The sequence below is a fragment of the Bactrocera neohumeralis genome, chromosome 2 (assembly GCF_024586455.1).
Source record: "Bactrocera neohumeralis isolate Rockhampton chromosome 2, APGP_CSIRO_Bneo_wtdbg2-racon-allhic-juicebox.fasta_v2, whole genome shotgun sequence".
Taxonomy (NCBI): domain Eukaryota; kingdom Metazoa; phylum Arthropoda; class Insecta; order Diptera; family Tephritidae; genus Bactrocera; species Bactrocera neohumeralis.
The window spans coordinates 39008852-39080940 of NC_065919.1; the positions used below are offsets into that span (position 1 = coordinate 39008852).

At 39.5% G+C, this 72089-nt stretch overlaps 1 protein-coding gene and 1 long non-coding RNA gene across 3 annotated transcripts; both read right to left on the reverse strand.

The window, feature by feature from the left end:
* Positions 1 to 23458: 23458 nt before the first annotated feature.
* On the reverse strand, positions 23459 to 24348 carry LOC126756571 (uncharacterized). Of its 2 annotated transcripts, XR_007666602.1 has the most exons (4): positions 24273 to 24348; positions 24058 to 24223; positions 23897 to 23989; positions 23459 to 23818 (listed from the first exon to the last, which is right to left on the reverse strand). It is a non-coding gene; the product is annotated as an uncharacterized LOC126756571 (long non-coding RNA). The 2 variants fall into 2 exon arrangements; XR_007666601.1 differs by lacking the exon at positions 24273 to 24348 and having other exon boundaries at positions 24058 to 24265.
* Positions 24349 to 49075: 24727 nt separating this feature from the next.
* Positions 49076 to 51041, reverse strand: LOC126756565 (uncharacterized). The gene is made up of 2 exons (XM_050469741.1): positions 50895 to 51041; positions 49076 to 49983 (listed from the first exon to the last, which is right to left on the reverse strand). Exons 1-2 carry the CDS (start codon positions 51039 to 51041, stop codon positions 49273 to 49275), a joined length of 858 nt encoding a protein of 285 aa, XP_050325698.1. The 3' UTR covers positions 49076 to 49272.
* Between the last annotated feature and the right edge of the window lie 21048 nt (positions 51042 to 72089).

Genomic DNA, 72089 nt, shown 5'->3' on the forward strand with positions numbered 1-72089 from the left:
TACTTGGGATCTCTTATATCGAATTCGACTCGATAACTTTGCTTAACATGTGAAGTTTTTCATAGAAGAACAGCGCTCAAAAGCAACAAGAATATAAATAGAAAATTACAGACAGTTATTTGGGTTCGCTGGTTTTATTGTGGCTCTATTGTGCTACAGAGGAAACTAACTTTTCGTAATAGAGAGAGTTAAGAACGGGCTAACGATGACTTCAAAAATTCAACAACTTTAGACCTTCGGACACAGTTAACAGCAATAAGATTTTCGTAACATATGTACATATGTATGTACATATATAACTTTGAAAACTATAAAATTTCTACTCTTTGACTCGAACTCCAATTACAAAAAACTGGTATTCCGGTTTTAAAGGTATATCAGCGAATGTATTCACTGTTCCGCAAATATGTAATTATTTGCATAGATACACCAACAAGCAATTCGAAAAATGCAAAAGGTATTTGTCCACACCCTTGCCAAAATGCCTTACTTAATGTCCAATGACTAATTGTTCGTCAACACACATAATAACCCGACGCCAACCGCTGCCATCAGCGATTGTTGACAAATATTTACTGTAAGCAACCGGGTGGACGCCCAGCAGTCAACATATTGTTTATGTATATATATGACTTGGTTCCTGCATTTAAATACATATATATGTCGGTAACCGAAAACAAGCATACAGCTCATCTAAATGCCCATGACGAGTGTTTTCATACATATTTGTGTGTAAATGCTGCAGCAAAAGTATTGAATGCTTGTGAAATTTTTGACGAGAGATCTCTGCCAGACAACGTGAGTTATTTACGCACATACTTGTACATACATACATACATGTACAAGCATGCTGCATGACAATTACTTATGTATATATGTTAGTATGTTCGTATATCCATTGATAAATATTTGTAAGTGAGCAAATCGACATGTGTTAACCCCGATTTGAAGCTTTCAATGAAAGTGACTGCTGGCTTTTCAATAAATGCAAATGTTCGTGCAAATTTGCATTATCACATATGACATAAATACATACGGTTGCATACATGTGCAATTTTTACATTAATAAAAAACAATAGCGCTGTGTTTCTCCAACATTGACCTTTACATGTCCGCTTTCCTAGTACTCACGCATCCACTGAATAAACTTGTGTGTAAATACATATTTACCCACAAATATCGGTATCATATGCTAATGCAAGGGCGTACTTACATATACAATAATGGCCAAAACTTAAGCACCTTTCGAAATTTTTATTAAAATAAATCGGAAATAAGAACTTTTGCATAGGTTAATAGCTGATATATTCAGTTCTAATAAAATTATATGGTTGTCGTCATTTTCTTTTGTTTTGCAAAGGTTCATTCTTAGTAGACAAAAATTCAGTATATTTTAGTAAAGAGAGTAAAAGCAATTCTGCCTTGAATGAATATGAATTAAATATTTGCAAACATATTAGAGCAGATAATGGGGTCTCCGCCAAATGTATTTTGATGAAAGTTCGTAAAATTGTGGATAGTTCAAGTCTCCTATTATAAGTAGTAATTGTTTATTATTAAAATTGACTGCCTAGAGTTTAAAGACTCAATAATAATTGTTTGTCATCAAAACTCAAGTTGATTGAATATTGCAAAATTATTTAATTCTAGGTTGACAATACAACAGTTTTCTTTCATGTGATAACAATGTAAATTTGATGACAACTATTATAGCAACTATGAAATACGTTGTTAGCAAGATGCTGGTCTCGATTTTTTTTCCATTAATGGATCGCTACAGGCATTTGATAGAATGAAATGCTGATATGTTCTATTAAATAGAAAACGGCATTTAGATTGTAGTATCATTGGGTAAATGATCACTGTTACATCACGAATCATTGTAAAACCGACTTCCAAAGTAAGGACTTGGTGTTGGAAAGTGTCTACCCCAATCATCTGATATCAATCGACATTTTTTAAGATGTATGAAAATTTTAATAAATACTGTAAAGCTAGAACAAAGGTGTCAAACAAGCTTTATCGCCAAATAGTAAAATATTATTAATAACTTAGCAAATTTAATACCATAAATATGTTAATAAAGACAAGTAAGTATCCAAACTAACGGATTTTGTACCAAAGATTAGCACAGAATTGCTTTTGTTGACAGAAATCCAGGAGAGTTTTCTAGTTTTGTCCATTGAATCATGATTCATTTTAAGTGAAACCTCTAAAATCAAAAGGAAATAATAATAGTTATGTTGTTTTACCATCAGTGAATATATAACAAAAACACATATGCAATAGCTTTCATGTGAGATTACCACGTCTTAAGAAAACAGCAAAATCAGAAAAAGTATGAGGGGCGGCTTTAATTTTTCCCAATACTGTATATTGCTAGACACTAACACACGTATCGTTACTGTTTGTGCTGCCTATTTGTATGACTGGTCATTGAACGTCTCTGTACACCACTCTTTTACCGCAATCACGGGTCGTTTTGTTCATTGTATCAATTAAGTGCAACACACACAGGTAAGTTCATATGTACATGCGTACTAATCGTAAACCAAAGATAACAGTCAACCTTTTAGTGACTGCGTAAATTAACAGAAGCATATGATAATTTCAACTTCATTATTCATTATTCTGATCAGTATGAAGGGAATAAAGTAATGTGACAGTATTTAAACTAGTCTCATTGAGAGTATTAAATCTTTGTCGAAACCAACCAAATCAAATAACTTCTTCTTCTTAATTGGCGTAGACACCGCTTACGCGATTATAGCCGAGTTAACAACAGCGCACCAGTCGCATATCCAATTAATTCTTGAGTATAAAGATACTGCTATAAAAGCCGATCCTAGTTAACAGCAGCGCGCCAGTCGCTTCTTCTTTTCGCAATTTTGCGCCAATTCGAGATACCAAGTGCAGACAGGTCCTTCCCCATTTAATCTCTCGAACAGAGTGGAGGTCGCAAGTGCGACGACTGTTTGTTTGATGACAGCATATATTTCGTCTTGCCCTTGTTCACTACCAAACCCATTTGCTTCGCTTCCTTATCCGGTCTGAAGAAAGCAGAAGTCACTACGCGGATGTTGAGGCCAATGATATTAATATATGTATATAATATTAATCGGCGTACGCCAGTAGCTGTACACTCTTATAAAAGACTGTGATTTCTCGATTCAGCTATGCAGCTCAAATTTCTTTCTCCAACAGTAGATTGAAGAAATCACACGATAAGGAGTCGCCTTATCTAAAACCTAGTTTGGTATCGGATGGCTCGCAGAAGTCCTTCCCGATCCTGACGGAGCTTTTGGTATTGCTCAACGCCAGTTTACATACCCGCTTTAAAAAAAACTTGGTGGTAAGCTCAAAACGCTTCGTCGGTCTATGAGGGTCTGATAATTCTCTTTTAGGGGCAACACAATGGACAAATATTTGTCCAAGTATAAATATATAATATATAGTATATAAATGTCCAAGAGATATATCGATTTTAGGTCAACCATGAAACCTAACTTAACCTACATTGACCTCTGAAATATGCTTGTTTGTAATAGTCGCCAGCAGTTCGAAAAACCCAGCCTTTGTTTCTATATTCCAAATGTGGAGAAAAATGTATGTGAAAAGAAAAATAACAGTCCTGATGAGCAAATAAAAAAATATTGTATTCCTTCCAAAGCTGTTTGCAGTTAAATCATTTCAACTTTGATGTTCATGTAACGAGTAAAGTTATGAGCAGAAATTTACAAATATGGACCTAAGCAAAAGCCACAACCAAAATAAAAAAGAATCAAAATTAAGCTGGAGAAGAAAGTGATTCTTGCTGAATGCAACCGAGTGTGGCAATAACGGCACCCAGCCGGTCAGCAAACCAGTCAACCACGCGTGTAAACAACGACTAAAGCCCCAAAGCCAGTTATAGACACTATGACCATTTCTTAAACCCGTTGCGCTGTTTTGTTGTTAAAATATGGAGGCGCAGTAAAACTCATAAATAACTGAAAGACTAGCGAAACTAGTGCAACTACAACGACAAATATAACAAAATAATCTTAAGCGTACAGTAAAAACTACAACAAATAAAGACCAACAATGGCTCGTGCAGTCAGCATCAAGGTAGTGAAATGAAAATCTGAGAATTGTTGTTGTTGATGTTCAAATATTTATGTTTGTATTGGCAGCAAAGCCAAGTGCAAAGGCGTATGCCGCAAACGCCACCAACTGTGTAAGTGTATGTGTGCGTTTTTGTGCTTTTTGTTGAGGACATCCGACATACACATTATTTTGATCGTCGCGATTCAATTTAGTTTTCGTGCACCGAGCGCCGGCGTGCTTCTCTGGCTTGGTAAATAATGGAAATTTCACTTTCTCGCCGGTTTACAGTTACTCATAAACTTGTTCGCACTGCGTTTCACCTCGCAACATCCATATTGGCCGGTGGTGGCCATTTTTCCAACGTGCTACAGTTCACTTGCTCAGCTGCTGCTGTTGGTTGTCTCAGCATCCAAGAGTTCGGCAATGTTTTTTGGACAACCACCGTTTTCAGTTATTTACAACTTTTGAAATGCTTCATATATGTATATATAGCTGTATATAGTACCATTTGTGGCATAGCAAAAAGGTTCAATGACTGCCCCAACTCAATACTCTTAATGGTATCTGTAGCTGCAGCTACGGCTGCTCGTCGCCAATGTTGCAAGGTATAGAGTATCGAATTAAGTGATGCAAATTTCTCAATGCCTTTGGTTTTTTGAACCTTTGACGGAAGCGTAGTGAAAACAAAAGGGGAATAAGAAAAACATTAACTTTGGCTGCACCTAAGCTCGAATACCCTTAACAGGTGCATATTTTGTATCGCAAAAATTGTCGGCTAACGCTTTGCATCCAACAGAAAACGTCATTCTTGGTTTTCTCGAATTAAGGTTTCTTATAAGGAAGTAATATCTTTCAATGAGATCTTTGTCATGCCTGTGATCGGTCAGTTTGAAGCAAAGTTATATGCTATTGTAGATACCAGATGGAGTTCACTTGCTAAGTCCAAGAGGAGTAGTCATGGTTTAGGATGTGCGGTTGACGTGAGTTTTAACAGACTCTGCGGCCTCATAATCGATACCGCCTTTAGTGTACCACTCCATTTGCTTACAGCGTAGTCTTGATGATGCGGGACAAGTGCACAAAAGATGCTCCATTTTTTCCCTATTGCCCTGCTCTAAACATTCCCTGCAGACTTCGCGATCTGTCCACATTCTGCGGGCGTGTATCGCCACCTGAGAGTGACTTGTTAGTATTCCGATTACGTTCCTACAGTAACTTCTATCGAGTACCAATAGCAATTTTGTGTATTTCCGATCTATCGTTTTGCATATGACTTTAGCAGTTTTGCACCCAGGAAGCTCGTTCTATTTGGTTTCTTTTTTCTTTACCATGCTTCTGTCAAGAGCGTCGTATAGACGTAGCATGGAGTTGCCCAATTTTGATCACGTTTTCGGATGTTAGCAGAACACAATTCTTGGCAATTTCGTCCACTATTTCATTGTCCTCGATGTCTTTGTAGCTTGGCACCCAGTAGGAGTGAAGTTGCTTACTTCTGGCAACACTCTTCTGATTTAGATGCAATAAGCCAAAACTATGGAAAATACATAATAAAGAGCATTTAATAGAAAGTAAATAGAACAAGTAAGGAGGGGATAAGTTCGGGTGCAACCGAACATTTTATACTCTTGCAACTTGTAAGAATCAAAGCCAGGGAAATTCTTTAAGGTATAAAACCAGTCATATAGAGTAAAGTCAGCGTGTTCGAAAATCCCGATATTAGTTATATAGGGGCTAGGACAAGTTTTCGCTAAAATTTATCTATTTTAGGCACAAAGATACACTGTTATGAGTAACACACGCTTTCTTATTTTCATTGGGATAACTCACATATTAGCCAATATATGCGGTACAAAGTCACCCCGAAGTTCGAAAGTCTTTATATTAAGTATATGGGTGCTAAGAGAAGCATTGGTCCGATTCAACCCATTTTTGACATACAGACATATCATTAAAAGAGAAGGATTATCCTTTAATTTCAGTTATATACATCACACATTGACCGAGATTTTCGATCAAAAGTCAACTATAGGTACCGGAGTCCAAATATTCAGTACCTAGGGTCTTGAACAGGTTTTATTGGATTTAAGCAATTTTGGTCTTAATTTGGCACACTAAAGACATGCTTTTTGCAAAGTTTTATCCCGTTATATTAATTGTTTCTTGATTTATGAACTAGAAACTGAAGGAATCAAGTGGAATTTAAAATTGTGCTATATGGGAAGTAGGCGTCGTTGTTGTTCTTTGTTTGATTGTTGTTCTTTTCGCTACGTGGCGCCAATTTGATATTCCAAGCGAAGCCAGGTCCTTCTCCACCTGGTCCTTCCAACGAAGTGGAGGTCTTCCTCTTCCTCTGCTTCCCCCGGCGGGTAATGCGTCGAATACTTTCAGAGCTGGAGTGTTTCCGTCCATTCGGACGGCATTACCTAGCCGGCGTAGCCGCTGTCTTTTAATTCGCTGAACTATGTCAATGTTGTCATATGTATATCTCATACAGCTCATCGTTCCATCAAATGCGATATTCGCCGTGGCCAACGCGCAAAGGACCATACATCTTTTGCAGAACTTGTTTGATGACAGGAGATATTTCGTCTTGCCCTCGTTCACTGCAAGATCCATTTGCTTTGCTTCCTTGCCCAGTCTGGAGAAAGAAGAACTAACGGTACGGGTGTTGAGGCCGATGATATCAATATCATCGGCATACGCCAACAGCTGTACACTCTTATAAAAGATTGTACTTGGTCGATTAAGTTCTGCAGCTTTTGGTGTTGCTCAACGTCTGTTTACACATGCGGGGATACCAAATTCAGACATCGTGGCACAAAGGCAGCTCATTTTGGTGCTGTCGAAAGCAGCTTTGAAATGGACGAAGAGGTGGTGTGTGTCGATTCCCCCTTTTCCGGGTCTTTTCCAAAATTTGACGCATGGTGAATATCTGGTCGGTTATTGATTTGCCAGGTCTAAAGCCACACTGACAAGGTTCGATCAGTTTGTTGACGGTGGGCTTTAATCTTTCACACAATAAGCTCGATAGAACCTTATACCCGATGTTGAGGAGGCTTATCCCAAGGTAGTTGGCGCAGACTCTGGGATCTCCCTTTTTGTGGATTGGGCATATCACACTTAAATTCAAATCGTTGGGCATGCTTTCGCCCGACCATATTTTATAAAGAAGATTATGCATGCTTCTTTTCGGTTCTTCGCCGCCGTGTTTGAATAGCTTGCTGTTCGAACTTCTTCATGGTCGGGCAATGGAACGTCTGCTCCATCGTCATCGATTGGGGAATCAGGTTCGCCTTCTCCTGGCGTTGTATTTTCACTGCTATTCAGCAAGCTGGAGAAGTGTTCCCTCCATAATTTTAGTATGCTCTGGGCATCGGTCACTAGATCACTTTTGGGGGTTCTACAAGGGTGTGCTTGGTCTTGAAACCTTCTGTTAGCCGCCGCATCTTTTCGTAGAATTTTCGAGCACTACCACTATCGGCCAGCTTATCAAGCTCTTCGTACTCACGCATTTCGGCCTCCTTCTTTTTCTGTCCGCAAATGCGTCTCGCTTCCCTCTTCAACTCTCGGTAGCTATCTAATCCCGTACGTGTTGTGGTCGATCGTAACGTTGCGAGATAGGCAGTCCGTTTTCTCTCCGCTGCGGCTCGGCACTCCTCGTCGTACCTGCTGTTGTTTTGCACTTTCCGAAAACCAATGGTTTCGGTTGCAGCTGTACGTAAGGAGTTTGAAATGCCGTCCCACAGTTCCCTTATACCGAGTTGTTGACGTGTGCTCTCATAGAGCAGTGGTGCAAGTCGAGCAGAAAATCGTTCTGCTATCTGTTGTGATTGCAGCTTCTCGACGTCGAACCTTTCCTGTGTTTGTTGACGTGCGTTCCTTGCTGCAGAGACGCGGGTGCGAATCTAGGCTGCAACAAGACAGTGGTCCGAGTCGATGTCAGGACCTCGGAGCGTACGCACGTCTAGAACACTGGAGACGTGTCTTCCAGTCTATCACAACATTATCGTTCTGGTTGGTGGTTTTTCGATCCGGAGACATCCCATTTGGGGATGTTTCCTCGTGGAGGCTGAATTTATCGACCGTAGTGCCAAAGATACCTTCTTTGCCCACCCTGGCGTTAAAGTCGCCAAGCACGATTTTGACATCGTGGCGGTGGCAGCTCTCATAAGTGCGCTCCAAGCACTCATAAAAAGCATCTTTGGTCACATCGTCCTTCTCTTCCGTCGGGGCGTGGGCGCAAATCAGCGATATGTTGAAGAACCTCGCTTTGATGCAGATTGTGGCTAGACGTTCTTTCACCGGAGTGAATGATAGTACTCGGCGACTGAGTCTCTCTCCCACCACGAATCCCACACCAAACTTGCGCTCCTTTATATGGCCACTGTAGTAAATGCCACAAGGACCCACTCGTCTCTGTCTTTGTCCCTTCCGTCGCAATTTTTGGACAGCGGTGATGTCAGCCTTTATTTTCACGAGGACATCAACCAGCTGGGCAGCGGCGCCTTTCTAATTAAGGGACCGGACATTCCAGGTGCATGCCCCAATATCGTAGTCCTTATTTCGTTTGCCATGGTCGTCATCAAAAGGGGGGTTTCTCATCCGAGGCTGTTGGTAGTTTTTCATTGGTATAGTTTTTTACGTGGCTGGTCCCAAACCCAGCGCACAACCCTATGTAGGCGATGTTTCGCCTTCTCACTTTAGCTCGCCTTCGAACGGATGTTCTTAGGCTATCCAGAGGATACTTAGTCAAAGACCGGAAGTTGTGAGCTGCTTGAGTCATATGTAAACGAATCGTTTCTGGCCACTCCCAAGTGAATGGCGATCAGAGAACTTTCCTCACTTGCGTGGAGTTCTACAAATTACTCCACCCTCCATTTGTATATATATTTATATATATATAACCCTATATCTGTCTCGATTGGTTTTAGGTGATACGTACAACCGTTAGGCGAAGAGAACTGGAATACTCCGTAGCAACAGGTTGTAAGAGTATATAAACGTTAGTTCACTCAACTCATCACATGATAGGTGGAAGAAAATTTTGGTGCCAAAAGGTTAGGGTGCATTGCCACCAATGTTGAAAAATAATACCCAAAATTTTGAAATTTAATTTTCGTTTAAAACGATATGAACTTTTCAGCCAATCTGCTATATTCCTACCTATATTCTGGCAGATATTTATAAAACATGGCAGCTCTTATGCAATAATATTTCTAAATTCGGCTAGATCTTAGATAGAATATGTGTGCATGGATAAACATATGAAAAACTAAAAAAGTCAATATAAGGTAAATATTATTCTCAGAAATAAAATGTGGCCATAAGCACAGCTTTTGGATATAACTGAACTCTAGCGCCAAATTTGAGTGTTTGATTGGGCTTCACACCCCAAACACAAAATTTTATTGGAACGGAAGTGTATTTTACACATATTTAGAGTAAGAAATTTAATTATTTTGGAATTAAATGCCTTTGATTTGTGGTGACACACCTCCTTTGTAGTCCTTTTATATTGAACAAGTTGATGCATATGTGGTCTGAAAAGAATCAATTATAATTAAATACAGGCATTATTCTTTCCAAAACGATTTAAAGACCTGATGATTGTAAAAAAGACATAAAGCCATGTGATGAGAGAATCGATAATTTAACCATCGACTGGCAGTATACAAACGCAGAAAAAATTATGTACTTAATGAAATCGGAAATTTCGACGCAGAAAGTGAAAAAGTGAGAGTTTTCACTTCACTTTTAAAATCAAGCGGCAGCAGCAATCTCGCCGGGTGGTGGAATAACAAGCCACGCCACAATATAGGCAGCAAAAGCGACGCAGACAATTCCATACATAAGTATATACATGTATGTATGTATGTGTAGCCGTTGAGCATCTGCTGGAGGCACTTCGAAGCGCTACAACAGATTCACTTTCAAAATTGAAATCGAAACCGGTGCGCATGCCTAATGAGGGCAACCGTAAAACAGCGGCTGAAATACACATACATTCGAATATTTAGTACCGCCCTCGGATATATAGCATTCACATAGGCAGGTGCGTAACGGTAAGTTCGGCGTAGCGCTGGTGAAACGTGCATTTCGAGTTATATTTCATCGCAAGCGGATGTTGGTTGGCGATTGCATCTTTCGGTTTTCTTTCTTTGCCACATCAGACACTATTTTCGGACCTCACACTAAAATAACTGTAGTTAAACAATCAAAAGAGACTCGATCTTAATGATGCTGTAGTAATGTTTACTGCGAACTAAAATTAGGGTTAAACAAAAAATTAATTAATTTGATGGCGAATCTCGAAAGGTAGTAGGAAAACACACGAACGCGTAAAAATTTATGAATGAATATATAGAAATTGCTTTTCAATTGCGATTCGTTTGTACACGTATTTCTTGTCAAAATGGACGGGTTGGTATTGAAGATGGGCGTAATCTTAATACTTTGAAAGAGCTCCATCTCGCTAAACTCGAAATTGAAATACAAAACTATGACTTGATACAAGGGATTTCAGTAGTGAGAAAAGTATAAAAATGATCGTGATTCCCTGTAATAGGTTAAAGTACATATTCCAACCTCTAAAGCTGTATTCTCCAAACTTGCTGAGGACGAACTCTTTCGGTACCCCTTATAACGGCTAGGTTGAAAACTTCATGCTAAATGACCTATAACTAATTAAATAAATACATCAAAAGCAACAAATTTTACAATCAAGATGGTAGAGAGGGGCTCATAGGAGCCGTGGTACCTTCCACCTTTAGCTAAAATCCCATTTCTGAGGAACTATTTGGTCGTTGTGAACAAAATTTACTTCAAGACATTAATCTGATATTCCTATATTACGCGGCGAAATATGGTGATATCAGACTACAACCACGCCTACTTCATATATATTAAAATTTATAATTCCAGTTGATTCGACCTTCTAAAAGTATTTACTAATTTTATGATAGAAGAGTTATTAGAGTTAATAGCTATATGTAGAGAAATAGTACACTTACAAAATTTTTTCCAAAACCATATTTTTTGACCATTTTCATGTCAAAATGTTATACATTTATTTTTATAAACTTGTTTTATATGTAATACTGGATGAGAAGGAAGAAATACTAAATTGAATCATCTTTTTTCGTTCGAATTTTTTTTTGTTGAACGTTCACCGATTTCGGCTGCACACAGACATAGCACACTTCCGGAATTCTGCAAAAACCAAACTTTTTTATGAAATAATGCAAAAATGTACATTATTACTCATTACCATGATAATATGTAGTTGTATGGCAAAGATTTATCAACCTTGTACTTGCTCACAAATGTTCGATCAATTTTGCAAGTGGTTTTACGCGGAGGAGCCATGCGCATTACATTTTTATCTCTGGATCAAAATTGACCATTGCGTCTGGAGAATATTGTATATCTCTACCCATTTTTTCATTATTTATAGTATGCAAATTGAAATTCCATACTGAAATCAATACCTTAAAATATCAATATAAGCCAAATGTGCTATTTATCTGAACAGCTACAAAATGCAGAAAAAACAAATCGCCAACCAGCTCGATCATGTTTTTGTCACATTTTTGACAAAGGTAAATGTTTTATTTATGGCCAGAGTGTTGTGTTATAATGGTAAGTACAATGTTCGAAAGAGAAAATATCAATAGGATACAATTACATATTGCTTGTAAGTTTTAATTATACCCTAACCAGTGTATATTAAGTTTGCCACACATCCAGAAGGAAGCGTCAAGTACTCTAGAGACTATATATATATTGTATATATCTTCTTCTTTCTTCTTAATTGGTGTAGACACCGCTTACGCGATTATAGCCGAGTTAACAACAGCGCGCCAGTCGTTTCTTCTTTTCGCTACGTGGCGCCTATGTCCTTCTCCACTTGGTCCTTCCAACGGAGTGGGGGTCTTCCTCTTCCTCTGCTTCCCCAGCGGGTACTGCGTCGAATACTTTCAGAGCTGGAGTGTTTTCATCCATCCGGACAACATGAACTAGCCAGCGTAGCCGCTGTCTTTTAATTCGCTGAACTATGTCAATGTCGTCGTATGTCTCATACAGCTCATCGTTCCATCGAATGCGATATTCGCCGTGGCCAATGCGCAAAGGACCATAAATCTTTCGCAGAATTTTTCTCTCGAAAATTCGTAACGTCGACTCATCGGTTGTTGTCATCGCCCAAGCCTCTGCACCATATAGCAGGACGGGAATTATGAGCGACTTATAGAGTTTAGCTTTTGTTCGTCGAGAGAGGACTTTTTACTCAACGTCAGTTTACACAGCCGTATTAGTTTTGCGGGGATACCAAATTCAGACATCGCGGCATAAGCTCCTTTTCGTGCTGTCGAAAGCAGCTTTGAAATCGACGAAGAGGTGGTGTGTTTCGATTCTTTTACGGGTCTTTTCCAAGATTTGGCGCATGGTGAACATCTGGTCGGTTGTTGATTTGCCAGGTCTAAAGCCACACTGATAAGGTTCGATCAGTTTGTTGACGGTGGGCTTTAATCTTGCACACAATAAGCTCGATAGAACCTTATACGCGATGTTGAGGAGGCTAATCCCACGGTAGTTGGCGCAGATTATGGGGTCTCCTTTTTTATGGATCCGTTCCCGTTCCCGATCCGTCCGACCATATTTTACAAAGAAGCTGATGCATGCTCCTTATCAGTTCTTCGCCGCCGTGTTTGAATAGCTCGGCCGGCAATCCGTCGGCCCCTGCCGCTTTGTTGCTCTTCAGGCGGGCAATTGCTATTCGAACTTCTTCATGGTCGGGCAATGGAACGTCTGCTCCATCGTCATCGATTGGGGAATCGGGTTCGGCTTCTCCTGGCCTTGTGCGTTCACTGCCATTCAGCAGGCTGGAGAAGTGTTCCCTCCATAATTTAAGAATGCTCTGGGCATCGGTGACTTGGTCACCTTGGGGTGTTCTACAGAAGTATGCTCCGGTCTTGAATTTTCGAGCATTACCCCTGTCGGCCAGCCTATCAAGGTTTTTGTTACTCACGCATTTCAGCCTCTTTCTGTTTCTGTCTGCAAATACGTCTCGCTTCCCTTTTCAACTCTCGGTATCTATCCCATCCCGCACGTGTTGTGGTTGATCGTAATGTTGCGAGGTAGGCAGTCTGTTTCTCTCCGCTGCAACACGGCACTCCTCGTCGTACCAGCTGTTCTTTTGCACTTTCCGAAAACCAATGGTTTCGGTTATAGCTGTACGAGTGCTCTCAGAGAGCAGGAGTGCAAGCCGAGTAGAAAATCGTTCTGCTCTCTGTTGTGAGAGACACTGGAGACGTGTCTTCCGTCTACCACAACATAATCGATCTGGTTGGTAGTTTTTCGATCCGGAGACAGCCAGGTAGCTTGATGAATCTTTTTATGCTGGAATCTAGTACAACAGATAACCATATTTCGGGACCCGGCGTAGTCAATCAGCCTCAACCCATTTGGGGAAGTTTCGTCGTGGAGGTTGAATTTACCGACCGTAGTGCCATGGATACCTTCATTGCCCACCCTGGCGTTAAAGTCGCCAAGCACGATTTTGACATCGCGCTCATAGAAGGCATCTTTGGTCACCTCGTCCTTCTCTTCCGTCGGGGCGTGGGCTCAAATCAGCGATATGTTGAAGAACCTCGCTTTGATGCGGATTGTTCATTCACCGGAGTGAATGATACTCGGCGACGGAGTCTCTCGGAGTCATCAAAAGGGGGGTCTATCATCCGAGGCTGTTGTTTAGTTTTCGTTAGTATTGTTTTTTGCGTGGCGGGTCCCAAACCCAGCGCACAACCCTGTGTAGGGGATGTTTCGCCTTCTCACATTAGCTCGCCTTCGAACGGATGCTCTAAGGCTACCCAGACGATACTTGGTCAAAGACCGGAAGTAGTGAGCTGCTTGAGTCATGTGTAAAAGAATCGTTTCTGGCCACTCCCAAGTGAATGGCGATCAGAGAACTTTCCTCACTTGCGAGAACTTCTACACATGACTCCATCCTCCATGTTGCATATATATGCACATGTATATGATCAGCTTAACAAGCTGAGTCGATTTAGCCATATCCGTATGTCTGTCCGTCTATATATCTATCGTCCCGTAGTGAACTAGTTTTTCGGATTACTATAGCATATAGCTGCTACACAAATCGAACGATCGGAATCAAGGGCTTGTTTGGAAAACTTTCGCATTTGACGTGGTACGAGTTTCTTCACGAAATTTGGCATGGATTACTGTTTAAGGTAACAATATAATCTCAAAAAAAAATGTTCAGAACGAATTACTATAGCATATAGCTTCCGTACAAACAGAACACATAGTTGCTAAAAGAAATACACCTGTGAAGGGTATTTAGCAAATGGGCTCGCCAGTTTAGAGACCTAAGAAAATTAAGGGAGTGCATAATCGAGAAATGGGAACAATTGACACCACGTATATTCATTCAATGATAAACTCTATGCTACGATCTCTGGAAGAAGTTACAATTATTAATAACGGCGCACATAGTTCGTACATTTTTTTGAAACAACAGAAAATGATTTAGGGGAAAACTGCCTAATGCCTTTAATGCATCTGATAAAACATGTTTATTTTAGTTTCACAAGAAATTATTTATATTAATTTTAGATATTATTTATCATGTTTATGCAAATTAAGATATTTGAAAACAAGACAACAAACACGGAAGAAATAAGTTCGAGTGTAACCGAACATTTTATACTCTTGCAACTTGCAGGAATCAAAGCCAGGGAAATACCCTAAGGTGCAAAACGTTAACCAATATGTTGTTGTTGTTTTAACGGTTTCTTAATCCCCGTTAGGATGGTAAAGGTTATCTGAGTTATCTTCGACGTCATCTAACGGGAGGCCCAGGAAACGTCCTGTTTCGGCGGAGTCGGACCAAAGGGAAAAGGGTGTTAGATGAGTAGGGTGGTCAGCCAGGTGGTCAGTGTCATGCAGGACATACATTGGGTATGTCGGGGTCTATTCTGGAAAAGTAGGAGTTTAACCTGCTACAATATCCAGAACGAAGTTGCGCTAAGGTCACTCGCGTTTCTCGCAGCAACTCGAGCTCTTCGTCTGCGATGGGTGGTGGTTTGACTCCAAGAACGCCATTCACGGGAAGGGAGTCGGTGACACATGCCATCGATTCCATTGCCCGACGTCAATATCGTGCAATCATCTGCTTATGAGGTTAATGACACCCCCTCTGGTGGCTGTGGGAGTTTCGAGCTGTAGAAGTTAAACAGTAACGGGGAGAGGACACCACCCTGCGGAACCCCCTGTTTAATTATTCTCAGTTTAGATGTTTCACTTCGAAATAGTACGGATGATCGACGACCGCTAAGGTAGTTCATGGTCCACCTCTTCAGTCCTGGAGAAAGCGTAGTTTTCTCAATGTACTGCAGTAGCGTTGTGTGGTTGACTGTGTCAAAAACTTTTGACAGGTCCAACGCTACGAGGATCGTTCTCTCACAGGGTGGTTTCTGGTTGAGGCCACGGACTACCTGAGCGTGGCTAGACTCAGGTGGTGAATGAAGGTCGGGAGTAGCAAGGCCTCAAGTGTGTTCACTACTGGGGAGAGGAGAGTGAGCGGACGGTAGGACTCCCCTTTGTTGGCGGGTTTCCCAGGTTCTAGTAGTGGGACCACTCTTCCGACTTTCCACACATCGGGTATTTGAAGAGTGGTCAGCGACAGGTTGAGGAGCTTACTGTCAAGGCTTTGCCACCGGTGGAAAGGTTGCAGGATTTCAGGTGCTCTATCCGTTTCGTCCGCTTATGATTTACGATTCGCCGAATCTCCAAATTGAGATCCTTATTAGGAGATTCCCGGGATTGGCTTGGCGTAAGGTGTCGCGCTCGTTAGCTAAAACGGCTGGGAAATTGGGGCGGATTTCCGCTATTCTTCCAGTCAGGATGATCCGAGCGGCAGCTGCTGCGATCACCTTGCGGAATCGACGTTCGCCAACGCATACGTCCGTAGGAATGGGTAGAGCGTTGAAGGTGCTCTCAGTAAATTCTGTGAAGCCGACCCAGTTAGCTTTGTTAAATTTATCGAAGGTACGGTTGTCCACAGAAACAAAATCAGGAGGTTTCTTGATCGAGATAATTATGGGCAGATGGTCCGATGCGAGAGTTAGCATAGGTCGCCAGGTTATGCTATTTGTCAGACCACCACTAGCAATGGTAATATGGGGCGAGCTATTACAGGTGCCCATAACTCTGGTGGAGGCTTCGTCATTCATTGTGCAGAATGTCGAATCGCCAATCTGTTACGCCCACTCAATCCCCCTACGATCGTTTGACAGGCAGGAATGCCAAAGATCGTGGTGCGCGTTAAAGTCGCCTAGTACCAGACGTTTTTCACCACGAAGTAGCGCGCCTGGGGGGATGTATATATTAAATATTTCGAGTTCGACATAGCCTGACCGGATAGCTATACCCTGACATTCTAGGGTAGTATCCCTGCGGTCGATGTCTTCATCGATTAGACGATACTGCACGGTGTTGTGCAATATGAAGGCTAGGCAACCACCATTATTTCGCTCGCGATCTTTACGTATTACGTTGAAACCGGCACAACTCAGAGATCTGAGCGGCTGTTTAGCTTGGTTTCTTGGACCGCAGCTACCGATACGCGATCCCTATTCATAAGTGCAACTATCTCCTCGATCTTACTCTGGAATCCGTTGCAGACTCCTGCAGCATGGGCCAACGTACGACTTGATTGATTGATTGATTGAAGATGAGGAATGCACCGCGCCCTTTGGTCTATTGTGCCCTCTCCTAACTCACATAGACTCACCTAGCCCCAGCGCATTGATGAAGTTCAATACATTTCCGGGCGGTAATAAGGCTACGCGGCTTTTCCCTGCACTCCTGCACTAATAGCGATTTGAATTCGTAAGAGCGCCGCTTGACTATCGCTGAGAATGGCTATTCGCTCAGTGCGATAGTTGCGATGGAGGTTTATTTCTATACACCGACTTATGGCAAAAACTTCTGCCTGAAAAATGCTTTAGAACTCTCCCATGGGTATGGAGAGATTAGTGCGTGAGCCCGCGATCCCTGCACCGATTCTCTTCTTTGCTGCCGAGGGTGACATTAAAATTTTTCTTGAAGTTAACTGTCTTAGTAGTGCTGTCCCTCGGGAGGAGGGCTGATTTTATATCGCCACTTATCTTTTCCATCCTCTGGGACGAGATTACCCTGCCTTTGCCCCACCCCTCTGCCGTTATTTGCAGAATTGTGTGCTTGGCTACCTGACCAATAACCAGATAAAGCGGAGTAATTTCCAGCAGAACCTCCAGTGCTGCCGTTGGACAAGTGCGCATTGCGCATGTCATGCAGACACAGGCTGCCGCTGCAGCTTCGATAGTTTGGTCTTTACCGAAGTCTGCGACGCTATTGAGGCCCAGGCCACTGCCCCGTATGTGATTATTGGTCGCACTATCATGGTGTACACACACCTAACGATCCTTGGCTCACAGCCCCAGGACTTTCCCGGCAGCCGATTGCACACCATTAAAGCTTTTGTTGCTTTGACCAAGGTCAGGTTTACATGGTGCTTCCACCGCAGAGTAGAATCTAGCATCAAACCGAGGTATTTGACACTGCTGGTCATCCCTATCTCTCTGCTTCCAAGTGTGAGATTCCTGAGACCCGGTAGGGACCTCCGTCTCGTAAACGGGACTACGGTCGTCTTGGAGGGATTGATATTCAATTCAACCTCCCTACACCACCTCTTCGGCAGGTTTAGACCTCTTTGTATTAGGTCACAGAGAGTGTCTTCGTATCTACCTTTTGCTATAATTACAATGTCGTCCGCATACCCTTGGCAGCGGATCCCATTGTTCGTTAGCGGTACTAACAGGTCGTCTACGACCAGACTCCATAGCAGGGGTGATAACACACCTCCCTGTGGGCAGCCTCTTGTTGTGCCAAGACGAATCCTCTTATCACCTACTGTGGTCTCAGCAACTCTGGTGCACAGTACGGATTCAACCCACCTACGCACCGGTGCTGCCACATTCCTTTTCTCCAGTGCCTTGGCTACTCTCTTATGAGACGTGTTATCAAAGGCACCTTCGATGTCCAAGAAAGCGCAAAGTATCACCTTTCCATGCTCCAGTGAACTCTCTATCTCAGAGGTTAGCTGGTACAGAGCCCGCTCTGTAGGCATCCTGAGCCGCATGCAGGGTGCTCTCTTTAGCGCTATCGTCTTTATTTCATGGTCCACGATCTTCTTCATGATTTTTAGTAGGAAAGACGTTAGACTGATTGGCCTGAAGGATTTCGCCAATGAGTAGTCTTTCCTACCTACCTTGGGTATGAAGATCACCTTCGATGTCCTCCAAACTTCGGGGATGTATGCCATTGCGAAACTTTCCCTCAGCAGCCGAACCAGGTGAGGCAGTAAATAGTGCTTCCCCTGTTGTAACAGCGCTGGAAAGATGCCATCCGCTCCTGGAGACTTTAGTCTCTCAAACGAGGTCATTGCCCACCGGATCGCGTCCGCCGTAAATAGCTGTGTGGCGATGCTCCAATCCTCACGGGTAGACATTGGTCTTCCCGAACCGTCTCCGGGAAGTGCGCCCGCAGAAGCTCCGTCGCTCTGTCTTCTGCGCTGGTCGCAAATGTCCCATTTCCTCTTTTGATTGCTACTACTGCGTCATTTGTGTCTCTGGCCAGAGCTTTGTGCAGCCGGACCGGCTCTGGTGTTGAGGTGACATTCCTTAACCACCATGGACAGTTTCGTCTGTCTGTGGTTCCTTGTAGGGGGTAACTGCCATGATAAGCGTTAATAACAGACTCGTTCAGCTCAGATAGCCTAATCTCCAAACCTGGGCCTGAAACGCTTTTATCAGTCTGCCACCCTCAGCTCAATTCCTCACTTAGTATACCCCTGAAGGCATCCCGGTTCGCCTTCCGAGGGTTGCGTCTGGGGGGGGGGGGAGTTTCCTGACCTCTACCTTAAGCGTGAACCTTAAAATCTGTTGGTCTCTCCTTGTCAGACTCCGTCGAGACTCTCCATTGCGAGACCAATCCGTTTGCAGGCTCATTGCTGAAAGTGATATCCAGCACCTCCCTCCTGTTTATGGTTATGAATGTGGGTTCACACCCTACATTCTCTATCACTAAGTTACTTCTATTCTCTCTCTAAAAGAGACTCACCTCTTAAGTTGCAGTTGGTACTGCCCTATTCCAAATGGTGGGCGAAGCCTATGCCTTCTGCAATGCTCCACCAGCCTTTCCACCACCTTGGGGGTGCCGTGGATACCTCCCCTGGGAAGTAGGCTGAAGCCAGGACGAAGTCCTTGCCTTCGAAGTCCCTGGCTTGCACCGCCACCAGATCCTGCGGCAGGAACTCTGAAATGCAGAAGAATTCAATGTTATACCTGACAACTATGCAAGTTCTAGGTCTCTCGCTAGAGAGATCCCAGATTACCTTATTTGACTCCGTTTTGAGGCCATAAACCTCTCCTCCCAAGGCTCTTGGATCAGCAGTATGCCCAGTTTCTCCGCTGTGAACCTGTTCGCTATGACAGCCGAAGCTGCTGCCGCGTGATGCTGGTTCACCTGGGCAATTTCCGTATTGACGGCCATTATAATAATGGTTCGAGGAAGGATAGATCCTCTTAGTCCCTGCGTGGAGGGTAGCTCTGCTCCCTGACCGCAGGAACTAACATCAGGGACGTCGATGGTCGCCGCTGGCATTGCCTGTCCAGTCCTGCTTTCGCTGGGCTTATTCGCCACCTCGTCCACCTGCATTGCTACTGCCTCCGGGGCTGCCACAGTCTCTGCCTGTTTTTCGACATCCCCGCTTTATTCAGTCGCAGCCTTCCCTGCTCCTTTGCTTCCAGTGGCTGCAGGCTTGTAGGGCCGCATGACCACCGAGCTGAACCTGTAGAACAGTCGGAAGCTCGCTGCCCGGACGTACTTGTACGATTCGTCGTCAATGTACAAGTACAATCTCCAACCTATCATGTCGCCTATTTTCTCCGCCTTGCTGCTGACGATGGGCCAGGACGAGATGCTGAGGCCCAGGTTCTGATTTTTCACCAGACCTAAGGCAAACTCGTAGGGTTTGTCCCCGCATTGAGGGAGGAACATTGTCATGCCATGCATGATTGGCAAAGCTTCCGCTCTCCTCACGCAGAGGACAGGACCCTTCCAGTCCCCCAGCTTTGGGGCGAACTCCCGCAGCCAGTTGGCGGACCTCTCGTCCTTGCACTTCACTTGTATCATACCTCCTTGAAAGTCCACTCCCAGGAAGGATGCCGTGTATTCAGTTCCTCTGAACACATCTTCAATAAGGAGGTCCTGGAGCACCGTAAGCTCATCCGATGTTAGCAACTCCGCCGGGTAGTTTTGAGGCCTTTGAAAGCTTCCGCATATTTGCGCCGCCCCTCCTCCACCCGCTGGGGTGTCGGTTCGGATGGTTGGCCTCCGGCTGCTCTTGTGTTGCTGCCGCTCAACCTTTTGGAGCTGGGGGACTCCTGCGGCGTGATTTGGCCGCTCTTCCGCTTCGCTGCTTGAGTATACGTGTCCGAGGGCGCTGCCCTTCCATCGCCATGCCTTGCGGACAATGTAGCACTGACCGGGCCACGGTTACTGGCATACTCCTCAAACAGCTCCTTGACCTCCCTTGCTCGCTGCTGCACCGATTTCCTTTCCGTTGTCCGAGTCCGTTTTCCGTAGTTATTGCCTTGTTTCTGGGTTGTTTTGTTTTGGATTTTGTGTGCTCATCATTTCCTTACGACCCTTGGCTCAACAATGTGAGCTGTCGGGTTTATTATTTTAATGGGGAACTAGAGGGTCCTCTACGCCAGAGCCCCTTGACGCGGTAAGGTCACAGTTACTCCCCAATTTGGCCCGGTGTTGGGGAGGCTCCGTTATAATACAGCCGAATTCACCTCCTGGCTGCAAATATTCCAATGGGCACGGAGTCGCATAACACCCTGGATTAGGAGGTGGTAGCTCTTGGTTGGCGCACTCATGCGGCACCCGACATCCTGCCTGGGCAGTGCCTGCGGGCACCACCCACACCGGTTGGGGGATGCCGAATATGCCTTGCGCCTAAGCCCCTGCACCGCGGCAAGGTGCCTACCATTCGCAGAGGCAACTTACTCCACTCACGCGTGGTGCGCACGCCGGAACACGCCGGGAAATGACACCAGAGAGTGCAGGATTTGCACTTGACTGACGTGACGTTCCGACGTATGACGGTCTGACACACGGAACAGGAACAAGAGTTGCTGATTGGTTCTCGCACGAGGATTGGAGCGGGATGAAGGTTGGGGGAGGACAAGTCAGAGTGAGAGCTATGTTACCTGTGCAGATTGCACAGCCGTAGAGGCTTGTATCGCAGTATTGCGTAGACAATATGGGGCCACATAACTCGTGGTCCACTCCCTGTGAATCTCAAATTCCTCCGGGCCCGGAGTCAATGCCAGCACGAGCCAAGAGGATACGGAGCAACCCTGCTGCAAGGCATTGCTCCAATGACGACAAACACATATTAACACTTACCGATCCAAATGGGGTTAGCTCGCCGAAAAAACAGCCCTTCGTCGGATGAAACCCGAGTCAATTCCGGTACGTAGAACCGGCTGTCGTGGGAATCACCAATATAGTTGTGTTAGGTACTTATATGCAAGCGAAAGGAAGTATTGACACTATTCAACCATTTATCGACATACAGACAAGTAAAATATTAACTCTGAAATTCAAATATGTATATAGTATATCACACATTGAACGATATTTCTTCTAAGAAGGCAACTACAGGTACTAAGGTCCAAATGTTCGGTACTTTGGGGATGAACAGTTTTTTTTGGATTTCGACAATTTATGGTCAAAAGATGGCATACGCTAAAGGCATTATTCCTGCAACGTTGTGTCCCGTTATATTAATTGCTTCTTGATTTGTACACTGGAAAGGAAAGAGTGGGATGGAACTTTTTAGCACTGTGATATAAAAATGTTTGAAGAATGTTACGTACCGAATTTGGTTGAAATCTGTCGAGCAGGTCCTGAGATATGTGATTTTAGCTAATAGTGGGCGGCGCCACGCCCGTCGTTGAATTTTTATACTGGCTCATATAAAGCCTTCGGCGTAAAATTTAATGTCCTCTTATTTACCGCAGGAAATTTTCTTGACCATTTCTTAAGCGTTTTTTTATATTAAGCTATTACATTTCTTGAGAGCTGGATCCTAAGCTTTATCGCAAACTTCGTGTGAATAAACCATTCCCATGTATTTTTATTTTCACGCGAACGAAAAATTCAATCGAATGTCATGTGAAATGTTCGAATTTCGATTACACAGGCCAACACTCAAATTGCTTCTTTGAATTTATCAACTGATTCTAGTTAACTTGGGTGCGCTGAATTCAAATCTGTAATCTGTTTGTCTCATTTCATGATATAGCTTTTTATACCCTCCACTTAACTTATGACCTGAAAAAAAAATAAAAAAGATAAGTATATCATGAAAACTAGAGCTGATAGAGACAAACTGATTACAGATTTGAATTCAGCACGCCCAAATTAACTAGAATCAGTTAATAAATTCAAAGAAGCAAACATTTTTTTTAATTTTGTCGGGTTGTGTTATGTTATTGTGAACTTCGGCAAACTGTCACATATGGTTTTGTTTTGATTTAGTAGCACCGAAAAAACTTTGTAAACCTATAAAAACGTTGTTCAAATATTATTGAACATGTTTACTCATCAGCAAAGCCGAAATTCTATTAAATATAAATATCTATTTATATATTAATATACATACATACATACACATGTACATACATGTATACATAAGCAGACATATGGATTTATATGCAATGTGCATACAATAATAATAAAAATGCATATATGAATTGTAAACTGAATGGGTAAACACAAATTATAAATTTCCAGTTTTGAAACCCAGATCAGATCACATTAAACACCCACACATGTATTGAATTGTACACCTGAAAACAACCCCTGCAAAAAATTGTGCGACTAATCTCTAAAGAGAGTATTCCGGGACTAGTCTCGATGTGGAACAATTGAGTATTAATTAGTCGCAACTAGTCTCAAACGGGTATAATTGGAGATCAATTAGTCTCAATTAATCCCTATCGGGTACTATTGGGAAAAAAGTTAGAATTTTGGCAAAAATACATTCATAAATTTCAAAGCAAAGTTACTGAATTTCCTTCCATTCAATTATCATAACCTATTACATTTAAAAAAAACCATAAGTAATGAATTTCGTACATGTCTTTGCACTAGCAAGAGGCGGTGTACAAAAACATTGAAACTTTTTACAAACTGAAAAATTTTTATAAGAAATTGTAATCAGAACGAAAGATAATTGAACTATCTCCATTTTCATATGCGTTAACATTGTATATTTTTAAACATGCTTATAAAACAAAGCCCATGCTAACAACATTTTGTATTTCGACATGTACTTTTGACTTGCATAAACCAATAAATATAGCCTTGAAGCATTTACAAAATAAATGAATTTTTTTTAATTCATTATGGATTAAAAGATAATTAAACTATCTTTCTTTTAGTATACATTAACATTAACAATTTCCAAACATTTTTATGAAAAATAGCTTTTTCTAACAGAATTTTATATTTCAATCATGTACGTATTTGACTTAAGAGCGGCATTCAAATGGAGGCTTCCATGATGATACTTGGTTTTTAATAAAATCTGGATCTGTAAAAGCATTGATAATAGATTCAAGAGCAACAATATAATCCACCAATAAATGCTTACTTAAAAAAACCAACATACCTTATTATCAAATCCCCTGCAGAACGTTCCAGACTCTGATGAAATAACCAACTGTTGCTTATGTGATTAGCCGTAGAACAAAACAGTTGCATGCTGCAATAATTCACAATATAATTAATTTATTGTGAGATTTACACAACTATATTTCAATAAAAACTTACCAATTGCTTCATTTGGTTGTTTATCTGCACTTCTGCGACTTTGTTTACATTTAAATACAGTGTTGTTAAGTTAGGGAAATTTCCCTTTTTTTGTGCTACTTACAAACAAAGGGGAAATTTCATCGATGTACTTTTTCTTAAATATCGTCGAGCTAAATGATATAACCTAAAAGATAAATATTTAAGACGTTTGGAGATTTGATTTTAATACCTACATTTCGATTCGAAGTGAAATTTAGGTTATAATGATTAATAACCTGATGTTAGAAACAATTAATATGCAAGAGAATATTTTTGCTATACACGAAATCTCAATTTTTGTACTTTTTGTATCACTTATGGTTCAAAGAAATGATTATTTATAATAGCTTTTTCTTCAATAAGAAGATACAATACTGCTTTAAGTAAAAGCCTGGATATTAGGCATGCTGTCAATTATTCTCTAAGCATAGACCTTTGTTTCTGCAAATATTTAGTAAGCTGTAGATCTGAGCAAAGCTTGTATTTTATAAGCATATTATCATTTTTAACAATTATTGATTTGGATTTAAAACCACTCAAGCCAATTCATTTTGAAAATTGTGAGCCTTTTCAACCTAAGCTCGAAAATGTCTTACGTAGTTAACAACACTCTTTTCACAGTTGCAGAACTAGAAGTCGAAACCTATCGACGTCTCTATATCGATAATTATCTACTGATATTATACCATTATTATATCGAAAGGTATTGCGAGCAGACAAAAGGAATCGACATCAAGAGATTATTTATCTAAACAAATTGATAAGCACTGTTTATATCTATTTTTTCATTGTGGTGTACATGTTTTCCAGCATTGTATTTATATTACATTGACTATTTTTGCGAAAGTAAACTAAAAAAGTGCTTGACAACATTTTTACGCGTAATAACATAAAACACCTATAACTACAATAAAATAAAATATAAAAAGAAATAAGTTAGAACTGTGATTTGCGTGCATATTACTATTGCCAGTGGTAATTTGTTAATAATGGGAAGAACAAAATATCTGCAGAAGGTAATAAATGTATTAAGGAAAAAAAGAGTTAACGAAAAATAATGACCCAGTGAGTAAATATATGCACATTTTTTATCGAAACACACTTACTAATTTATTTAATTTTTTTAGCGCAATTTGACTCGAATTACGCAAAAGTTTAAATGAGGGTAAATGTATGTATCGAGATAGTTCCAAGGCAGTACTATCGATAATATTTCCCGTATAATCGGTAATGTAATGTAGTTTTGCAACAGATGATTTTTAAAAAGTAAGAAGTGCGAAAAGTGAAAATTGAAAATCTGTTTGGCTAAATCAACATTATTAAAACAAATAAAAGAAAAAAGGAATAGCAGCAAAGTGAGAAAAGGAGTTTTTGTACAAGATGAGTAAGGTAAGCAAGCGTCACCTAAGGAGAATAATAAGTAGGGAAAGAAAAAAGAATCGTGAAAAGTTAAGACTAGGTAGAAATTACGCTGTGTCGACCGTGTCCACTGCTAGGATTGCTGGAAATGTAGAGGAGGTTCTACCATATGTGCCAAGTCGCTCAGTGGAAGTCCCATTTCAGCAGAAATTGAAAATGTGGTCAATTCGTAATAAAATAAGCCACAAAAGCCTTTCTGAACTGCTTGCACTTCTTGCAGCAGAAAATATTATATATAATATATTAAAATATTATAGCTCAGTTTACAAATATTATTTAAACATATTTTATAGGAATCTGCGATGTCTGCTATTTTATGCAACAATCTCAGAAATATAAGGCTGCTGTTAAATAAGGACGTCATAGCGTCAATAAACGTGGATGGTTCACATGGAAAGATAAGCTTAAAATCTTTCCCAAATTTTTATGCTTCATTGACTGGTAAGATAAATATTCCATACCATTGTTTTACACATATGTATGTTTTTATTTCAAGTTAAATTAAATCTTCTTTTCATTTAGGAGCCATTGCCAAATTACCATTTAAGGGATTGTCGCCGGAGGACGCGCTGCGCAAAGCCATTGCTTTCGAAAAAGCTAAATGCTTTAAGAAAGCTTATCGACAAAAAAAGAAGAATTCTGCATCTTAAACTACTACCCCTCCAATTGTTTTTTTTTTGTTTTAATATAAAACTGCAATAGTACAAAGTTGTAATATTTCAGACTTTAAATTCTGACTTCTTATTTCTGGACTGAATTTTTCTTTTTTAATTTTTATTATAAAATTATTTAAAAAATGTGATTTATAAAACTCGTAAAGAAACCAGAACGAATATTTATTTTAAAATTTTCGCAGCTAAAAACTCACAAGAAATATTCTCCTAAAAGTTTGTAGCCCATTTTATTTCGTTTTTTTTTTTCTTAAAGAATAAATTTTGTTCACGCGTTATATGAAAGCAAGAAATCAACGCGAACTTTTTGAGTGGAGTACAAAACTGCGTAAACGATTTTTTTTAAGATACATTTTTTTAAATTTTGATGATAATTTCTTTCATGAGTTTTGCAAAAATTTTGATTTGTCAGATTTATGTTAGAGAAGCTGTATTTAAAGTGTTTAAAGTCAATTAAATAAAAATACATATTTTAAAACGAAGGCTTCGGATAAAATTTATCTTGATTGTTAAAGGGATTTTAGAGGTTTTATAACGACTGGTCTCATTCTGCTACCATTGCGACCTACAAAGCGACTAGTCCCTTTTTATACCCATTTGGGTATAAATGGGTACAATTAGTCTCTTCATAGGACATGCTCGAACAAAAGGGAACAGTTCAGTCCATACAAAGAGATGTAAAGTGGGATTAGTGGCATGTTCCTTTGCGACTAATCCCGGACACATCCCGGACTAGTCGCATTTTTTGCAGGGCCATATCAAGCAGCATAAACAATATGTTGCAATACATACAAACATACACACATACACATATATTTAGTTATTTAAGATAGTTTTCTAAAATAGTATATAAGTAATGAAAATGCCAAATCAGAATTAGAATGAAAAAATTGTCACTCAAGAAAAGTCTTTATTTTTCCCCCACCAGCGGTAAGAAGTTAAAGATACTTATTTGAGTTTATAACACACGTGTTGTGTTCCAAAGTAAACAGGACTTAAAAAAAAACAGAACAAATGGTTTTTTTGGCAGCATCAATTTATTTTATTCAAAATAGTCTCCTTCTGCTTCAATACAGCTTTTTGAACGGTTCTGAAGCATGTCGAACCAGTGTTTTAGCTCGTTGGCCGGTATGACCGCCAATATGCCGGTGCAAGCCTTTTGAATAGCCCCTACGTCTGCATAACGCTTTCCGTTTATGGGCAAATGCATTTTTCCGAAAAGGAAGAAGTCGCAAGGTGCCATATCATGTGAATACAGGGAGTGGTGAATGGTTAAAATGTGATTTTTGGTCAAATAATCGGTCCTTCGAATGTTGGATTCTGAGCAATTTTTTGTCGTCAGTCAATTTGTGCGGAACAAACCATGCACACACTTTTCTTAAGCCCAAATGTTCGGTCAAAATGCGACAATTCGATGTTTTGGAGATATTCAATTCCATTTCCATGAATTTCAATGATGATTTTGACAGGCCCACATGTATCGTCATTTATGTCCTCACGACCACTTTGAAAACGTTGAAACCACTCGTGCACTCTGCTACGGGATAGGCAATAAACTTGTTTCATCAACTGAAACGTTTCGGTAAAAGTATAACCAATTCTGAAACAAAATTTAATGTTGGCTCTTTGTTAGAAGCTCATTTTCGCACCGATAACACAAACATACTGACACTTAAAACGCAATAACTTCACTTCCAATCAATGAAATGTCATGAACTACTGGACAATCGATAAAGATAGCAGATTCTAACGCACCAGTCGACATATAGATGGCGCCACCAGGCGTTCAGTTTCCAGTATGCAAATCAAGAAGAAGTATCGGGATTAAACTTTGCACGAATAATGCCCTTAGTGTATGCCACTACATGACCAAAAATTGTTTAAATCCAACAAAAAGTGTTCACGCCCCTAGCTACCGAATATATAGACCCGGTACCTATAGTTGACTTTTTTTTAGAAAATATCGGTCAATTTATGAGATATATAATTGAAATTCAGGGATAATATAAATTTGATCGGTACTACCCCATTTCCCTTATACTACATATAATGGTTTTCGTTTTTCTAACAAACCTTATGTCTATGTCAGCATATGAGTTATACTTATATAGTATGTATGTATATGTACATACATACATAAAATTACTTAGATCTCGATACTCAGGTTGACGTTTTACATCTTAAGGTATTTCCCCTGCTTTGATTCCTGCAAGTTGCAAGAGTATAAAATGATCGGTTACACCCGAACTTAGCCCTTCCTTTCTTGTTAATTATAGATAGATAGATAGATAGATAAATAATTGAAAAATGCACCGCAACCTTAGGTCTATTGTGCCCTCTCCTAACTCACAGGGACTCACTAAGCCCCAGTATGTATATTGATAAATTCCAATATCCTACTGGGTGCTAGTGAGGCGATGTGATCCCTATTCGGAAACATGGATCCATGCTGTGCATCCAAGGGCCTCCTCTGTCGCAAAACCGGCAGTTGGCGCGAGATGATATGATATGATCTTTCTTCCTCACGGAGCAGCTCCTTTACGGTATGGGGGCCCACCTCGGTGAATGGTTCGGGCCCTACCATATTGGTCGAGGCTGCAGAGCGGGCAAGCTCACCAACCAGTTCGTTGCCGGCTATACCTCTATGACCAGGCACCCAAATTAGGTGCACCTGGTTTCGTTCAGCTAGGCCGTTCTCTACACTCCTGCACTAGTCTCCATCCTCTGGGACTAGATTACCTTACCTTTGCCACACTCCTCTGCTGTCATTTGCAGAAGTGAATGCTTGGCTACTTGACCGATCACTAAATGAAGCGGTTTGAGATCCATCAGGACCTCCAGAGCTGCCGTTGGGCAAGTACGCATTGCGCCCGTCATGCAGACACAAGCTAGCTGCTGCAGCTTCGATAGTTGGATTCCTACCGAGTCCCAGGACACCGCCACATACGTGATTATCGGTCGCACAATCATGGTGTTCAACCATCTTACGATCCTTGGCTTACAGCCCCAGGATTTTCCCGCCAGCCGATTGCACACCGTTAATGCTATTGTTGCTTTTACCAGGGTCTGGTTCACATGCTGCTTCCACCGCAAAGTTGAATCCAGCGTAAGACCAAGATATTTGACCCTGCTAGTCATCTCGACCTCTCTACCACCAAGTGTGAGATTTCTGAGACCGGGTAGGAACCTGCGTCTCGCAAACGGAACTACGGTCGTCTTTGAGGGGTTGATACTCAATTCAACTCCTCTACACCACCCCTTTGCCAAGTTTCGATATCGTTCTACCGGGTCGCAGAGAGTGTCCTCAAATTTACCTCTGGCTGTAATTACAATGTCGTCCGCATACCCTTGGCAGCGGATTCCATTGTCCGTTAGCAGTGCTAACAGGGCGTCCGCGACTAGGCTCCATAGTAGTGGTGATAGCACACCACCCTGTGGGCAGCCCCTTGTTGTGTAAAGACGAATCCTTGTACCTTCTACTGTAGTCTCAGAAATTCTGGTGCGCAGTACGGCCTCTATCCATCTACGCACCGGTGCTGCCACATTCCATCTCTCCAGTGCCCTGGCTACACTTCTGTGAGATGTGTTGTCAAAGGCACCTTCGATGTCCAGGAAGGCGCATAGCGTCACTTCCCCACTTTCCAGTGAACTCTCTATCTCCGAAGTTAACTGGTACAGAGCCGTATTGGTGGATCTTCCCGCACTGTATGCATGCTGAGAAGGATGCAGGGGTGCAATATTCAGCGCCTTCGATCTTATCTCATAGTCTATGATCTTTTCCATAGTTTTTAGTAGGAAGGAAGTTAGCCTAATTGGCCTGAAAGATTTGGCCAGAGAATAGTCCTTCCTTCCTACTTTGGGTATGAAGATCATTGCGAGGCTCTCTCTCAGCAGCCGAACCAGGTGTGGCAGCAGAATCTGCTCACCCTGTTGTAAAAGCGCTACGAAGATACCATCCACTCCCGGGGACTTGAACTTCTCGAGCGAGGCCATTGTCCACTTGATCGAGTTTGAGGTGAATATTTGTTTCGCGATTGCCCAGTCGGAGCGGGAGGCCTGTATTTAATTAAGGGTAAACACTGGTCTTCCGGAATAGTCTCCAGGAAGTGAGCACGCAGAATCTCTGTGGCTCTGTCTTCCGCGCTGGTCGTAAAAGTCCCGTCGCTTCTTTTAATTGCTAGCACTGTGTCAGTCTTGCCTCTAGCCAGCGCCTTGTGCAGTCGAGCCGCTTCAGGTGTGGAGGTGACATTTTCACAGAATCTCCTAAGGCTAGCCTGTTTAGCAGACCTAATCTCCTTATTATATAGAGTGAGGTTGCTCCTATACTCTTCTCAGACCCCTGTACACTTTGCTCTTTTAAAGAGACTACGTACTTTTATCCTGAGGTCTGCAAGCTTTCTTGACCACCAGAAACAGTTGCGCCTGTCTGTGGGCACTTTTAGGGGGCAACTGTCATTGTAAGCATTAATGATGGACTCGTTCAGCCCAGATAACCTACTGTCTATTCCCGGGCCCGTAACGATATTGTCAATCTGCCCCTTCCTACTCAATTCCTCACTCAGCCTCCCCCTGAAGACGCTCCAATTTGCCCTCCGAGGGTTACGTCTAGGGGGGAGTTGTCTGACCTCTACCTTCAGCGCGAACCTTACGATTCTGTGGTTTAACAGGGAGGGCTCCGTCGAGACCCTCCTTCGTGAGACCCAACCGCTTGCAGGCTCGTTGCTGAAGGTGATGTCAAGCACTTCCCTTCTACTTATTGTTATGAAGGTGGGTTCGCACCCCACATTCTCTATTGCTACATATTCAATAAGGACTCACCCCTCGAGGACTCACCCTCCTGCAGTACTCCACAAGCCTTTCCACCACTACGGGGGGTGCTCTGGATGCCTCCCCCGGGAAGTAGGCTGATGCCAGGACGAAGTCCTTGCCTTCATAGTCCCTGGCCTGTACCGCCATCAAATCCTGCGCCAGGAATTCTGAAATACAGAAAAATTTAATATTGCTCCTGACTACTATATAAGTTCTAGGTCGCTCGCTAGAGAGATCCCAGATTACCTTGTTGTATTCTGTCTTGAGGCCTTTGACCTCTCCTTTATAGACCCCAGGGTCTTGGATCAGCAGAATGCCCAGTTTTTCCGCTGTGAACCTGCTCTTTATGACAGCCGAAGCTGTCGCCGCGTGATCCAGGTTCACCTGGGCGACTTCCATATCGACGGCCACTACAATTCGATGTTCGCGCTGCTGTCCATAAGGTCTCCTAATCCATCGAAGAGTTCCTGGGTGGAGGGGAGCTCTGCTCCCGGGACAACTGGGGCATCCGAGGTCGCGGAAGGCGTAGCTTTCTCATCCCTGCTTACGCTGGGTTGTTTCGCGACCTCCTCCATCTGCATACTCTCCACCTCCGAGGTCGCCACAGTCGTGCCCGGGGTTGTATGGCCTTATGACCACCGTGCTGTACCTGTAAAACAGGCGAAAGCTCGCTGCACGGATGTACTTGTACGAGTCGTCGTCCACATACCGGTGCAGTCTCCATCCTTTCATCCGGTTGGCTTCCGGCTATCCTTGTATTGCCGCCCCTCATCCTTTTGGAGCTGGGGGGCTCTTGTGGCGTTATCTGCCCGCTCTTCCGCTTCGCGGTCTGTGCATAGGTGGCTGCACTGACATGGACACGGTCACTTACCCGGCTGCCTTGCGCACGAACGGACGCGGTTCTGCCACACTCCTTTGTAGTGGGAGCCCTGCTCCCTTTACTTCTGCATTTTACATGACTCCCCTGAGTCTGAGCTGCTGAGCCTGCTACAGGGGATCCTGGTGGTGCTTTGAATTCCATCCGCTGCCTTCGACGCTTGGACGCCGCTGCACGAGGGCATGTCGTCGTCATCCTCCCTGTCATGCTCCTCGAACAGCGCCCGCTCTTCTGGCGAGAGAGCATCAAGGAAGCTGAACTTCCGCTTAGCTCCTTGACCCCTCCCGCTTGCAGCTGCGCCGACAACCTTCTCCTTCTCATGATCCATACTCGTCGTCCGTTGTTGTCGACTGGTCGAATCGTTGGGGGTTGCTGTTGTATTTGTAGTTTTGAGTTTTTTGTTGTCGTTCATCTTGTTCTTACGACCCTCGGCTCAACGAGGTGAGCTGTCGGGTCTACTTAGCTTTTGCGGAAATAGGAGGTTCGTCACGCCAGAGCCCCTTGGCGCGGTAACTCCCCAATTCGGCCCGGTATTGGGAAAGCTCCGTTCTAATACAGTCGAATTTACTTCCTGGCTGCAAATCATCCAATGGGCACGGGAGTCGCATAACACCCTGGATTAGGAGGTGGTAGCTCTTGGTTGCCGCACGCATGCGGCACCCGTCAACCTGCCTGGGCAGTGCAAGTCAACACCACCCACACCGGTTGGGGGGTGCCGAGTATGCCTTGCGACTAAGCCCCTGCACCACGACAAGGTGCCTACCATTCACAGAGGACATAACCCCCTGCTTTGATTCCTGCAAGTTGCAAGAGTATGAAATGTTCGGTTACACCCGAACTTAGCGCTTCCTTACTTGTTAATTATATATCGTACTTATTTTTTGATCGAGTCTTCTTTTTTAAAACCCTTTTTTCTTTATAAGGATTTTCGCCCTTACTGCTGACTAAAAAGGTCCAATTTGTTTTGTATAAGCCTTAGTTCATACAAAAAGGTGCTTCTGTCTACTTCCAAATTTCATCACGATATCTTGGTTCTCACCCAAGTTACAGCTTGCACGACAGACAGACAGTCACCCGAATTTCAACGCCTCTAGTGGCTTTTGTAGGTGGCTGATGAGTATAATGAAAAAAATTTTTTGATATACTGTTATTTATATTCCTAAAAGTCTTGCATTGTTCGTGTTACTCTAGTTACTACTAAATTCACTCTGTTTTGCAGTTGTGAAGTTAAAGTTCTTTTAATTTTTTCCCAAATAGTAAATCCGTTACGATATAGAAGGTGAATTAAGTGCGACAGCTAATTAGAAACAGTTGTTTAAATAATTAAAATTCCTCAAGGTGTTAATTTTTTTAATAGTATTACTGTTTTATAGTAAGCGTGTGTTTCAAAGTTGTAGTTTAAAAAATATTAAAATGTATGATTCAAGTTTTTAAGGAGAAAAAGCTGCCTAACCTTCGCAGCTACGTTTTTGACCTTCGTCGGTCTGGAAAGATGTGCAAAGAAGTTTCGAATAAGGTCAAATGCTCAAAATAAAGTGAAAAATTTTGATTGTACTTAAGCATATACGGAATTTTAAAACTATTTTCAATGTTGCACGCATAAAAAAACCGAAAATCTTCAACAGAAATATACCGCAGAACTACCACTGTCTCTCGAGGAGACCCAAAAAAAGAATTCCACTGACATTTTACATGAAATTCAAGACAAATATAATGTCCAAATATCCAGCAGAAAAATTCCCAGCGTTTGGTCGAATTTGGACTTCACGGCAGGCAGCAAGCAGGAACCCACTTCTGACTAAAATTCGTAGAAACAACGCGTAGACTTTGCCATTTCTTATTGGTCTAAAACAATAAATGAACGGAGGTATGTCGTTTGGAACGATGTAACAAAAATTAATCGTTTAGGACATAATTGTCGAAGTTATGTTCTCCGTCCAATAATTCAAGAATTTGATCATAGTGATTCACGCGTAGTTGAGTATGGTGGAGTATCAATCATGGTGTTGGGATTTTTTATCTGGAATGGTGGTGGTCCACTCCATAAGATTGATGGAATTTTAAACAAGAAGAAATACGTCGACATCCCAAAAAATTTCATGTTGCCATGGGCCATGGGAAAATTTGCCTATTATAAGGAAGATAACAATTCAAAGCATACGTCTAAGTTGACAAAAGTTTTTTAATGAAAATTCGAACAATGTTTTGGGGTGAGAATCGTCCCGCCCAGACTTAAACCCTCTAGAACATCTCTGAGTGATGTTGAAATAGCCATATGCACCAATATCCCAAATATGGATGTTCTTTGTGATGAAATTAGAACGGCATGGCAAGCTACACCATTGGTGCTCTGTCAGAGTCTTATAACGTAAATTCGGAATCGATGTGATGCAATATCAAAGTAAAAGAGTAAAGCAACAAAATACTAACTGAAAGTAAGCAAGTTTTTTAATACCATTATTTTTTGTTGATAAAATATTTTAGTTTCTAATTAGTTGTCGTTAAAATCTTCAAAACAAAAACAAATTTTAAAATTTTTACTATTAGAGTTTAGGTTTAACATAGGTTTCAATAAAATAAGTGAAAATAAAATAAATATACGTGATTTATTGAAAATAACATCATTTACTTCCAAATAGGTGTCGTTTTTAATTAGCTGTCAACAGCTGTATATATGTATGTATATATAATTCCATATCTATGTCGCTTAGGTTACAACAGTTAATATAAAGAACATTAACCAGAAGATCAGAAATCAGATATCATATCTCAACATTAAAGGTGTGGAATCTAGACCAATTTTATGCATATTCAGCAATAAACCGCATTATTTTCAGAAAAATTGTCCAGTTAATTTCAATTAAATATCACACATCTCGGTCAATATAAACACTTTAAAGTCAAATAGCCAGTTAAATAGAATAAAAATCATTATATCGCCCATATTGGTGTTAGGGAAGATGTAGACTGATTGAGTTAACCTTCATTACATAAGTATTCTTGAGAACCTGTTTTCATGCAATTTTGTGAAGATATTTCACACTCTAACCGATTTGTTGGGCGTAAAGTCTACTAGACTAACGAAAATCATTACAAATAGTATATTGAACCTGAGGTAATTCATTGACCGACGTCACATACTTTCGGGATTAGTATATCCAATACCAATCTTTACTTTGCTAAGATTTCTTATATGTGACCTGGTCTACGAAAAGGAGGTTTAGGTGCGAAAACTGGTTTTCTGAGAAAAGCTGTTAAAAATAATCGTCAGTTTCTCGTTATCTCATTAATTGATCTCCTTTTTTGACACCTAAGCCCCCTTTTCGTAGACCAGGTCACATATATAAATCGATATATATATATATATATGTATATATATAGTACGTTGTAAAGCCAACCGGAACCAGGGAGATAAAGTCAAACGGATGATTGAAAATTGTTATAATAACTGTAAGGAGGCTATGGAAAGTAATAACCTGAGTTTACATGTACATGTACAATGTACATACAATGTATATTATACATACACTGTTATCAATAAAATATATTCTCTGAATTTTATTAAGATATCTTATACATATATTGACCTATATATGTACACATATGGTATAAAGTCAGCTGTTTCGAAAATATTTATTTAGGGTACATATATGGGTGCTAAAGAAGAATTTGTCCTATTTTGCCCATTTTTAAAATCAGAGGATGTTTTTACCATAAAGATATTCTCTCTGAATTTTAATACCAGATTTGATACTAGACCTCACTGATTGACAAAATTTTCGGCAAAAACAGAGTCATATGCACGGGGGTTGACATACATATGTATTCGGTGACTGAGGTCTTGGGTAGACATAAGAGGAAACCCCCAAAAAGGACTATTTGTTTCAAGTACGTCATTTGCTCTAGATTTAAGACCTGTAAAATAAAGAAGGGTGTTGAGTGGGTGTAATTTATGAGATATGCATTTTCATTATAATGGAGTGCGCCTACTTTCTAAAAATTTTTATATTACAAATGTTTGCATGGCCAACACAAGCACGCTTACAGAAGTCCAGACGCTTAACCCAATTTTCTACGGCTTTCAAGCATAAATCGGCCGAAACTGCTGAAATTTCACTTCCAAAACCGGAACGAAAAAACTTTTGAAGGACCGCAGATACGCGACCTTATGACGCAAAAAGCAGAAAAACGAGTCATTTTAAAAATAATGTCATAATTCTCCTTGTATGTTGCAAGGTTTCATCAGAAAATTAGAAAAATTGAAAAACGATGCAGTGGGAAATGGACACCAACATTGCCCGCCGAGAAACTCCAATGGAGATATTTTACAGCTATTTTTAGAAATTTTTCACCGTTTTGTTAGTTTCGTTAACGTAGTTGAAAATCTATGTGCTTCATTTGCTTGCTAAATGCCTTGCTTGGAGCACATAATATGGTGAACTCATGCACGAGAACAATAAGGAGAGCAACCTTTTTAGTCATCAGTGTTGTCTTATATTTTTTTAATCAAAATGAATGACTGATTCTCAAAATACAAAAACTTCCAATTCTAATAGATGAACAAATTCTTGGAAAAAGTTTATTTTCTATATGATAAACCAGACAATTATAACCAAGAAGGTATCATAAAAACCAATCCCATTGGGAAATCCGAAGAGAATAATTATCACAGGCGATTGAAAAACGCTGTTTGCATTAAACATATTCGGCAACAACTTTTTATACTCTCGCAACAAAGTTGCTAAGGAGAGTCTAATAGTTTTGTTCACATAACGGTTGTTTGTAAGTCCTAAAACTAAAAGAGTCAGATATGGGGTTATATATACCAAAATGATCAGGGTGACGAGTAGAGTTGAAATCCGGATGTCTGTCTGCCCGTCGGTCCGTGCAAGCTGAAACGTATTTCATGGCTCCATAAGAAGGTTAAGTTCGAAGATGGGCAAAATCGACCAACTGCCACGCCCACAAAATGGCGAATACCGAAAACCTATAAAGTGTCATAACTAAGCCATAAATAAAGATATTAAAGTGAAATTTGGCGCAAAGGATCGCATTAGGGAGGGGCATATTTGGACGTAACTTTTTTGGAAAAGTGGGAGTGGCCCCGCCCCCTACTAAGTTTTTTGTACATATCTCGGAAACTACTATAGCTATGTCAACCAAACTCTACAGAGCCGTTTTTTAAGGCATTTCCATATACAGTTGAAAAATGGAAGAAATCGGATAATAACCACGCCCACCTCCCATACAAAGGTTATGTTGAAAATCACTAAAAGTGCGTTAACCGACTAACATAAAACGTCAGAAACACTAAATTTTACGGAAGAAATGGCAGAAGGAAGCTGCACCCAGGCTTTTTTTAAAAATTGAAAATGGGCATGGCGTCGCCCACTTGTGGACCAAAACTCGTATCTCAGGAACTACTAGACCGATTTCATGTACGAAATATGGGTGAAATCGGTTCACAAACACGCCTTCTTCCAATATAACGCTATTTTGAATTTCATCTGATGCCTTCTCTGTATAGTATATACATTGGGAACCAATGATGATAGCGGAATAAAATTTTTCACAAATACGGCATTTGAAAAATATGTAAATGACGGATAATGAAATCTCGATTATCATTTTATCATGCGAGAGTATAAAATGTTCGGTGACACCCGAACTTAGCCCTTCCTTACTTGTTTAAATACAAAATTCTTTGATTTATATATTGTAAAAGTAGTCACTACCTTTTCAATTAGTAAACATATTATATATTTTTATGGTTCCGATTTAAAGCATTGTACACAGTTCGTAAGAAAGTAGGGTTAAGTTTTTTAACTTGTGGTAATTTTGTTTCATTTCACTATTGTCTCTTGAATTGTCTGCATAAATTTGTTTATATTTCATTCAAGCTCAAAAATTGGAGATTCATTTTATATTTTGAACGAAAACGATATAATCTAAGGATTGAGCAAAAACAATTCGATATACGTTAAAAAAAGAAATTATCAACTTGATAAAGCTAATTCAAGAATCAGCTGATGGGCTTAATAAAAAATACAATAATAGCCGCTGATTTTTTTACACTTGAATCAACTCATTAATAAGTAGGCTGCTTGTGTTTGCGTATCGCGCATAATTACTGAAGCGTTTTTCATCATAATGGAAAAATTCTTTCATAAGTCACTAGTAATTATGTATTTTTATTTTTTAATTTCTGGTACACTTTAATCATGGAAATATGTAATAGCAGCGCACTTTCATCTGAAGGTCAACATCATTAATCAATGGAAATTCCAAGAATTTAAGAAAATACGTGTAATTTCGTTGAAAATCAAAAGCAGTAATTTTAATGAACTACTGATGAGCCTCGTACTTATATGTATTACATAAGGGGTCAGTAGGGTAATCTTTTAAATTTTTTATTTTTTTTTGCATTTTCTGTTCCCTTATACCCGTATAATTAATATAGAAATCCACTTTACCATTGGAAGGTTTCGAAGAAGGCGCAGAAATAATAATTAGGTGTATGCCAATTTTTCAACGTTTACTTCCATCTTTGTATACTTTTTAGTACCTCAAATTTTAAACGCGTTTTTCTCAAAACGCACTTTTTTAAACTGGCGGACATGATTCCGGTCGAACTACTCAACCGATTTGCTTAATTTTTTTTTAAATGTTCGCGAAACGGTTGACTATCGTCCCTGTATTTCTTATAATTATTATTTATCAACATTTTTTCATGATTCTAGTAGAGACGATAACCATTCACGTACTTTTTACGAACAAATTGGGTTTTTGTGTTTCAGATGATCCAAACATGAGAAATTGTGTCCGCCTGTGAAAAAACGCATCTATTCACCCAGCCATTTCTCCGACAGATGTCATCAAAATATTCCGAAAAAATTTATTTATACACTCCACGATATAGTGTACCTCTTGATATGTGAAAAAAATGTTCTTTGTATATATAATATAAATATATTGCGCGCATCTGAAAAAATGTCAAAAACAGGCCAGATTACCTATTGATCCCATAATTGGTTGTATATTGTTTGATATATGCAACCCACTACATACATATAGGTTGTGTTTCATATTAATCACATTATCGACAATAGTAGCAGGAGTAGTATAACATTATATCAATATTATTTTAACTGCGTGCTTCGGAAACCAGACATTAACATTCGTTACGTCACTAAATACAGCATACTTTTAGGCATTATACAGTTCGTAAGCCACTCACACCAGCTTTGAAGCGAATCACCGAAGTTGGCCACTTCAATTTTCAACTGAATTTAGCAGCTATTCCATCATTTAACCGGAAATCACTTGTAGCAGCAATAAAGTTCATAAAATAAATTTGTGGTATATACAGCTGCTCTTTAATAGTAACAGCTTTTTTCACCTTATTTCAGTAAATGAAAATTTCATGAGTGCGTTAAGCGCATAAGTACCAGCCTGTGGACGATAGGTTCACACCCAAACTTACAAAATTGTTGAATTTTTTTAAGGGTATCTCATATTAAATCAAATTTGTATACCCTGAACAGCGTATATTGTATTTGCCATGTTGTTTCTAACACCCAGAAGGAAACGTCGGTGACCCTATAAAATACATATGCATATATGTAGATAAACTAATAGGGTGAGGAGCTGCATTGATTTAGCCATGTCTGTCCGCCTGTCTGTGCTTACCTTCCTAAATTTCGAAGATTTCGATCTGGAAATTTTCATACGAAGCTGCTCATAAGTCGGAACCACGGATGTCAAAATACTTTAGCATATGAAAGCCATAAAAACTGAACAATCAAATTTGAGTACTTGTATAGAACCTTTTTTTATTTGCCAAAATGTCTTCACGAAATTTTACACGGATTATTGTCCAAGACAACAAGATATACTTAAGGGTCCGATAAAGCGGAAAAGTATATTTATTTTGTCGTCTTCAAAGTAATCCCCACCAGATGTAACACACCGATGTCAATGATTTTTCCAGTCCTCGAAACACTTTTCATAAGCACTTTTTGGGAAGGCCTTCAGCTCCTTCAGCGAACTTAATTTTATCTCTTCGACCGACTGAAAACGGGTTCTACGAAGTGGCAATTTCAGTTTGAAGAACACGAAAAAATCACACGGATCCAAATCTTGTGAATAAGGTGGTTGATTGTTGGTATTCATTGCGTTTTAAGCTTTAAATTCGGTCAGAATCGTACTATTTTTGAAATAATTTCAGTATTTTCGGGACGAGTCGAGCAAGAACGCGTTTCATACCTAAAATATCCATCAAAATAATTCGAACGGACTAGAGAGAGAGGTCGAGCTCTCTTTCCATCTCTCTAACACTTGTCTGACGATTTTCAATCACCTTATCCTTCACTCTTTTAATATTTTCATCAGTTTTAGCGTTTGAAGGTTGTCCAGAACGAGGCATCTATTCAATGATATCTCGACCGCTTTTGAAGGCTTTGTACCACTCATAGGCTTGTGTTTTTAATAAAACTGAATCACCGTAATCTTTTTCCAACATTCGCAACGATTCCGCATACCACATATTTTTATGCATTATAAAAGTCGTAATTCAATACTGAAGTGTACTTCTAAGCATCTGTTGTGCACAAACTGGTTGACAGATCGCGCTCATATTTGACATATGTAGTAATTAAGGACAGTCCAAAGTCCTTAATAAATTTTTTTTAAATAACATTTACTTGAGAAATTTAATTACAATTTCCAGGTGCTGTTTTGTCCCTGTGTTTCACTTGGGCCACAGAACTAAATTTGATAATTTTATTACACGTGTCGAATAGCTGATCTGTAATATAAATCCCTCAGAGTTTACCAATATAACTCATCGACAAGGTTTTGTTCAGTTACTTTTTTGAAACTCTTAATCTAAGCCGCCTTTTTCCCTGACACAGACCAAAACTTTGAAGTAACTGACTCCCTCAACAAACCGCAAATAAATAGCATCAGATGGTATTTTTTTATTATAGTGGCTTATTAGTACTATTAAACTTTTAGACGAAATAAGTTTTATGGTTTTATTTATATTTTTTAGTAACTTTTAAGTATGTATATGTATATCAAAAATGACAATTTACAAGCTTCAACTCATAGTCTGCCTCTTGACAGTGCAACACTTAACAACTTTCGCTTTTTCTCTCCACTCGAGCATCCAGAAAGCCGCACACGAGTCAGGCATTCGTGAATACATGATTTAAAACAGCCGGATTGAGGCAATGGCAAAAGTACATAATGCTAAATGACCAAGCACAATTTCTTGCTCACTTGGATGAATGTGCGGATGTGAATACGAGCAGCCACACATGCGCAAGTACCTACCTGCTTTAAGATACAAATTCATAATTACAAGCAAAATACGGAATACTTAAAAATTAATTTCACTTCTGTTTTGTAGCGCTCATTTATGATGCGGGCTGAGGAAATAAATGACAAAAGAAAATATGGTAAAGCTAAAATCCAAAAAAAAAAAATGAAAAGGCCAACAACACTAGCGATTTGAGCAGGCAAGATGGTAGCATGGTGACGCGACGCTAACGGCACAGTTATGAGCATTTCACAAAAACGTCAACAACGGCAGTATGGCTGCGGCCAAAATGGAAACGTTTAAAAGCGGTACAGAAATAAATTGTCGCTGGTCACTTTACAGTCGCTTCGGCGGCGGTTGGATGCTGCGCATCGCCCGAGCAGCGATCAACAGTCGGTAGTGGAATTTGATGTTGTTTGGCCGGACGGTGGCGAGTCGGTGATGGTGCGGTGACGGGTGTTGGCGACTGTGAAAGTCGTCAAAATTTTTTGGGTAAACAATAACGTCGTCGAAACGAAAGAATTTGTATTTAAATGGAGCACAACTGAGAGACGAACAAATAATAAGGCAATGACTGCTCTAGCATCTTCGAGTATTTCTCGCTTTTGTAGCTTTGCTCACCGCATTAAGAAGTGGTACAACACTTGATAGTAACATGTCAAAGTCATGACAGTTGAACTTCAAGAGTTATTTACTTATATCTGCGGAAGTGACTCTTAATTCTGACATATACATACATACATACATGCCTGGGCTATAGTATTTTCGTCACAACAAATCAGATAAATTATATTTACATACATATTTACGTTTCACAATTATACTTGTATGAAATAAGTAAAAATAAATTCATGTCTTCAGGTCATTGGGCCTAACCTCCCCACAAATGTAGTAACTAGCCAATATCAACATTTAGGAAGAGGATTCGTTCACTGGGACTGTAAATTATTTTATGCTCGGGAATACTTGTAATATTCGCAATTAACTGTGTGTATTATAGTTTTATATACATACATATGCACGTACTGATCATTTCGAAGATGAAAGCGACGATATGGCAATCCCATGAAATACAGCTGCTCAAAGAGATACTAAAATATTGTTAGATCTGTCGACTTCTGTCGATAAGCTATCCAAAGCCTAACAATACCAAAATTGTTGCAATAGCAGCAGTTGTCATACAAAGTGTATGCTCCTGCAAATATCAAATCTGATTTAACGTTTCAAACATTACGGTGCAAAATAAAAGCAGCCCTCAAGAAAACATGCCGTATTCGATTGAATAATTTAGAAATAAATGATTTACAATTTATTAGGAAATAGATCATGGAATGTTGATCTACATAATAATGCGTATTAATAGATTATTCTTGGGTCAATGTTCTTATAAAATGAATGATTAGTCGTGGCGCAAGTTGCGCTGCCAAGGCTGTGAATAAATATCTCCTGAAATCATAATTTTCAAAAGTCGAAGCATCCATGAGCTGAAATATATTTCATGCCGCGACCCAACTTACCTGAAAATTCGATCGAAATACATTTAATTTCTCTTAAGAAACTAAAATACCACTATTTCGCATAATATAAGATATACATATATTATTTCGATCCACATCTATACAATGCACTCAATCTTCAATTCTGTAATATGAATGATATGAGTAAAATGGTATGTACGAGTATCTTCAAATTTAGGAAAGTTGTAAACAACGTTCTCTGCTAAATAATTCATCATCATTGTGTGGCACCAATAACCATGAAACTTTGGCACACATTCTTCTCGTTCAAGCATACGACGTACATACATATGTACATAAAAGCATATATGTACGTGCATGATATGCTCTGCCAAAAAAGCTTTTCTTGATAAATACATACTTGAGCACACATTAAGCGTTTGCCGTTTTGTTCGTTATATGGCCAGAATAAAAGGGAAAAAGCAAGTTACTGACGTTGAGGGAGCAACAAGCTAATTGTCTGTGCAATTGCGCACGCGCTCTCGACTCATTATGCGCACCATTAAAAAGAAGAGTTAATAATGACCGCAATGGCAAGTGGCGAGAAAACGGAATTTGTGTCACATTTGGAGGCGAGGTATTCGAACAGAATTTGTATACCCTGAGCTGGGTACTTAAGTGGGTATTCTCATGTAATCACTTCGAAAAATCGATTTTTTTTTATATTTTGACAATAAAACATGTGAAAAATTCAGAGCGGAATTCATAATAATTGATAAGTTACAGCTCATAGTAGCCGACGTGTCGTAAGCGACTGTTTACCAGGCGCCATGACAAGTCTGCAGCTGCTCCGTTTCGTTTCTAAACGCATTTTTCTCGAATCATCATTTTCTGAAGCTGTCATGTTCCTAAAAAAAAAGTATTCCACCGATTGCTTTAAAATTTACATATGTTCTTCTAATCATTTATAGTTATCGTCCCTACCAGAATTGGTTATTTTCGAAAATATTTTCATTTTTTTTTTAACCGATTTTCAACAAAAAAATAAACAAGATTTTCGTGACTTTTTTTTAAGTTCGAAATTTTTTTTAATGAAATTGATTATATTTGGTAGGGACGATAGCCGCTGAATTACTGAATAATAATTCGATTTTTTTATTTCAGACAACATGACCAGTGAACTACTTTTTTTTGTTTGGGACTACTTTAATATTTATAAAAAAAAAATATATATTAAAAATGTCAAAAACGAAAAAAAAAATTTTTTGTACAAGTTGTAAAATGATTGAATTTTGTTGTCGCATAAAAAAAATTCTAAAAAGTGGTAAAATGTATGCGTTCATATGAGAGTACCCCCTTAAGTTTGTCCCGAAGCTTGTAACAACCAAAAGAAACGCCGACGACTCAATAATATATATATGATCAGTGTAACGAGTTGAGTCGATTTATTCATATACACGATTCCTATACACGAACTATTCCTTCAGTGTTTGAAAAATCGTTCTGGAATTGTGTACACGTTTTTTCCTTCCTTCCTTCCTATCTTCAAGAGATCAAGACCAATCAAAATCAAATTCTAGTAAGCAATATTTCGTATTTGTGAAAGTATTATAGCTTCGATGCAACCGAAGTAACCGTTTTTTCTTGTTTTCAATATGCTTGCAACATGTTGCCCAGGGTATAATAGTTTTGTTTACCTAGTGGTAGTGTTTGATTGTAACACTTAAAACTAATGGTGATGGATTTATATACATACATATACACATATCAAGATGATAGGGTATAACAAAGCATGTTGATTCCTGGTCACTCTGAGGATATTGATATTGCAAGTGGGCTGATTAAGACCATTGTCACGCCCATTAAACATATGAAATGCCATATATTTCAAACAACTTGAACCATTTGAAACAAACCACCACAGCATAACCGAGTGAAAATTCGAATACGAAAATTTTGTTTACTTTTAAAGCCAATTTTTAGCGAAATATCACAATACCTTAACTTTTCCCTCCGGATTACTTCGTTCGTATTATTTTTCTTATATGGTAGTTTGATTTCTTAATTTTTTTATTGTTTTTATCTCTCTTTCATTAATGTGGGGTTCTCGACCTCACTATTGTAATCCAACTTTTTAATTCAGTTCAACATATTGGGACAAATTATGATATTCATTTTATATCTTTTGAGAAATATACTGAATTATGACCAACATATACATACATACATACAAACATACATACAGCAAACACTTTGCGTAGCTCATAAATGGTGTATACACGTTATAGCATGTTACATTAACAAAAACCAAAACCTGTTCTCTAAATGTTAATGAGTGGTCCCCTATCGAACCTGTATATGTCCAGTATGCATGTAGTAGGTATTTTCAGTGTCATTAATGCCACCTTAAAACGGTTTCAGAGTGCTGGAAAGAAAATTGTGTAAATAAACAATACCAACAAGAAACTCTGTTGAAACTCTGTAACTCAATACGCAGATTGCGTTGTCGGACTGATTTCACTCACGATATCTCAGTCAACACAATTTATAAAACCGGCCCCGATAAAGTTTCGCGAGATACAAAATCTTGAAAGCAATATCAATCTTCAATTGTGGAAATTCAAATATACTTCTACATCACCTCGTCGTGGTTTCTCCTGTTCTTATTCAAACTTGCAATCTTTCTTTAAATATTTTCGCATTTGCCCAACTCTAGTGTACCTGCAGGGTATCAATACGAGCAAATGGCGAGCAAAAAGTCTTTGCGTGTGAAATAGTTGCTTAAAACTGAGTAAACGCTTTTCTTCAGTCAACACTATCATTCTCAAAGCGCTACTTGCACCGCTAGTAGCGGCATCACTGACCGGCTTTATTTGTATACAAAAAATGACACATACATACAAGTATACATTCATGGGTACTCGGTACTCTAATGCCCTAATAAATGAAAGAATCTGGCGTGTATAAGTATTGCAAAAAAATTACAAGATTTTATGTTTTAACTGTATATTTATTTACTTGTTTTATGCGTTACTGCGATTGTTGTTATTTTTGCACCTTGTGTACTGTTGGAGACACTTGATTGTTGCACATTTGATTAGCGGCAATCTTGCATGTTTTTGTTGCATTTGTATATTGAACATGTACTTGGATGTGTTTGATATTTATTTGCTATTTGTTACCCTTTATCCTTTTTTTACAAATAAGGCATGCAACAGTTTCGTCCTGTTACTATTTTTGAAATGCTTAACCTTTGTTTACAATTATTATAAGAAGTTGTTAAGTTTGACAGTTCGTTTTGCTGTTACCGTTGCGTGTCGCAATCTTGTATTTGTCGCTCTTGAGACTAAGTTTAATCACTATGCAAATTTACATACTAAGTCGGTGATTATTTCTCAAAACTCGTGCCAGAGCTCTTCACACTGGATGAGAACTGATTCTGTCAATCCTCATTCCGTAGGCTATCCACAAGTACCAGTCAATTGCATGAATAAAGACAGTTGGCTGATTAGTTGCGCTAACGGTTGCTACTAGTTGTGAAGTAGATTGTAACTAGTAGATTTCAGCGCAGGGTATTGGCATTCATTATGCACAACATGTATCATAACATTAAACATTTACAATGTTATTATTTGTAAGTAAGCAGGTGTGTATGTAGGTGAGTTGATTGTTTTGGTTTGCTTTTGTTAATGAATGCTTAGAGGCGACAACGGGTGAATGGGAATTGTAGAGACAAATTTTGTTTGCAAAAACAGCAAATCAGGTGAGAAAGCAGAATAATAGTAGTAGAACTCAAAATGTAGTGTCAGTTGAGAAGGTGAAATGTAGTGGGGAATGCAGACGAACAAGAAGCAAAGTGCAAAAGAAAATGGGTAAATTTGAGTAGCGATGATTGGTTCATTTTTGGTGACTTCTTTGAATAACAAATGACCAAATAGATTATCGAAATCAGCATAAAGTTGGCGTAGAATTGGATAAATGAAATTCGAGCGCGAATTAATTAGCAAGCAAGAGTTGCTACAAAAGTGGGACAGTCAGATGTGTGGGTGTGCTGAGCGTCGTAGTTTTATAGACCGATTTGATACTTAATGATTTCAAAGGAAAGTGTATGGATAGTTCAAATAAGGCAAATTAGTGTGAGTGAAATTGATTTCGAATGCGCCAAATTCCGCTTGTGTTATATATATACATATGTATGTATGTATGCATTGTTTTGCTGCTCAAAGTCAATCGGTCATTAATTGTCTGATTGCTTTAATGCTCATAAACTGAGGAATTTGTACGTGTGCTGCAAAATGCATGGCGTTTAAGAATGAAAGTGTAAGGGCGTTGGAAGCAATTGTGCAGTGATTTTCAATGTGCTTAAGAGCTTCTTGGTTAATTTTGTTTAAGTAGAAAATTTACAAAGAAAGTGAGATGCGTTGAGCTTGAGTAAATTAAATCCAAAGCCTTTATGCAAATATGGAATTTTGAAGTAGATGCTAATAAGTGAGCAAAGCGGTGAGCGCACGTGGCGGTGACTGAACTTTCGTGATAATGAAAGAGTAGATCAGTAAGGCCTGGGCATGAAAATGATTGTGCTTAAAAAGTTAAAGAAAGTTGCGGATGCATTTTAACGTGCAACAAATTAAATGCATTTATACGTGAGAAAAAGTGCATTAAATGCATTGATGTCACAACCGATGCGATGAAGAGGTACAAAATCAAGTTTACAACATTTAAGGCGACCACCGAGCTTAGATTTATTGTTGCGTGAAGCTACAATTAATCAGTGCTTACATTTTATGTTAAATGTACATAATGAAATCCATATGGTTGTGAGCGCTCATTATGAGATTGAAAATATTTCAAGTTTTTAATGTTATATTGATAGTGAAGCTGTGTTCTTTGAGGAAGTGGGTTTCAGTCCAATTATTTTAGGTGGAAATTTTAAATATGATATACGAAATTGGAACTCAAAGAATGGCATCTAAAATGTTATTATGAATGGATTGATTTTCGCGATTATATAGCTAAGTGTTGAAGGGTGTTTAAGAAAATATTTAAAGACGTATAACAAAGTTTAGTATTTAACCAGGAAGATGAGCGTAGAATTAAGTACATAGGATACTTATTAGTATATATTACTTTTCTCTTTAAGTGTGCATATTCACTGTATCGAAAAGTCAGAGTTAATGTTTCAGATTTGTTTAAAGAAAAGAAAATATGTTTTTTTTTTTTAATTTTCACATGAATTATTATTCATTCTTTTGTATATGTAGTTTTTTTAAGGATATTTTCAGTTGGTGGTGGTCTTTTTCAATAGCGGGCAGTAAACAGTTGATAGATAGATAGAGGATAGTAAGAGGTAAATAGAATTATATAATACAGAGTGAAGACAACGATAGTGCAGTAAAATAAAATGTTAAGCACAGTGCATGACTTTACATTACATAGGGATACAGATAGAATAAGAAAGTTATAGAAAAAGTGCTTAAGTTAACATAATAACTCGATAGTAGATACAGTAGTGATAAGTGATAGATAAAGTAAGAAAATAATTACAAAAGACAAAAGAGTAGTGGAAAGATTTAGAGGTAAGAGCGGAAAATAAAAGAAATAGAACAAGTAAATAGAGTAGTAGGTGAAATTATGGTGGAAAATAGTGATAGAAAAGATGAATAGAAAATAGTGTTGATAGGCAAAAGTGGTGATGATTTAATTTCGCTCAATGTTTCATTGTTTTTTAGTTTTTTAGTTGCAAGTTGCACAATCAGCTGACTAGTAGGTACATGCGTGGTGTCCGTTCATGTTTATGTGCCAAATGAAAGAGTTAGGTGTGTGCCTTGATATGTTTCGGTTGCAATGGATGAAGTGACATGAGTTGTCTGCACGTTCACCTCGACTCCACGTTATTGCACATGCATGTAGTTGCTTGCATATGTCCGTGTGTGAATAGCCTCCGCGATGTGAGCTTTGTGTGATGTAATAATGCAACTTAACAACAGCAACAACAAGGTGTAAAATTAGCTTACGCAACACGCATTACAAATACACCAAATACTCTTATTGTTGCAAGTACATAACAATATTTCGCTTAATAATTAAATTAAATCTTGAAACTAGATGGATGGAACAGTGTGAAGGTCAGTGCAGTATGAAGGATGAGGTGAGTTGGAGCGATACGTTAATTCACATACAGTTATGTATTATTATGTGTATGTATGCACCATCCCCTCACTTGCCGACCAACTCTTTACTGCCTCAGGCACATGAAGATTCGTTTTTGGGTTCGGTTGTTCCAATCGTCTTTCGTCCTTTTTTGTCCTTTTACATTTCATTACATACATTACAAAATATATATATGCGATAATAAATAAATTAAAATAAATTAATAATAAATAAAGTTCTTTGTTATGAATTCGTTGCAGTTCGTGTGCCGTTGCATGGATTGCCCGTTTCGCGAAGCTTTCCGAGCAGTGTCATTGCCTCGACAGCTAACCCATGTGGGTCATTATTATTTTTGTGCGTGTATTGGTTATATCTCGTTAATTTGTAGTTTGTAGTTTGTTTGTTTACATTACCCTAAGTGTTGTTTTGGCTTTTCAGCGCAGAAGCTTTTACGCTAGCAAGCTGCGCTTCAACTCCTGTGCGACGTGCTTACCGTCTGGCTTGCTTATAGCCAGAGTAGGCGATTGTTTGCGCAACTGGCGAGCTGTAGGCACCATGGGAGTCCCAGCCGGAGTTGCCACCAGATGACCAGCCGCCTGAGGCAGCGCCTGATGACCAGCCACCGCTGCTACCGCTGGAACTGCCGGAGTTCTTGCCGCCGAACAATCCGCCGAGACCGCCGAGCAGACCACCGCCGCCGCCGCCGCCCAAACGGCTTAGACCACTTGAGGCACCAGCAGCCAAGGCCAAGAAGAAAGCAATCACGGACACAACGAGGGCCTTCTTGGCCAAGAAGAGCAGACCGAAGATAGCACCGACACCCAAAACAGCGACCTTAGCACCGACACCCAACAAGATTGGCAAGAATTTTTTCAACAACTTCTTCTTCTTAGTACGCGACTCAACAACCAATTCACGCAAATCAGCCTTGATGTCATCGGGAATGGCACGTGCTACCGATCGTGCGGCATTGGCAAAGTTGAAGTTCAACGAGCGTTCGGCAAAGAAGTTCTTAGCGTGGTTCATGAAATAGGTGCCCATTTCGCTGGTGCGTGCCTCAACGCTGGGTGCTGCCTCCACGGCAACAGCATTGTCATCGAGCGATTTACCCTGACGTCCTTCGTTAGATTTGATGAGTGAGACGCCGCCGAAGACTTCGATTTGTGGATTTTCAAAGAATGATCTAGCTTTGCGGAAGAGCTGTTTGTGGGGTCGGTTAAGATTTTTTGGAAGAAATAAGAAAACAAAATGAATTATTAAATTAGGTTGTAAGAATGAAAAGGTAAACTAAAATTTAGTAACTATAATAATATAATTTTTTAAGTTTTGTATAATGCTTTACATCACAAAGTCATTATGCTTGATAGTCAAATTCATATTGACGAAATGAAATGTTTGGTTTTTGGGAAAAAGTATTGAAATACACGTTGGATAACGGTTCGGTTCAGCGAAGTGAAGAACTAGTAACCATAATAATTGTCGTATTTATGGATTGAAATAAAACTTTTATGACATGATTTTTAATTATTTATAAACTTGTCATATAAAGTATAATGACGAAAATTTATGCAATTATTTTCACTTCATTCTTAAGGTGTCTCTTAAAAATCGTATTTTATAAAATTTATGTAACTTTAAACAACGTTTTAAGCATTTATAAAGCCTTTAAGAGACTTTCTGATCAAATTCTTAGGAAAATTGTGAATTGATACTCAAAAGATTAAGAAGCTTGCAATTTTCATATTTATGTAATTAAATTTGAAAAATTGTTATCAAATTATTGACATCATCCTTCAAATGTTAACGGCATTTCGTTTAAAATAAAAAAATGTTCATTCAACACACTTTACTCTTGAAAATCAAAAAATAGTTTGACTTTAGAAAATTTGAAGTATTGTGCACTCTTCACAAGTTTGTTATGCTTTCTATGAGTTGTTCTTCATTATGGCAAAAATCTGAAATCACTTTTAGTTGAATTTTCACTTTCATTTGTAATATTTTGTCAACTTTTTCAATAATTTCAGCGATTGCTTTCGATTAAGTGTTTATAACTGTTTTTTTTTTGAATTTTTGGCATTTTAAATTTTTATGTAATTTTTAACACTTCGTACCGTTAGTTGGAGGCACGAGATAGAATCAGCTTCCAAGCACTTATTAAAACCACTAGCCGGTGTGACGACATTATTATCCTTAATGGGATCGGCAAATGCACCAGCGGACAGCAGCAGGATACAGGTGGCGGTAAGATATAAATTCATGTTGTTGTAGTTGTTGGTTATTGTCGAACAGGACAGTAGGAAAATTGTTTGAAAATTTGTAATTTTCGTATTTTTACTACACCACCGTTTGCACTGTGTGTTTATTCGAATGGAACAACTTGCGGTTTGATAATTTTTCGACGATGTCAGGCTGTTTTTAAACAGTTCCAAACAATCATCAAAAATCTTAAAATTATGCAAAAAACAAACACAACTACATGCATGCCGGCAGCGACAATGACAGCAGAGTCTGAGATGAGTACCGTACGCTGAAGTTGAGCGCCGTCAAAACGATGGCAGTTGGCATTGGCGTGGTCATATACAACAACAATGCATGCAGCATAGAGTCAACCCGACGCAAGTAGTGAGCAAAGCGACACCAGCGCGAAAGCGAGTGAAATATCGTGCGCACAACAAGGCAACAACAATCGCAGTGTTGTTGAGCAGCAATGTCCCAAAAAAGCCCTCAGCGGAAGGCACTCTCCCACCGGTGTTGCAAAGCTAACGGCAAACCTTCATTGACCGCTTCGCGCAACCGCATATTAGCGTCGGCCGTACTCTTACTCTCAGGTTTTTTAAGAATCGCGCTGAATCGGTCGCAGATACCCACGTATGGACGCATAATTGCTCAGCTTTAATTGTTACCTTCCGCGTGCGTGTATTGTTCAGGCTAACTGTGGAGTATGCACGAAGAAAGCAACTAAGAGAGCAGTAAACACGCCGCTGTCGCCGTAACTCGTGCGTCATGTTGCTGCAAGGTCTTAGCTTCTGCGACACCGCTCTCCCACGCTCACCGCTGCTCAATGTTCTCTCTCGCTCCCATTTTGGCGGGCTCACATCTTCATCACTTCCTTAAACCAGTTGATTCTAACTACCGACAGCGCTCAGGTAAATCTGAACGCATGCGCAGCATGAAGTGTTGACGGCACTACACACCCCACCGACTGTGGTTACCATCCTAGGGCTCATTTGCATCTACTCTCTTTGTCTGTTGAAGGTATTGACAAGATGATCGAACTTCAAATTATCGAAGCCCACAAACACATCGACAGATTCATCACCTCCGTTGGTAAACAGGTGTTGCTGCTCTTCTGCTGTCGATGAAGCCGATGCTGATGCTGCTGCTCTTCTTCACTTGAACACCAACTCGCTTATTGTAAACTACGAGTTCAGGTCCTATTGTTGTTGTTGTTGTTGTTGTTGTTGTCGTTTTCGATCTGCGCTTTTGTTATTTTGAAATTTGCTGCGCCGCAAGAAAAGAAAGTTTTATAATTTGTAGTTTGCATAGTGACCTCGACGCCTCCCCGCAATCACCGCCATCGCCCTGCCATAGGTTCCGGATGATGTAAAGAAATAATGTCCGACCAGTTTCAATTTCTTGTTTTCACCTTCCGTTTTGCCTCCTTTACGTTGGCGATGGGCCGGTCGCTCGGTTTATAGCCGCTATAAATTTTTGCGTCTTGCACGTTATATAACAAATACTGCGAAAGGAAGTTGTGTAATATGTTTAGTGTGCCGACGTCAGTTGTAAAGGCGCACACAACAAAAGCATTTTATAATTAAAAAAAAACTACAATTAAATTGGAACATGCGTTCGGACCAACAGTTTGAAGACCAGCTTAACGATGTCTACGTCGTAATTTTAATATATTCATATGCGTTAATCACATTACATTTCCATTACTCACGTTATTGTTATTGCTTGGTATTTGCTCCAGTTTTAATGCAATTATGTGTTGTCCAAATTTTACTATAACCCTCAACTTTATGTAGTTATGTATGTATATAAATTAGGGTAGTCCCATTTTCCTTCCGCAATATTACCAAATATGCGTATACCGTGCTATAGTGTGTATTTTAAACACACCTTATTAGGGACACTTTTCAGGATAGTAAAGGTAATGAGCGAAGAAATAAGATTTTTGACAACAACTTTAATTTTTTCTGCCGTTTTATGTAAGAATTTAGTCGAAAAAGTGTTTTTCTAGATGCCGGCAATTTGCGAAAAGTAAAATTTGTGACTATTCCTTAGTTCTTATATTGAATTTTAATATAAACATTTAAATTTTATTTCAAATAAGTTGAACTAGATATTTCTTACTCATTTTTGCGTTGAGAGGGTATATTAAGCTCAGAACCACTGAAAGACTAAGCTCCAAAAGAAAACTTAAATAATTAATAAGAATAATGCTTACCCCCGTTAAACCTTCAATAAGTAACAAAATAAAAACTTCAATTTCAAAATTGCTCTTAAAGTTTATTTGTCATTCGAAGTTTTCTAACGGGAATGTTAATACCAATTTTTATTTATTACACATGTAAGTATGTAACACCCTAACTTAACAAGCATGAATGTTCCGGTTTTAAAAATTTTTCTGAATTTCGCTTCAGTGCGAAGGAAAATGGTAAAATGAAATAGCGTCCACTATAAATGATTAGAAACCCTACTTTCAGTATTTTTAGGTAGAATCGAATGGGTGAGCTCTGATAGTATTCGACGCAATACTCGCCGGGGGATGCAGGCAAAGAGGAAGACCTCCACTCCGTCGGAAAGACCAGGTGGAGAAGGTCTGGCTACACTTGTAATCTTCAATTGGCGCCAAACAGCGAAAAGAAAGAACGACTGGCGCGCTGTTGTAAACTCGGCTATAACCGCGTAGGCGGTGTTTACGCCAATAAAGGAAAATATGTTCGAAATGAGGAAAATCTCACAGCTAAGCAAACCTATCTTGAATTCCACAACACAATATCATTATCTTTTGGTAATAAGTCGGATGTAATAACAACAATGCCCGGAGACTTGATTCGGATATTTTAGCCACAAGGATAAAGCTAAAATGCAAATGTTATATACTATTATAAATATTTTAGAGATGCTAGACCACGGCTCTCTTGTAATATGCGATGCGCAAATTGCGTTACCATAAAAAGTGGAAACAGACAGAGCACGAACTAAGTAGAGTACACCCGTTCCCAAATAGTTGGAACAAGGAATATTATTTCTGACATTTATATATCTTTGAGAAGCTTAGAAAGAGGAGAGAATTTTGTTTTCGGAGCGATATTAAGGAAATTAAATGCGTTTCCCTAAGCCCTTCCGTATGTTAAGTTATTTTATCCGGTTGATCCTAACAGGGATCTCACTTAGACAACTTAGAACGCCGGTCCGTTAATACCTAAAATTCCTTTATAATACATCATAAGGCCAATACAAATCAACAAAGCGCTTTGAGCCTAACACAAATTTGGTGAGACGACTAATGTCAGTTTCGTCTATGTCTCCTGGATCGCTAAAGGTCTGTCCTCAGTCTTGCAAAGGATAGACAATGGATAAAAAAGACCCTAGATCTTTTCACCCCACTCTCCTCCATGCAACTTTGGCAACTTGTGTCCGCCTACATTTTTATCTTTACCGCATTAATGCCTTTTGTCCAGTTAAAATTGATACGATTGCGGCATGATGAAATATGCTAAAGGCAAGTAGTTCAGTTACACATACTTTGGCCAAAACTTGCCAAGCGAAAGCGAGTTCCAATGCCAATGGAGATCTGACTCGATGCAATCCTGATGTGAGCGAGCGAAACGTGCCGCCTCTGGAAAACTCATCGGTTTTGCAGTTGTCAGCGATTCCGCTATGACCAATCACTGAAACGAGTCAGATGATTAATTACCTTGATACTTTTCACTAAAGAACACACACGCCTTGCTTCACTAAAAAATTAAATAGTTAGTACCATAGCTAATTTCCCTATATGGAATCCATTTTATGGCGCTTGAAAAATACGGAGTACATTGTTCACAAACTAACAGTTAGTAGGGATCCTAAATATTCTTTATACATTAATTTGACAATTATATGTATAATTTCAATTGAAATAGGCATGGCTAAATTGACGCAATTTGGATTCGGTTCCAAGCAATCATGAGACATATAACTGTAATTACTGTTTTGTAATTCAAGTATATAACGGTACAAATATACTTTTCTAAATAACCCTTTTTGCAGGAGCTCAAAATCTACACGATTAATAATCTCTATAGCAGTTGCCTATCTTTAGACTTACTGCGCCTGCCCTTGGAGAAATAGCAGGATAAAAACTGTAGTACAATGTATGTAACGCGCAGAGAAAGTAAGAGTGGAAAGTATTGATTGCCATTAAAACCACATTAGGTAGAGCTGCTAAGAATTGAAAAACGTGCATGGCTGAATATATGTCGGTATGCGAAGAAAACGACAATCCCCGTGATAAGTGCAATTAATTAACACAGTCATTGTTACTACTTTATTATAAAATAACTAACACAAATACAATAAATAATTACCATTGAAGATACACGTCAATGATAATAAACAAATATAATATGCAATAGTTCAGTAAGTACGTGCGAGCTGAAATATTACCATGTGTGTACAGTAAACCGAAGTACTCAGTTGAAACTGGCGTGAGGTATAAATATTTTGTAATAGAAGAAAATACACAAATTCGCTAAGGTGGAAGTTAAATTACCTTCCTTTTTTATTCTTTGTTTAAATGCTTCTTTTCTGTAAAATTCTCCTTAAATTTTTGAAAAACCAAATTATATTCCTAACTTACGTTTCTCAGAAACACAGTTCTAAAAAGATGAGATATAGATCTTAATACGGTCTAATATTTTAGCTTGATGGTGAGTAATTGGTCTTAATTCAACAGTTTTCTTCCTTCTTCACCATAAACTAAGCATTCTATTATGTGTCGCAGGCACTTTTAGGTTCGGAAATATTTCCGGTTGGGTATGTGCTTGAAGGGGAAAAACTGAATCAAAATGTGTGCAACTTTCATTTTTCAACTAAAAAATCAAACATCGCTCAAATAAGTGTCCAAGAAAGATGAAATGAAATAAAATCTTAAAATACCACACAAAAAAATTTCAAAAACAACAACAAATGACAACACATAATTCACGTACAGAAAAGCATTTAAAAGGTCTACGAAGAAGTGATTATTGAGCATGAAAAGCGACAAATGCAGCGTCTCAGTCATATACATACATACATACATACTTATGTATGCACGTACTTCAGTTATTGGTAGCATAGGAAAGAGGAGTTAGAAACAGTCACTGCCATAATAAGCGTAAAAGCGCACATTAATGAGGCAGAAAACGAAAATAGAAATAAAATTGGTCAAAAGACCAATAATACCGTATTTTGCTACAACTATGCCATGTGAGATGCTGGCTGCTTAGCGCTTTATAGATGCCGGGTCATGGGCTAGCTTTCGCGCCGTCAAGGGGAATTTCAATGGTGGCTAGGAGTAGTGGAGATAGCAACGGCACTTGTGTGACACATTAGCAAACAATTTCAGCAAAAGTGCAAATAATGTCGCCGCACCAAAGTGAAATGAGAGAGAAATCGCTCAGAAATATGGAAACGCTCAGGCGTTGGGCACAACCGGCACCAACAACAACACACGCCATTCACATATGCGCATTATTAACACTTGAGATCCGTATGTGTATGGTATGCTGGGCGCGCGTGCGCTCGCTCTTACTAAATTATACTTGGCGTTGCACATTGTTCATGCCGAAGTACACATTACGCCGGATGTTGCGCTGACTGGCAAAATTAACGCCTCTTTTTCGTACGATTATGAATTCGCTATGGACGTCGGTTTGTATGCGCTTCTAGGTGTAATGAGTCGTACCGGCAGAGGATAATACTTTATATATAAAAATATTTTTCTCCATAAAATTATTAATAAATGGCCGTGGAAAAGGGCCAATGTAACCTTATTTGATGGGACGAATTATTATTACACTATTATTTTTTCTTTATTATATTTAGCGGGAAACAAGAAAAATATTTAATTTCAGCACCCTTCACATTGATGGTGCATTTTTTATAGTATAAAAGGCTAAAAGTAATATTTTTCTTGATTTTGGATGGTCAGTTTATATGGCAGCTTTATGCTTTAATGGTCCGATCTGATCAATATATTAGGATATTGTAGGAATGCCTTCCAAAACAATCCTCGCCAAATTTCGTGACGATACCTTTCTCAGGACTTGAGTTCAATCGGACAGTTTGTATGACATGGCTATATGTTATAGTTGTTCGATCTGAACAATATTATAGCAATATCTTGAGTAATAACTTTCGCTTAATTTCTCGGAGATACCTTGTCAAATAATAAAAGTTTTCAATAGCCTCCGCTTCTAAGGATGTGAAAGCCAGAGATTTTTTCCCATTTTCAGAAGTCAAGAAAATAATTACTGGAAGGAATATAAGCGACAATAAAGAGGTAATCGTTGAAGCTCAAGCCTATTTCGAAATAAAATTAAGAATAATAAAATAAATTCTGACTGTTTTCCTTAAAATGCTGGGATCATTTCAGCACATCGCTTAAGAATAATATTATATAATTGAAGTTACGCTTCAATTCGTGTATTTCCAATGGAATCACAGTTGCGGGCTTTTTGAAAATGTTGGAGAAGTGAGGTTATACTTAATCGCTAACAAAAGGTTTTGAGTTGCAAAAGGCATTCTCTGAAGGACCTGAAGTCATCGAAAACTTGTCTCATGCGACATGCATGCAAATCTGTTACTGACGGTAAAATCGAAAAAGTTAAAGAAAATTGCGTGAAAACCGTCGTATTGGAAAGATAGGAGAGGATCTAAACATCTAGATCGTCATAACCGTAGACTTGTATCAAAACATCTGAATCTTTTGCAAAAACGACGTCGAGTAGAGGTGACGAAATAGATACTTAACAACGTACATATCTGATATCAGAGTGCCTTAGTTTCAGCGAGTGCTTTCAATAAGCGTATGGAAAATAAGATTAAGCTGTCGCATGGTTATATTGCCTAAGGAGCCTTTTTGAAAGCGATTTTAACATACTTATTCTCCTTTACTGGCGTAGACACCGCTTACGCCATTATAGCCGAGTTAACAACAGCGCGCCAGTCGTTTCTTCTAGTTCAATTGGATATTCCAAGCGGCGCTCCACCTGGTCCTTCCAACAGAGTGGAGGTCTTCCTCTTCCTCTGCTTCCCCTGGCGGGTACTGCGTCGAATACTTTCAGAGCTGGAGTGTTTTCGTCCATTCGGACGACATGAACTAGCCAGCGTAGCCTCTGTCTCTTAGTTCGTTGAAATATGTCAATGTCGTCATATATCTCATACAGCTCATCGTTCCATCGAATGCGATATTCGCCGTGGCCAACGCGCAAAGGACCATAAATCTTTCGCAGAATTTTTCTCTCGAAAACTCGCAACGTCGACTCATCAGTTGTTGTCATCGTCCAAGCCTCTGCACCATATAGCAGGAGGGGGATTATGAGTGACTTATAGAATTTGGTTTTTGTTCGTCGAGAGAGGACTTTGCTTCTCCATTGCCTACTCAGTGCGAAGTAGCAGCTGTCTGCGTTGCATTTCTAGGCTGACTTTGTTGGTGGTGTTTACGCTGGTTCCAAGATAGACGAAATTATCTACGACTTCAAAGTTATGAATGTCAACAATAACGTGAGAGCCAAGTCGCGAGTGCGACGACTGTTTGTTTGATGACACGAGATATTTCGTTTTGCCCTAGTTCACTGCCAGACCCATTTGTTTTGCTTCCTTGTCCAGTCTGAAGAAAGCAGAACTAACGGCGCGGGTGTTGAGGCCTATGATATCAATATCATCGGCATACGCCAGCAGCTGTACACTCTTATTAAAGATTGTACCTGCTCGATTAAGTTCTGCAGCTCGAATTATTTTCTCCACCAGCAGGTTGAAAAAGTTGCACGATAGGAAAGTCGCCTTGTCTGAAACCTCGTTTGAGGTCGAACGGCTCGGAGAGGTCCTTCCCAATGCTGACGGAGCTTTTGGTGTTGCTCAACGTCAGTTTACACAGCCGTGTTAGTTTTGCGGGGATATCAAATTCAGACATCGCGGCACAAAGGCAGCTCCTTTTCGTGCTGTCGAAAGCAGCTTTGAAATCGACAAAGAGGTGGTGTGTGTCGATTCTTCTTTCACGAGTCTTTTCCAAGATTTGGCGCATGGTGAATATCTGGTCGGTTGTTGATTTTCCAGGTCTAAAGCCACACTGATAAGGTCCAATCAGTTTGTTGACGGTGGGCTTTAATCTTTCACCCAATACGCTCGATAGAACTCCCACGGGGTGGGTCTCCCTTTTTGTGGATTGGGCATAGCACACTTAAATTCCAATCGTTGGGCATGCTTTCGTCCGATCATATTTTACAAAGAAGCTAATGCATGCTTCTTATCAGTTCTTCGCCGCCGTGTTTCAATAGCTCGGCCGGCAATCCATCGGCCCCTGCCGCTTTGTTGTTCTTCAGGCGGGCAATTGCTATTCGAACTTCTTCATGGTCGGGCAATGGAACGTCTGCTCCATCGTCATCGATTGGGGAATGAGGTTCACCATTCTCTAGTGTTATACGTTCACTGCCATTCAGCAGGCTGGAGAAGTGTTCCCTCCATAATTTAAGTATGCTCTGTGCATCGGTGACTAGATCACCTTTGGGGTTTCTACAAGACAATGCTCCGGTCTTGAAACCTTCTGTAAGCCGCATTTTTTCGTAGAATTTTCGATCATTACCCCTGTCGGCCAGCTTATCAAGCTCTTCGTACTCACGCATTTCGGCCTCTCTTTTTTTTTTGTCTGCAAATGCGTCTCGCTTCCCTCTTCATCTATCGGTATCCATCTCACCCCGCACGTGTTGTGGTCGATCGTAACGTTGCGAGGTAGGCAGTCTGTTTTCTCTCGGCTGCGACACGTCACTCGTCGTCGTACCAGCTGTTCTCTTGCACTTTCCGAAGGCCAATGGTATCGGTTGCAGCTGTACGTAAGGAGTTTGAAATGCCGTCCCACAGTTCCCTTATACCAAGTTGTTGACGAGTGCTCTCAGAGAGAAGGAGTGCAAGCCGAGTAGAAAATCGTTCGGCTGTCTGTTGTGATTGCAGCTTCTCGACGTTGAACCTTCCTTGTGTTTGTTGACGTGCGCTTTTTGCTGCACAGAGGCGGGTGCGAATCTTGGCTGCAACAAGATAGTGGTTCGAGTCGATTATAGGACCTCGGAGCGTACGCACGTCTAGAACACTGGAGACGTGTCTTCCGTCTATCACAACACAACAGAGGACCGAAATCCAAGCAATTTTATGTATACATATTCTGTGTATAACTCATACACTGACTCAACATATCTGACATAAGGTTTGTTAGAAAAAGGAAAATCATTTTATATAGTATATTGGAGTTGGGATAGTGTCAACCCGATTTTATCTATTTTTGCCCATATCACATACTATTAACGTGCCACTTATAAAAAAAACGTTATTTAGGGTACGTAAAGAACATCACATACAATTACCAATCATATGGCGTAAAGTCAGCCGGATGTTTGAAAATCCTGATTTTAGTTATGTGGGGGGTAAGTCAAGTTTAAGCTCATTATTATATATTTTAGGCACATATGTAGATAAACTGTTATGATTTAAACACTCTCTTTCCCTCTCAATTTCATTTACCGATATTTTCGGTCAAAAGTCAACTGGATACTGGGGTCCACATATTATTAAGCATTACATTAAAAGAATCATTAGTGCACAATTGTATCCCGTTATATTAATTACATCTTGATTAGTGTACTGGTAAGTAAAAGAGTCAAATTGAATTTAAAATTGTGCTATATGGGAAGTAGGCGTAGTTGTAGTCCGATTTCGTCTATTTTCATACTGACATGCCACGTACGAAATTTAGTCGAAATTGGTCGGTCGGGTCCCGAGATATGGGGATTCCTAAAAAGTGTGTCCATAAAGCCCTCTCATACCATCTGAGAGGTAAAAGTTAATGTCTCTGACATTATTATTTTTTCCAAGTTTTTTAATAGTTTTTAACAACACTGTTATGTGGGAAGCGGGGTTATCTTGCTTTTTCATCCATTTTCTTACTGTTAGTAGATGTTCTTATAATATTTGTGTTATAAATATTGTGCATTTTGTAGCTTTAGTAGTTTAGGATCGCGGGACCACTCCGAATTTTTCAAAAAATTTTGCTCCCTCACGGGCCCTTTTCTACTGCAATCTGCTATGCAAAATTCGAGTGTTATATTTCAATTTAATGTTTAGTTATGACAAAATATAGAGAATTAGAATAGCAGTAGTCGTTTTAAAGGACAATTTGAATTATTGACCCAATAATCAACACTTTTATACATATATAAAAACACACAGATTTCCCGGAAGTTTTCACATAAACGCCATTTGCATGCGTTTACCGAGATCGTGTAATCTCCTTCTCACTATAACCGTAATATATTTGGATGGGTTCCTGTTCTTTTATTGATACCATTAAGCATTCACATAGATGGTAGAAGGAAACCCGAAGCACAAAATTTATAATATATTGTATTCCATATTATACATATGTATGTATATTATAACAAATACTACGAAATGGTATAAATAGATTTCCATTTGACATAACTCATACATATAACATATGCAGCTTTGTTTATGTTTGCCAAAGATTAAGTCAGGCGTGACATCATGTCGAGGAATGCTGAGTTTCGATAATTTTTTATGAATGAATTTCACTTTCACCACATACGCCCACATCCTGTTACACTCCATTTGCGTGCCGACCGCATATTTGCGCTCGCCACATTAGTTTTAGCACTCCAAAAGGCACATATCTACTCATGTGTTCGTGTAAAATAACATATTTTCTCGAATGTATTTATGTGTTCACATATCTACTACAAATAGGTAATTCCATGGGGCACGAAAGTTGCGTACACTGAATCATATTGCCGCTTGCATTTTCGCTGATAATATATACTTATATAAATATTATATGTGTTAAATGTTTTTAGGCAACAGGAGCGCCAGCTGTTTCATTCAAGGAATGCTGTTACATGTAAACAAGATAAAACGTTAACTTCGGTTGCACCGACGCTATAATAAAGTATATTTCATACAAAAATTCCTTGCTCAAAACTTGATTATGACATATAATGCCAAATTTTGCGAAGATAGTTTGTCAACTAAACAAGTTTTTCTACGAGTAGTCCGATATCGGAGATTCCGACAAATGAGCAGCTTCTTTAGGAGAAACAAAAAAAAAAAAATCAGGGCGATATCTCCGGCTAAATCGGCTCGGCTCGTCATACTGATAATTTAACATATACAAGGTGTGTTTCAAACTAAACCGGACTTAAAAAAACTGAACAAATGGGTGTTTTCGGCAAAATCAATTAATTTTATTCAAAATAGTCCAAAGTAGTCATAGTAGGAACATTTTTGGGATTATTGTCTGGGGGGTGAGAAATTCCAAGTCAGGGTGATGGTACTAGGTCAGTATAGTAAAACCCTCAAAGGGTTTGGCGTTCGTATGTGTCTGTTTTTTTATGACCTTTTAAATTTTTTCCTTATCTTCATGTTTTTTCGCTTAGTTGTAACAGGAAGAAGGCGTGGTTGTGAACCAATTTCACCCATATTTCGTACACGTCATCAGGGTGTTAAGAAAATATTATATACCGAATTTCATTGAAATCGGTATAGTAGTTCCTGAGATATGGTTTTTGGTCCATAAGTGGGCGACGCTACGCCCATGTTGTACTGTGTAATCGGTCACAAGGTGTCCTTCGAATGTTGGACTCTGAGAAATTTTTGGTCGCCAGTCAATTTGTGCGGAACAAACCGTGCACACACCTTTCGTAAGCCCAAATGTTCGGTTTTTTTTTTTTTTTTTTTTTTTTTATAGTAGGGGGAAGCATCGAAAGCCGGAGTGCGGAACTTTAATCCGCTAAACCTAACCTACTCCCAACTCAAGACTCTCCCACGGAACCACCGGTTAAGTATTACTTCGTGGGAGGGACAAGACATTTAAGTCTCCTCTATTGCGCGGACTGACGGACGCCTAGTCTGTTGAAGGGATCTCAGTTCGCTCATTATGAATGCTGACGCTTCGCTGACCGCTTTCCATTTATCAGTCGATTGGCACATGAGTGTCGTTAAATTATCGACCGTAAAACTACCACCGAGTGCGGTTTTTAGCTTTTCCCTTGTATTCGAAAATCGAGGGCAATAAAATAATACATGTTCAGAGTCTTCTATATACTCTGCACACGTCGGACAGTTCGGACTAATGTCGTTGTGGAATCTGAAAAGATAGCTTCTAAAGCATCCATGTCCACTAAGTATTTGGGTCAGATGAAAGTCTAGGTCCCCATGTCGTCTGTCTATCCATGAGTGGATGTCTGGTATAAGTCGGTGAGTCCATCGCCCTTTGGATGAGGAATTCCACCGCTCCTGCCACATTTTAGTGCTCTTGTTTCTCTCATCTGTCCTTGCCGATACTGTTTTAGGCGTTGATAGCTGATATAGACGCTCGAGTTCGTCTCCCTGGATGTCAATAGGCGGCATGCTAGCTAATACTTCAGCAGCGTCGGTTGATATAGTCCGGAAAGCACCTATTACTCGGATTGCAGAAAGCCTATGCACTGCAATTATTTGTTTAGCATACGCTTTTGTATCCATTGCCTGTATCCATACTGGCGCCGCATACAGTATTACGGAACTCATTGCTTTCGCTATTAAGAATCGCCGGCTGGAACGCACACAGCCTCTATTGGTCATCATTCTCGATAGGGCATTATAAATTTTGTTTGCCTTCGCGGAAGAATACTCCAGGTGCTCTTTAAATTTTAATTTGGAATCCAATATTACTCCCAGATACTTCAGTTGAGGCTGCGAAGTAATCTCGGACTCCCCTACAGTGAGCTCTATTCGTTCTTCTTTCTTCCTAGTGCTTATGAGTAAAACTTCTGTTTTTCCCTCCGCCAGTTTCAGACTCACAGAAGAGAACCATTGGCGTAGACCATTTATGCACTCATTACATTTATTTCTCAGGTCGGCTAATTGTTTGGCCACTACTACGACCATGAGATCATCCGCATAAGCTACTAGTTTAACGTCTTCTGGTTGCTGTCTTCTTAGCACCCCGTCATACATAAGGTTCCATAATAGTGGGCCTAACACTGACCCTTGGGGTACTCCACTCGAGATAGAGTAGCTCTTGGTGCCTTCGTCCGTATCAAAAATCAGCCTTCTGTTTTTAAAATAGCTCATTATTATGTTTATGAGGTATTCAGGGGCCCGTATTTCATCCAGGGCTTTTATTATATCTGCCCATTTTGCCGAGTTGAACGCATTCTTGACATCCAGGGTAATCAGCGCGCAGTACTTTATTGTGCCAACCTTCCAACTTTTGCCACTTACAGCACATTTCGCAGTATCGACGACTTCTCGTAGTGCGTCAATAGTGGATCTCTTCTTTATAAAGCCGTATTGTCTCTCTGATAATTCGTCGGCTTTCTGGATTGCTAACTCCAAGCGATTTCGTATTATACTTTCGTACACTTTACCCATTGTGTCGAGCATACACAGTGGTCGGTACGATGACGGTTCTTCAGGTGGTTTCTTTGGTTTTGGGAGCAGAACCAAACGTTGTACCTTCCAAGAGTCGGGAATACCTCTTCCTTTATACAAGCGTTGTACATTTTTAGCGAAAACTCGAGGTTTTGAGCTTGCAATTCCTTCAGAGCTCTGTTTGGTATGCCATCCAACCCAGGCGCTTTTTGGCGTTTTTGATTTTCTTTTAATTGCCAATAGTTCGTCTTCCGTGACTAGCGGGTGACTCTGCAGCTTCGTTTCGTCGCTTGACATATGAAATCGGTCGTGTTTCGGGAATAATGTTTCGACAACCTTTCCCATAAAAGATGCATCTTTAGGTTGCTGCTGCTTGTTTTAAATCTTGACATACATATTTTGTAAGCAGTACCCCAAGGGTCAATGTTTGCTTCCCTCACACAGCTTCTCAAAACATGATTTTTGTTACGGTAATTGCCGACTTGCAGGAGCTTTTTGTGGCTTTTAAATTCTTCCTAAAGTGGTTTCGTTAATTCACCCCGGTTACGCTGTAATCTTTGAGTGACAGAGCTTTCTCAGCGTGGAAATTTCCTCGTTCCACCAATATACAGGCCGCCGCTTGTTGTGATGTGACGTTCTACGCATTGTTGCATCGCATGCTGCGGTAGTTCTTTCGAACTGCTGATACCAGGTGAGCACGCCGTCACCTGATGCCTTTGATGCACTCCAGACTTGCTCAAACAGGTCTGGTCGAATTCTTTTTGTTTTCCAGCTTCGCTTTCGGCAGGGTTTCTGCTAAAAGTTCTTGATCTCAGGAGTACGAAAATTTGCGCTAATTGCCATATGATCACTGTTTGTGTATATGTCAGACACCGCCCACTTAATGTGCCTGCTCAGCGAATCGTTTGCAAACATAATGTCAATTATGGATCCTTTATTGCCCTTTTGGTAAGTGTTTCGAGTTCCGGTGTTCATTATTGTTAAGTGCGTTTGACTCAGAAATTCATGAATAAGCCGCCCGCGGTGGTTTGTACATCTGCTGCCCCATGCACTTGACCAAGCATTAAAATCACCCGCTATTATAATAGGTGTTTTGCCTCTGGTTTCTGATAGCGATAAATGAATTCTGCGATTAAGGCTGGGACAGCGTAGCAACTTGGAAAATAAATCCCCAGAATATTCGCCCATGTGAAGCAATTATGTTTTTCTCTGGAGCAGGTCTTAAAAGGTTGCCCTTTACAGGACCATATTGCTGCCTTGCCAGATTTGTCTGCAATCCAAGTGCTTTCCGGACGCTGGGAGTATTGCTCACTTAGTATGGCAACATCAATGTTCTCTTCTATGATAATCTGATCTAGCAGATCTTGTGCTGCTGCGCAATGGTTTAGATTCAGCTGGAGTATCTTCATTTACTTAGAGACTTTATCATCTCGAGGTACTTTGGGCAAGTTGTGCTCAATACAGAGTGCTCCCCTTTGCAGAGCATACAGCTCGGAACGTTTGTGCACGACTTTGCTAAGTGTCCTGCAGTTCCACAGCGCGTACATAGGGAAGATCTGTCTGTCAAACTGCAGCATTTACGAGCCATGTGTCCCAAATGGAAACACTTGTAACACCTGGGAATAGTCGAATATTCTCGAAGGCGACAGATTGACCACCCAATCTTTATTTTTCCCAATTTGAGTGCGGCCTTAGCATCTTGAGCGCGCATGCATATAAGTGCTATTTGTGTGCCGCTACGCGTTTTTCGCAGACTTTTGACATTCGTTGTCTCCAGACTTTGGATTCCACATTCCCTTTTCAGTGCTGAGCAAATTTCTTCTGGGGTTGTTATTTCGTCCAGGTCTTTACATACAATGGTTACGTTGTGGATCTTAGGCTGTATCATAGCCATTTCTCCAACCACTCCTTCCAAGACGCTTTGGAAAGATTCGGCTTTCGTGTCTGCTCCATTTTTCACTTCTAAAAGAAGGTCTCCTTTGAGTGTTTTCCGAACATAGGTTACGTTCGAACCCAACTCCTCAAGCCCGCTGTCACTTTTTATTTTCCGCAGAATATCTGCATACGACGCCCCTTCTTTCTTCGTGATAATGATTGCATCCGGCTTTGTTTTTTTTCTTTTTCTGTCGGTTTCCTTTTTAACCACGTCTGTCCATCTTTCATTTGCGTTTGGGAGTATCGTGGTATCCTTTTGGGTGTTTTTTACTGCTCCACTATACGACAATTGCTCCTTTTCAGCTACGTTTTTTGGCTTTTTTGTGGGTGGTAAAAAGCCTGATGCCTCTCGCATTCTCTTTGGGGTGTTATCATCTCTACCAATAGTGACTTGGGATGATTTTCCTATTATCACTCTTCTCGGTGGGTTTTCTACTTTTTCCGATTTTGCGTGTAACGCCACTATACTGCTCACAAGTTCGCGCATGGTTTGGTTAATGTGCCTTTGACCGGCCATCATGCTCTCAATTCTTTTATTTTTTGCCCAGTTTGCTAAAAAAGCTGACCGTTTCTCCCTTTTGCAATTCCTCACGCTTATTCTCCTTGCTTACTCGATCGGCAGTATCACATTTCTCCTTTGATCCAGCAGCGGTGGGTTCCTCATTTTTACCAATAGGCGGTGTTCTCAATATTTTCGAAAATGTTCGGTCAAAATGTGATAAATCGATGTTTTGGAGATTTTCAATTCCATTTCCATGAATTTTAATGATGATTTCGGCTGATTTTTGATGAATTCACGCATAGTTTCGATATAATTTCCGGTGATCACGGATTTTGAAACATTTCGGTAAAAGTTTTACCAATTTAATATTGGCTCTTTGTTCGAAGCTCATTTTCGCACCGATAACACAAACATACTGACACTTAAAACGCAATAACTTCACTTTCAATCAATGAAATGTCATGAAATTCTCACTGAACAAGCGATAAGGATAGCAGATTCTAACGCACCAGTCGACATATATGTAGATGGTGCCATCAAGGGCTCTAGATTCAAAAAGTCATGTTTACTTTGGAACTCACCTTGTATATACATACATATTGTAGGGCCTCCGACGTTACTTTCTGGGTGTTGCAAATTTCGTGGGAAACTTAATATATCCAGTAAGATTAAAAAACAAACCTTTTTATTATAAGAATGCCATTTAATTCGATATTAAAACACCATACAAAATGGAACTAAACCAATAAGAAAAAAAATTTTGGCATGTTTGCTCTTCTTAGAAAGTTATGATGGTCGATACTAACGGGGATCGCATTTTAAAAGTTTATAACGCTGGTCTGTTGAGGTATCTAGAACCCCTATTAAATTGATCATAAATATCTTCGTGAAGACGAAGTGCTTTGAACCTATAACGCATTTGTTGAGGCGGATAATGTCAGCTTCGGTTATGTCTTCTGGTTTATTGAAGGTATGACTGTCGAGATGTTTCAGTCTTGCAAAAGCCGGGCCATAGATGAACTTTGTAAATAGCAAGCAGTTCAGTTCAACTATTGGCCGTAAAAATCTTGCAGCTGCGTAGAGGTTGGTCGTCGATTAACACCTGCTAGGCGCACGCAGGGTCTATACGTACAGAGCTAGCACGCAAAATGACAACAGAGATCCAACTCGATCCCATTCTGATGTGAGCTGGGTAAGGGTGTCCCTTTTACTAGCTCATTCGCTTTGTTGTTTCCAAGGGATTCCGCTTTGACCAGGCACCCAAACGAGTCTAATAATGAAGTAGCTTGATGCTCTATCTAGTGAGGTTAGATACTCCTTGACTAACTTTGAGAGTACAGTTTGCGAGATTAACGCCAGTATTGCAGCTCATAGCGAATGGCCACTTCCCCGAAAGATGCTGGACTTCGGGGCAGTAAGTTTACTGTTACTTTGGTAGCAGCTAATTCTGCCTGAAAACCTCTGCAGTAGTTCGGTAGCCTAAAAGTGAACTTGACGCTATGATCTTTTTTGAAGACGACTGACATAACTTTCTTTACTGTATCATCAGTTACAAACCTAATGCCGGAGAGCTATGCCTTATCTCACAGAGGATTTCTTTTTAAACGCCTATGGATTCAGTGGAGTTTTTTTAGTTTGTTTGTAGTACAAAACAAGTTTTCACTTTATCCCGATTAGCCATTTAGCAATATAAACATCTACATAATCCCAATTTCCTGAACAAAGGGAGTGAGTTAACAACTAGACATTATTCAGATATCCAGTATTTTCCTATAATAATTTTGGAGAATGACTTGTGGAACAATGGATCAATATTTATACAAACATTTAATCTTAGGATCAGAATATGCTGGGATGGTTGGTTTGGTAGGTTTACATACAAATTTAAAGTAGAATTTCCTTTTTATATTGGAATGTTGTTTACCTAAAAAAAAATGAATAAATATTATGCTTAATTGTTCCACTGTACATACATACATATATCATATTTATTTCTTATTACTCCCATCTTTGGTATATATTCGTTAAGAAAACCGGATGGAGTGCTCCAAACACATATACATAGGCACAGTAACGAGTTTTTGGAATTGTGTAATGGTTTCTATGGTACTTATTCGGTACCTGCACACCTACTTTCACGTTTAGCCAAGCACGTTTGTGTAATGACCGTCGTCTTTATTGAACCTTTTTGACAGCACTGAGGATTTGCGCTTCCGATCCATTCATAAGGCGGAACGAATTTTCAAATTTTAATGCTGAGCAACTCTGTGTTGTTGTCGACCAGAGCAAATGTTATCGATGGCGGCATGGTTGTGGTCATTTCACTTGATTACCTAACACTGATGATGCCAACGGTGAATGGCGTCGATGACAGTGACGAAATTACTTTCAAGAGCAGTTCACACGTGTTCGAATGCATCGACATACTTGGTGAACAGAGAATCTCTTTCACCAAAGTTCAATTAACTTACTGCCGTGAGAAACAACTTGTTAAAACACAAGTGGAGTGTTGGCTGGTATGAAATTGGTTTTTGTGATTGACTTTGCGGTAAAAAACCGTGCTGCATTCAAGATTCAAATCAAATATTTCAACAACTCGACTTAACTTCAATAATTCCGCTTAGGGAGTTTCGGCGGAGCCGAGAGGTTCCTCTGTGTGGCTCATTGTGGCAGGGTCAGCGGAGCTATGAATGTTGTGCTATATATTTGAGAATATTTTTAGTTTGTGGACATCTGTGGATGCTCTTTAACTGAAAACCACCAAATGTGGCTTGAAAAATAACCAAGGTGCGCTCTACAATAAACCTAACATGGTTTTGTCCACTAAAGTCTTGAAGTTCGCAATATAATTCGTTTGTTTGAAGATGTTATCATTTCAAAAATTTTTGGAAGTTTTACGTTGACATAAATCTATGTTGTTGGTATTTTGAAGCAATTTATACTGGGAATTAATAGACTCCGCATATTTATGGATATTAACCATGTTTAATAAATTTCAGTTGCATCCACATGCGTATTCCAACACAGTTTGCTTTAATCAATTTCGCTTTCCAAAAAACTTTCGATGCTCGAGAGTGTGTAGTCGGTTTGAGTGCTTGCTGTTTGTCTGTCATTAACTTACAACACATTTGTCGCGATCGATTCCCAAACGCTACCAGACAGTATACGCAGTCCAGTTGACGATCTCTTAACCGATCGAGAGACGATCTAAGCGCTATTTCTGTTTTTGTTGTTTCTATTTAATATCAAATAAATAAAAATAGTGAAAGCTGCGATTATTATGTATGTTGATATTTATTTATGTACTTACTTCACATATTCCTACGTAGGCTGTTGCCCATAGTTGCACATGCTAACATCCATTTCCAATACACATCGTGAGGGCTTTGTTATGTTAATGAGTCAATATATTCGTAATATATTATTCATGTGGAGCGCTTTCGTTGGATTCTGTATTAGGCCAAAAAACGAAAGTTATTTTAATCGGTGCGAAGATGAATATTTAAGGTCAGCAATGTGGCAATGTTTTTTCTAAGACAGACGTGAGCTTAAGTGGGTTTCCATGCCGCATGCGCTAAAAAGGCTTAAAATAGCATGTGCTCATGGCAATAATCTTAATAAAAAGTTTCAGTGTATATTGTCTACAATAAACGGAACTTCCTACGAGTAATACATATATTGCATGTTAACGAATTTGTCTCTTAGTTTCTACCTAAAATATTCATAATCCTTTTAAAAAATTGTTTGAAATAAATTGCAACGTTACAAAATATTTTCAGCCTATGGCCTAAATTGTATTAGAGCAGCAAATTTAACCGCTTTGTTTATGCTTTTATCTAAATTTTTTGGTCTTTTGCAAATCGAAATACTGTGTATCGTCACCTAATGTAACATAACTTTTCATAAGTTTAAATTAAATTGAGTATTGGTTATGTAATGGTTATATATATGTTGTATCCGACAGCTGAAGCTGAAAATTAAATATTACATATTTGTAAAATGATGTAGTGAATCCCAAGCAATAAAAACTCAATATAGATTTTTTGAAGATGCGTTGTTTTACATTTTTGGTGCCGATAATCACTCAAATTTGAATATATGTAATTTGTTTGCTTCTCAATGACGTGGTTCATTCGAAATGCTTCATGAAGCGCAAATACAGTTCTCAAAGATTTTATAAATCCAAATATTGTCAAAAAATAAAATAAAGGAAAATTTATAAAAATATATATAGGCTGATTACAATAATGGTGCATAAATAATCGGCTCTTTCCGACGAAATAGATTGCAATTCGATGGGTTGTATAAACATATCTTTTGGTGTTTCATTCGATCGACTCAGAACTTAAGCATTGTGCTAAAAAAGCTCAGAGAGATCAGTCAGTGATCCATAATACCTAGTAGAAAATAGTAATATACTTTGGCAAAAAATAGTACGACTTTTTAGTTTAAATTTCGAGCGAAAACCAATTGTCTAAATATTTTTTTCTAGGTTGGTGGGCCTGTCAGTGACATCTGTGCCAAAAGTCACATCAAAACAATCATTAGTTTTTAGTATGCGCTTGTCTTTCTCAATAAATAAAGTGCATTTGGCGATTTTAACGATGAAGAATAATTAAATTTTGTGTGCGGAATCAAGAAATATTGGAAAAGGCCTTCGGTGATAATTGTCAAGATCAAATGTTTTTGATTAGTATAAATTATTCAAAGAGGGCCGAGAACGCGTTGTTGACGAACCACGGCCAGGACAAGCATAAACATCAACTGATGATCAAAACGTCAATAAAAGAAAGGAATTGGTGCTTGAGAATTGTCGATTATCAGTCAGAGATCTTACTGGCATCGTTGGAATATCGGAAGGAGCGCCAAATCTTCAATCAATATCGTGCTGCAGCCACCGTATTCGCCTGATTCACAACTTTGGCACAAGTGTATTTGGGCCAAGTGGGATTACTTTGAGGGGGACGACATAGATGATATAGATTTTGAAGAATAAATTAAAAATTTTAAATTATGTCTGTCTGTATAAGAGCGATATAGTCAGTTTTTGAGATGTAGATTTAAAATGTCGCACACAAGTACGTTTTTGGAAGTCTGCAAAGTGGGTCTGGGAAATAGTGGATGTGGCAAAAGTCTTTAGCTTAGTTCGGCTAAATTGACAGTGGTAATGGATATTTTCGCCAACCGGTTCCATTTT

What these genes read in the sequence shown, in the direction of transcription:
- LOC126756565 (XM_050469741.1), bottom strand. Translation starts at nt 51,041, where the DNA reads ATGAATTTATATCTTACCGCCACCTGTATCCTGCTGCTGTCCGCTGGT. An exon ending in TCTCGTGCCTCCAACTAACG is followed by an intron (nt 49,984 to 50,894) that starts GTACGAAGTGTT and finishes CCCCACAAACAG; the next exon opens with CTCTTCCGCAAAGCTAGATC.